The sequence below is a fragment of the Coregonus lavaretus genome (assembly GCF_964263955.1).
Source record: "Coregonus lavaretus genome assembly, chromosome: 12".
Taxonomy (NCBI): Eukaryota; Metazoa; Chordata; class Actinopteri; order Salmoniformes; family Salmonidae; genus Coregonus; species Coregonus lavaretus.
The window spans coordinates 36,361,062-36,433,150 of record NC_139999.1 but is presented as its reverse complement, the minus strand read 5'-3'; the positions used below and the strand labels follow the sequence as shown (position 1 = coordinate 36,433,150).

Genomic DNA, 72,089 nt, shown 5'->3' with positions numbered 1-72,089 from the left:
CTGTTCCATAATCAAGACCTCTACAAATACTCAGTCCTGCCACTTCCACACTGCCAGATCGTAATCTCTGCTCAGTCAGTCTACGGTTCTAGCCGTTTGTTACTATTCAGATCCTGTTGTGCCTGTTTTCCTTGCCTGATGTGGTTTTCCTCTCTGCTACAGTTCTGCCCGCTCTGACTCTGGTCCCGGTCTCCAGTCCCACGTCTCGTCATCCTGCTACTCTGTCCTGGATTCCCCACTCTACTACTCCCTTGGATTCCCTTCCGGACATGCTCACCCTATCTCAACCCTCCTCGCTCCAGCCACAGCCTCCGCACCTGGTTTCCAGCAGTTTCCCCTGACCTGCACTCCATCTCCCCCCTGTGTCTCAATAAATACCGTGGTTACTTCATCCCTGTCTCCTCGTCTGAGTCTGCTCTTGGGTTCCCCTGTTCCACTCCGCGTAACACCTGGTCTCCCATTTTCCTATGATCTTTCAACATTTTACACAAAACATGCCTTGGTAGTATGTCCCGTGCAGCTCAGTTGGTAGAGCATGGCGTTTGCAATGCCAGGGTTGTGGGTTCGATTCCTACGGGGGGCCAGTATGAAAAATGTATGCACTCGCTAACTGTAAGTCGCTCTGGATAAGAGTGTCTGCTAAATGCCTAAAATGTAAATGTAAAATGTGTGGTGGCCTTAAATACTTTGAAGAGCAAAGGTTTCTTTTTCCCCCCAAAAGGACAGATATAGCCCAAAACCAACATAGAGGTTTATCACCTGTGTCATTGTAGTTTACATTGGATTGCGGACAGATAGTATAATTCGAACAGGGCTTTCTTGGAAAACTCAGCAATGGCACAGATTAGCATAGCATCTGTGTGTTAGCTCAGTGATGTTGCGTTCACGTTGAGGCCAGGAAATGGGGAGGTGTGGTGCCGTGGCGGCGGGGGAAGGGTGTGTGTGACGGAGGTGTGTGTATGTGTGTTCTGGGCAGATCGATATTGCAGTCTAAACTGCCATAGTGGAAAATTCTCTAGACAGCTCTCATCTCCACCTTCACCCCCCAGAGGAGATCAGTGTCTGGCATGGGCCCTGTGTCAGTGCTGCTGAGTGTGCAGGTAGCGCCTACAGACACACGCACGCGCGTGTGAGCACTAAAATCCAACATTCACACACACAAGCCTCCCATTGTTCTCTCAATCCTCAGTCTCTCCTTGTATCTCTCCATGTATGCAATGTAGCTAGTACTGTCCTCTCATATGTATCACATCTTGCTGTCCCACAACCCTAACTCAACTGTTGACTTTGGGTACCCCTGATGAACCCCCCCCCCCCCCCCCCCCCCCCCCCCCCCCCATATGCTGTGCTCTATCCTTACCCCTTCTCTCAGACGCTGTTCGACTGGGCCCCACTTAAAGAGATGGAAAAAACGTCACACTGTAATTAGTGCTCTGGCACAGTGTGAAAAAATAACTTTGGGGAAAAAAGAGCGACGACATATTGGGGAGTATAGCGCTGATTATACCAACACTTACATCATGAGTGTGGGTGCACAAATATCACTCACGGGCTCCCGTTAATGTGTGTCCGTATGACTGTGAGAAAGAGTGTATTTATGTGTGTGTTAGCACCTAATCCTCCGCACAAAATGGGCAGGTCTGAATGACATCATTACAGTCACGCCTTTATGTCCATATTTGCGGCGCTCCGAAACTTTCAGTTGTCAGGCCGGGGAGCCTACACTCAAAATTACCCCCTCTTAGGAGAGCAATACACTATAGTATGTCATGAGTGAAATTTCCACTGCCTACTCTGTCTCTTTTCATGTCAACGTGTCAGTTCAAATCCAGCCTAGGAGCTTTACTCCAATGCAAGAAGTTGAAGGAAAATTAGACGTTTTATAATTTCTTGTTTGCTTTTACTTCTTTTTCCATTTGATTGTTTTCCTGTAAAGTGTGTTGCGATTTTAAATGCATAAAGTTGATTCAATTTAATTTGATTCCGGTTACTTAGCCCTAGTAATGGGGGTTCCACTATATAGGTTAAGCTAGTGCTTGTTTTATCAAAGTCACTGATTAATTGGGTTGAACTGAAAGGATAAACCCTCCACTATTAGGCTGTAAAATACTGATTAGTGTATGTTCCTATACTCAACTGATGTGACGCCTGACATTTGGTCACTGGCAAGGTGTCACCTTTGTTGAGAAATCCTGGATTTACCCAAAATACGAATTATTCATTTGAGGCTAAAATCTCTGTGTTGTGACATAAGGGTTGGAAATCATTAGCTATTGTTACTCTCAGGTTATAGAGATAAGAACCAAGCTGCTGTACTGGTCACTTTGGTCCCTGTTGGTGCTGATCAAACACTTCCTATTGTTGCCGCTAGAGGGTTACCTGATAAAGACAGGGTGATTTTACTCACTGAATGGTGATGAACATATTTTGTATCACGGATGTTCCATTATATTGACCAGATACTCCATTGGCCAATATTAACAATGAAAATAAATGTCTTCAAAATGGAAGGCAGTCGGGAGGAGGCAAGATCAGGTGGGACCATTCTAGTGAATGAGAGGGCAGCTACACGTGTGATCAACCACAACGGTCCTTGCTATCTGGGATCCTCGGGACGTCCATGCCCCATTGAAGTTGAAATTTACCGGTTAGGTAAGGGTTATGGTTAGGGTAGGGGTTACGGTTAAGGACGTCCCGAGGATATCGGATAGCAGAACTCCGATATAATGTGTTTTTTTCTCAAAGTTGCCGGGATGTCACGTGTCCTACTTATGTCAGTACACAACCTAAGCATTACAAAACTTCTATTCAATCAAATAAAAATCACGTAGCAAATAAGCCATTACATTTTTTGTTGACCAAATTCAACACTCTCATTGACCTCCATGGTAAGCTTGGTAAGCGAAACAAAAAGGATAACAAGCCACCTGCTGGAGAACAGATTTTGGGCAGAGTTTCCCTCTCACTTCCCCTCTTTCACTCTGTATCCACTATTTTGTGATATACAGAAATATTTATATTGTGGTTGATAGGAAGGAAGGACACGTTATTGAATAATTACTAAGGTGGATAACTTCACATACCCTCAATGCCCAATGGTCAGAAAGCTGAACAAAATTGTAGCAAACACCATTTGAATTTGAGCCTCATCACCAGGGATCAAAACATTTAGAAAACTTGCTGAAGGGATCAAGTGCTGTATTATTTAGAGGTGAGATGTTTGACAGACGTGTCTACAAATAAATATAAACACAATAGATACAAGGCAGAAGTGTTATGTAGCAGACAACCCCAGACTGTCTGGCTACTTCATCATCAACCTGGAAGTGTATTTTAAAAAAACAAATTTGTTACAATACACTTCACACAAAAAAGAAAGAGGGGAAAAAGCAGACCAAAAAAAAGTGAGAAAGGGGAGGGGAAAACAGTTAAATACCTGTCCCTTGGAGAAGAAGTTAGGCAAGTACTTCATGGCATTGCTCCGTAGGCAGGCAATGTTCCGGTAGCTGCCCGTCTCTGCAGCACGCAGGGAGTGGATACGGTCTTGGATGTAAACGGTCTTGGATGTAATCTGACACGTTGACACGGATCTCCAGGCCCAGGATCAGTTGGTTTGGGAAGAGCAGGGATAACTCCACTGAGAGATAGAGAGGAGTACGGTTATTAATCTGACCTGGGAACAGGTGGCTAAAACAGAGTGGGAAGAACCACTAAAATAGAGTCTACTATGATTCTGATGGCTGTGGAAAAGGAGAGGATACTGAATGTTGAAAAGCCCTATTCTGAATCTGACTGCTTTCCCTGCATTAAATCGCTATACAAGACTCATTCAATACAGAGAAAATAATATAAAAATACTCTGGCGTTCTGCAACGTCTCGGTAATAGCAAGATCGCAGCTGATCAGTAGAGGGTCGGGCTCTTCAGAGGCCACACCCATAGCTGTAGTTTGTCTGGGCTGGGATGCCATATCCTCCCGTCCAACTGCGAGAGCAGGTCCTGTCTGTGAGGGAGCTGCCATGGCTCTCCCTCCAGAAGACTGAGGAGGGAAAGCATACAGTAAGCCCTCTGGCCATGTGTGAGCTAAGGCGTCCATGCCCAGGGGGCTCCTGGACTCTGCCAGAGAGAACCAGAGGGAGCAGTGGAATGTTTGTTCTGAGGCCACGTGTGCTATTCCGAAGCGCTGCCATATCATCTTCACTACTTGTGGGTGAAGTCTCCATTGCCCCGGGGGCGGTTTCTGTCGCGACAAGAAATCTGCCACGTCATTCACCTTGCCTGGGAGATGAATGGCTCGTAGGGAGCCCAGATGTGGTAGGGCCCATATCAAGAGTTGTTGGGCCACCTGTAGGAACTGTACAGACCTCGTTCCCCCTTGATGGTTGATGTGGAACACTATCAATGTATTGTCTGATCGTATCAAGACATGTTTGTGTTTGAGAACCGGCAGAAAGGGATTCAGGGCTAGGTAAACTGAAGTTCTAGCGTGTTGATGTACTCTTTCCTCCAGCAGGGGCACCACTCTCCCCGTACAGACCTGTGTTGCCACACTGCTCCCCAGCCTGTTAGTGAAGTGTCGGCCGTCACTACTTCCCACCTTGCCGGAATTGATCAGAGAGGGACACCTGTAGTCAGGTAGGCCCTCTTCCTCCACGGTCGCAGAGTAGAGTAGCACGCCCTTTATTTTGGTGTTTCTGTCCCGCTTGGGGTCCAAGCGGAGGTCGTTAAACCACACTTGTAGTGGCCCTAAAGAAAGCAGGCCTAACGGTGTCACAGCGGAGGCCGCCGCAAGCATGCTCATCAGTTGTTGGAACGTTCGTACCTTCACCAATGCATTCAACTGGAATTGTTGCAGAAGAAGAAGAATGCTGTCCATGCGCTGAGGTGTTATACATGCCCTCATAGTGCGGGAGTTCAGAGCCATGCCAATAAAGGTGACCTTTTGGCTTGGTGTGAAGTTGCTATTTTTGTTGATTCACGGTAAGACCCAGTGCGGTGATGTGAGTCAGTGTCAGCGCTGTGCCCTCGGCCGCACATTCGCGAGAGGGGGCGCAGATGAGCCAGTCGTCGAGGTAAGGAAGGATCTTGATCCCCTGTAGGTGTAGGGAGCTCAGGGCTGTGCTCACGCATCTTGTGAAGACACGAGGAGCCAGGGAGAGACCGAAGGGTAATACCGCAAACTGGTATGCCTGGCCCTGGAAGGCGAACTGCAGAAAACGCCTGTGTTCCGGTAACACAGGAACGTGAAAGTAAGCATATTTTAAGTCCAGGGACATGAACCATTCCCCTGCGGCTACGGTCTGGAGAACGTTGACCGTCCGCAACATGTCAAAGGGGAGAACTTTTAGGAAAACGTTGAACCGTTTTAAATCCAGAACTGGACGGAAGCCTCTGTCTTTCTGATGCTTTTACTCTTGTGATCGCTCCGTTCTCCAGGAGAGATGTAACCTCCTGGTTGAGGGTGCAAGCTTTCAGGGGTTCTGTGACTGAAGTAATTTTGATCCCTGAGAATGGTGGGGGCTGGCGTCGGCCGACCCCCACCATTCAGTTTCTTCCCCCACGCCTGTTTGGGGGGGGGGGGGGGGGGGGGTTAACCACGACCACGACCTCTTGGGGGTTGGGGTGGCTGCATCGCCGTCTGGGGCAGGCGATCACCTGTGTTAGGCGGAAGGTAGGACCAAGGGTGTGTGTAGTGCTGGGCTGAGTGAGAGCGGCGAGGTTCACGCGTGTCAGGCCTCCCTCTGCCACGACTCTGTGATGCCTGGTTTCTGGGCTGTGGGTTCCACAGCGGTGTAGCCTGACTCAGCTGTTTTTGAAGTTTGATGGCCCGCTCAGCCGTGGGGCCGAAGAGCATTCCGGGGACAACTGGGATCTTTCTCAGCATCCGTCTGGAGTTGTCGGACATTGGGGCTTGGGCGAGCCAGACCTGGCGACGAGTCACAACAAGGGTGGACATCAGTCTGCCTAGCTCTCTGGTCATGAACGCAAATGCTTGAAGAGATGCATCATTCAGGTTGCAGAGGTCCAGGTCTGCATGCTCCGGCTGGAGCATCCTGTTCTGTGCTAGCATGAGCACTGAGAGGGAGTTCCCAATGCGGGCCATGCGGGTCGCTGTGTTGTAGGCCCGTGACAGTCGCTCATCTGTGGCCCTGCACTGAGGTCTGGGGCAGCGGGCATCATCCTTCAGTGCTTCATCTGGGGAGAGCATTAGCTCTGCTATGCATTCATCCACCGTTACATATGGTCCAGCCCATGTTGTTTTGCGTTGCGCACGGCAGATAGAGTCCTACTGTCCTTGGCGTGGTGGGCAAGAGCCCGCGGGTCAGTCCAGCATCTCTGAAGCTCCGTAAGAAAAGCTGGTGAAGGTGGCACACACTGAACAGTGTAGCTGCCGGGGCCTTCTTAAAGAATGGGTTAGCTGCAGGGGCTGTGGCTTGAGGATCATCAAGCTCTAGCCTAGCTAAGGCCGCATGCAGGACCGCACGTAGTGAGGCAGAGCTTTCTTCTGACTCCGTGTGATCAGAGCCTCGGAATGACTCCTCTGACCCATCTTTAGTGTTGATACTGAATGGGTCCACAACACTGGTTGGCACCTCCTTCACCATGTTGGGCATGTCATCATCCTGGTCACTAAAGTGCCGGTTGGATGCCCAAGTGGACAGGAGGTCATCATCCTGGCTATCTGTGTCCTCTGTTGCATCCCCTATGCTGGAGGGTGTGCTAGAGGGCTCCGACTCAGGGGGCTTGAGGGACCGCTAAAGCGTTTTTAGAGTGAGTGAGACTCTTATTTTTTGACTTTTTTACTGGGGGGGCACCATCGGTTTTGTGGGCTTTCCCTCTTTTGGTGGCCCTAGGTGGGTCCTGGCGAACAACGCCGGACACTGGTAAATTATCTGTGAAAACCAGGCCCTCAACTCTGGCTAGCCACACTTCCCTCACCTTCACAGGCAGGATGGCGCAGTTAATGCAGGGGTCAGAAAGGGCCTAACGCAGGTGGCCAACGCCTAGGCAGGCGGGGCACAGGTCATGACCATCTTCTACTTGTAGTTCAGCTCCACAAGAAGAGCAGCCATGCATGCCCAGCATCATGGTGATGCGGTGTTCTCTCAGCTCAGAATGTGAAGAAAATAAATTATAAAATATAAATATAAAATATTTCTTATGCAAGACACTGATTCATCAATTAACTAATATAATAGTAACCGTAGACTGTATACAACAGCTACCACAATACACAGTATGGGTGGAGAGCTACAATAATCTGGCGGGAGCTGTACAGCACCCACAAACTAATTTCGGGTGAGCCTAGCTTTGACCACAGGGCTGGAGCAGTTGGCTTATTTATGCGAAACACACATGAATGGCCGTCGTTTGGTAAGCCAAGCTGACAACACACAGTGGCAGCGAGGTTGAGTTGGTAAACTAGATTTCTAGCTAGCTAGCTTATAGCATGCTAGTAATACCAGGGGAGAGGGAATACCAGGGGGAGGCAATCCGAATCTCACGTTTTATAGCTGGCTAGGCTAACAACCTGCCTAGACGTGGTTATCTAGGGAAGTGACCCGTTCGAGTTTTAAATAGTCGAAGGACGACTAGTGCCCGGTGGCCTCCATAACGAGCACAGCAGTGGAGGATATCTTGACAAGGATAGCACTGGAGTACGGTGGCCAACACACACGCAAGCTGGTGGGCTAAGTCAGCACAAGACAAGGAAGCCCGATATCCTCTGATAAAACGGATAGGTAGGGGAGAGCTGTCACACAGCCTTGGAGGGCGAATTTCGCACTCTGACCAACAGGTCACAGGCTGTTGGTGACAGACTGACAGTACACACAACTCACACAGAGTTCAGTTTACCCTACTGACCTGGGAAGATGCAATCCTAAAAACGGATTGTCCCTAATGCATTGATACAATCAAGAACCTTTATGATACAATGTAGCCTGTAGTGTAGCCTATCTACTATATATGGATTTACTGCTGTATTGTATCAATGCAAATGCAGTGGTGTAAAGTATTTAGGTAAAAATATGTACTACTTAAGTAGTGTTTGGGGTATCTGTCCTTTACTGTTCATATCTTTGACAATTTTTAATTTTACTCCACTACAATCCAGAAGAAAATATGTACTTTTTACTCCCATTCATTTCCCCTGACACCAAAAAGTACTCGTTACATTTACAATGCTCAGGCAGGACAGAATTATGGTCCAATTCATGCACCTATCAATATAACACAGTGTCATCCCTACTGCCTCTGATCTGGCGGACTCACTCATCTCAAATACTGCATTTATAAATAATGTCTGAGTGTTGGAGTGTTCCCCTGTCTGTCCGTAAATGTTAAAAACAAGAAAATTGTGCTGTCTGGTTTGCTTAATATAAGGAAGTTGATGTATAGCATTTACTTTTACTCAAGTATGACAATTGAGTACTTTTTCCACCACTGTACTTAAGTATTTTTAAAACCAGATATTTTTAGACTTTTACTCAAGTAGAATTTTACTGGGTGACTTTTACTTTTACTTGAGTCATTTTCTATTAAGGTATCTTTACTTTTACTCAAGTATGACAATTTAGTAGTTTTTCCACCACTGTGCAAATGTTTGCATGATGTGTCTCACTTCAATGAAAGAGAACTTATGCACACCAGTTTATTTGCACCGGGACACATCTATTTGGACATTATTCTATTTCACCTGTTCAATACTATGGATACGGTAGCCCTTTCCTGCAGTCAATAACCAAAAGCGCTCTCTTTTGCCTCATGCATGGAATGTTATTAATATTTGTTAACATATAGACTAATATGTTATTAAATTGTGTTCTTACACTGGTACAGTCATGCCCTATGAGAGATGTACAACTGCATGTGCGAAAAATAAAGAAAGGGCATTCCCCCCTTTCTGGTTAAAACACCAACGATTAATATGTGTGTTTATTCCTCCGTTAAGTAAACCGGTATTCCTGTCCTAAAGATGACAGCACCAACAGGTTATGGGCCCAGAAGGGAACATGGAAGCCGATGGAATAGATTATGTTTCGACGGAGATGAAAAAAACTATGAGTTATGGGAGACAAAGTTTTTGGGGCACTTGCGTTTGCTAGGGCTAAAGGCTGCCATATTGAGCGTGGATGAAGATGAAGAAGACGGAGAGAAAAATGAAGAAGCCTACGCCGAATTGATACAGGTTTTGGATGATAAAAGTCTTTCCCTGATAATGAGAGAAGCAGCAGATGATGGGAGAAAAGCGTTGAAGATATTGAGGGAACATTATGCAGGTAAAGGGAAGCCACGTGTGATTAGCCTCTACACTGAGCTAACTTCTCTTCAGAAAGCCGCTGACGAAAGTGTTACGGACTATATCATTCGTGCTGAGACGGCTATTACAGCACTGAGGAATGCTGAAGAGACTTTAAGTGACGGGCTGTTGATTGCAATGATTCTGAAAGGTTTGCCCGAATCATTTAAGCCGTTTGCCATCCACATAATGCAGAGTGACGAGCCGACAACTTTTGGCAAGTTCAAAACCAAGTTGAGGAGCTATGAAAGCACCGAGAAGTTTAGCGCCATTTCCACTGACGACAACGTGATGAAGGTCAGTAACATTAAAGTTAGCTGGCCAAGAGGAAGAGATAAAGGGACCGAGATAACCTGCTTCAACTGTGGCCAGAAAGGGCACAAGGCCCGGGAATGTACCGTTACTGGAGAGCGCAGAGAACGGAGACAGTGATGTAGTTTTTGCAAGAGCTCCACTTATACTGACGCAAATTGCAGATGAAAAAGAAGAGACAATGTGAAACAAGCAACAGATGCTGAAGGCCACACATTTACATTAAGAATAAGTGACTGTCAGGTTAGTGGACTGAAACAGAAAGGGCTGATGGTTGATACGGGAGCAACGTCACATATAGTCACGGACATCGGGAAGTTTAAGGAGTTTGACGAGACTTTCAAACCGGAAAAACATTCCGTGGAGCTGGCTGACGGAACAAGAACGAATGGTGTCGCGGAGAGGAGAGGTGCAGCGGAGGTTTACCTGAGAGACAACACGGGTCGTCGGGTGAAAACAACGCTGACGAAGGCGCTGTACGTGCCGTCGTTTCCACAGGACATTTTCTCAATTAAAGCAGCGACAGCCAACGGAGCTTCAGTCAACTTTCGACAGGGGTGTAACAAGCTCATCCACAAGAACGGTACCACTTTTGACATCGAGGAGTACGATAGACTTTACTATCTTAACACTGTAAGTGATGAAAATGATGATGGATGTCATGGGTGCTATGATATTCACACATGGCACAAAATTCTAATTTTGAAATGAATGAAAATCACAGGTAAGACTGACAAATCTACCCTCAACTGTGAAATCTGCACACAGGGAAAATGTGTTCAGAGCAGAAACAGAGAGCCTGATGAAAAGGCAAAAGCGGCTCTTGAGCTTGTGCACACTGATTTGGCTGGCCCTATTGAGCCAGAGGCGAAAGATGGGTTCAGATATACTCTAGCATTTACGGATGATTATTCAGGGGTAGTTTTTGTGTATTTCCTAAAAGCAAAGAGTGATACTGTAAAAGCTACTGAGAAGTTTATTGCTGATGTGGCCCCTTATGGGAAAATAAAGTGTGTCAGGTCAGATAATGGCACAGAGTTCACAGCCAAAGAGTTCCAGTCACTGCTTAGTAAGTATGCCATAAGACATGAAACTTCAGCCCCTTACTCACCCCATCAAAATGGGACCGCTGAGAGAAATTGGAGAACACTGTTAGAAATGGCAAGATGCATGCTACTTGAGAGCAACCTACCAAAGAACTTGTGGACATATGCTGTAATGACTGCTGCAGTAATTCGCAATAGGTGTTACAATAAGCATGTAGGACAGACTCCACATGTCACGCCCTGGCTCTGGGGACTCTCGTATGTTGAGCCAGGGTGTTTATTTTGTTTAGGTTCTAGTCGTTGTCTATCTATGTTGGCCTGAGTGACTCCCAATCAGAGGCAACGAGTGTCAGCTGGTTGTCTCTGATTGGGAGCCATATTTAACTGTCTGTCTTTCACTTTGTGTTTGTGGTTTCTTGTTCTGATTTGGTTTGTGTTATACTGTAGACGTCACGTTATCGTTGTTGTTTTGATCGTGTGATCATTCTAAATAAATATATAATGTTCGCATTCAACGCTGCGCCTTGGTCTCTCCCTGACGATCGTGACAGAAGAAACCACCAAAACCAGACCAAGCAGCGTGTCCAGGAGCCATCGCTAGCAGATCTCCGTGGCAACCTCGACTGGGTCAAGCCTAGTGAGGAGCAGAGAGGGTGGACTTGGGACCAGTTGAGGAAGAGCTTCGACTGGGTCAAGCCCATTGAGGAGCTGAATGGCGGGAGTTGGAGACAGAGGAGCGAGAGTTGGGCGAGAACGATGGAGGCCTGGCCCACGGGGAGGAGAGACCCCCAGAACATTTTTAGGGGGGGGCTCACGACGTCGGGGCAGCAGGAGGCCGCGATAGAGCGGTCCAGCGGGTTGGCAGAGGAGGCCGCCAGGTTACGGGAGTCACTGGTCACCAGGGGGAAGGAGGTTGTAGAGGCACGGCGAGAGGTACTGGCGTGTGTTGCCAGTCCGGTCCGGCCTGTTCCTGATCCCCACGTAGGGCCAGTGGTGTGTGTTCCCAGTACGGTCCGGCCTGTTCCTGCCACTCCCACCAAGTCAGTGGTGCGTTTCGTCAGCCCGGCGCGGCCCGTTCCTGCTCCCCGCACCAAGTCAGTGGTGCGCGTCGTCAGCCCGGTCCGGCCCATTCCTGCTCCCCGCACCAAGTCAGTGGTGCGCGTCGTCAGCCCGGTCCGGCCCAGTCCTGCTCCCCGCACCAAGTCAGTGGTGCGCGTCGTCAGCCCGGTCCGGCCCATTCCTGCTCCCCGCACCAAGTCAGGGGTGCGCTTCGTCTAGCCCGGTCCGGCCCATTCCTGCTCCCCGCACCAAGGCAGTGGTGTGCTTCGTCAGCCCAGTCCGGCCTGTCCCTGCTCCACGCACCAAGCCTACGGTGTGCGTCGTCAGCCTGGTAAGGCCCGTTCCTCCTCCACGCACCAAGCCAGGGGTGTGCGTCGTCAGTCCAGCACAACCCGTGCCTGGGTCATGTCCGGAGCCGGATCCGCCGCCGAGGCGGAGTGCCCACCCGGTCCCTCCCCTGTTGTGGTTGGTTGGCGCGGTCGGAGTCCGCGCCTTTGGGGGGGGGTACTGTCACGCCCTGGCTCTGGGGACTCTCGTATGTTGAGCCAGGGTGTTTATTTTGTTTAGGTTCTAGTCGTTGTCTATCTATGTTGGCCTGAGTGACTCCCAATCAGAGGCAACGAGTGTCAGCTGGTTGTCTCTGATTGGGAGCCATATTTAACTGTCTGTCTTTCACTTTGTGTTTGTGGTTTCTTGTTCTGATTTGGTTTGTGTTATACTGTAGACGTCACGTTATCGTTGTTGTTTTGATCGTGTGATCATTCTAAATAAATATATAATGTTCGCATTCAACGCTGCGCCTTGGTCTCTCCCTGACGATCGTGACACCACACTACATGTTTACTGGGAGAAAGCCTGATCTTTCAAAGATGAAAGAATTTGGATCTGTTTGCTATGCATACAGACAGAACAAGAAAAAGTTGGACTCAAGATGTGAAAAGGGTATTTTTGTCGGGTATGATAAAAATAGTCCAGCATACCTAGTCTACTACCCAGACACTGGAAAGTTCTTAAAAACGGATTAGTCAAGTTCGTTACAAAAGGTATAGTCGAACGCCAAACTCAGACAGATTTGGAAATGAGTGATGATCTTCATGGGGAGAGATTTTAATCCCCCATGCCAAAAGCCAAGATGGCAGATCAAAATTCGGAAGAGACACAAGATGTGCAAATCGAGACTTCAGATAGTCAGAGTCCACGCTATCCAGACAGAGCGAGGAAGAAAGTGTAAAGTGAAGTGTGATGACCAGATACCACCTAGTGTTGACTACTGCTACAGAGTAATGTGCAATGCACCACAAACCTTCAAAGAAGCAATGATTTCACCAAGATCAGAGATTTGGGATACTGCTATGAAGGAGGAGATGGATTTCCTTAGGGAAAATGATACATTCACATTGACCACACTGCCAGAGGGTAAAAATGCAGTGGGGGGCAGGTGGGTCTATGCGGTCAAAAACTATTCAGATGAGACTGAGACATACATAACCAAGATACTGGAAAGGTTTGGTATGTCAGACTGTAAAACAAGGTCAACACCATGTGAACAAAAACAAAAATTTGATGGTGATGGTGAACCTATTGATTCAAAAAGGTATCGTGAAGTGATAGGCAGCTTGATACAGTGAGGGAAAAAAGTATTTGATCCCCTGCTGATTTTGTACGTTTGCCCACTGACAAAGACATGATCAGTCTATAATTGTAATGGTAGGTTTATTTGAAAAGTGAGAGACAGAATAACAACAAACATTTTTTAAAAATTGATTTGCATTTTAATGAGGGAAATAAGTATTTGACCCCTCTGCAAAACAGTACTTGGTGGCAAAACCCTTGTACTACTCCAGGACCTTAATGTGCTTCGTCTTGAGCCACTCCTTTGTTGCCTTGGCCGTGTGTTTTGGGTCATCGTCATGCTGGAATACCCATCCACGACCCATTTTCAATGCCCTGGCTGAGGGAAGGAGGTTCTCACCCAAGATTTGACGGTACATGGCCCCGTCCATCGTCCCTTTGATGCGGTGAAGTTGTCCTGTCCCCTTAGCAGAAAAACACCCCCAAAGCATAATGTTTCCATCTCCATGTTTGACGGTGGGGATAGTGTTCTTGGGGTCATAGGCAGCATTCCTCCTCCTCCAAACACGGCGAGTTGAGTTGATGCCAAAGAGCTCCATTTTGGTCTCATCTGACCACAACACTTTCACCCAGTTCTCCTCTGAATCATTCAGATGTTCATTGGCAAACTTCAGACGGGTCTGTATATGTGCTTTCTTGAGCAGGGGGACCTTGCGGGCGCTGCAGGATTTCAGTCCTTCACGGCGTAGTGTGTTACCAATTGTTTTCTTGGTGACTGTGGTCCCAGCTGCCTTGAGATCATTGACAAGATCCTCCCGTGTAGTTCTGGGCTGATTCCTCACCGTTCTCATGATCATTGCAACTCCACGAGGTGAGATCTTGCATGGAGCTCAAGGCCGAGGGAGATTGACAGTTATTTTGTGTTTCTTCCATTTGCGAATAATTGCACCAACTGTTGTCACCTTCTCACCAAGCTGCTTGGCGATGGTCTTGTAGCCCATTCCAGCTTTGTGTAGGTCTACAATCTTGTCCCTGACATCCTTGAAGAGCTCTTTAGTCTTGGCCATGGTGGAGAGTTTGGAATCTGATTGATTGATTGCTTCTGTGGACTGGTGTCTTTTATACAGGTAACAAACTGAGATTAGGAGCACTCCCTTTAAGAGTGTGCTCCTAATCTCAACTCGTTACCTGTATAAAAGACACCTGGGAGCCAGAAATCTTTCTGATTGAGAGGGGGTCAAATACTTATTTCCCTCATTAAAATGCAAATCAATTTATAAAATGTTTGACATGCGTTTTTCTGGATTATTTTGTTGTTATTCTGTCTCTCACTGTTCAAATAAACCTACCATTAAAATTATAGACTGATCATTTCTTTGTCAGTGGTTAAACTTACAAAATCAGCAGGGGATCAAATACTTTTTTCCCTCACTGTATATGTGATGACATGTACAAGACCGGATATCAGTTGGATTGTCAGCAAGCTGTCACAATACCTATCAGAACCAAAAGAGCAACACTGGATAACAGCTAAACATGTGTTGAGGTACTTGAAGGGGACAATGAATCAGGAGTTGTGTTACAAAAAGGGGGTGGAAAAACTCAACCTCGTAGCATATAGTGATGCTAATTGGGCAGCAGATCAAAGTGACAGACGAAGCATAACAGGGTATTGTTTTAGTTTAACTAAATGTGGACCTGTTATTTCATGGAGGTCTAAGAAGCAGCCAACAGTAGCTTTATCCACATGTGAAGCAGAGTACATGGCACTGGCTGCTACTACACAAGAAAGTTTGTACCTTGTACAGTTATTGGGCGAGATGGATAGAGTGCCAATTTGCACCAGTATTAATCTTTGAAGATAACCAAGGTGCAATTGCTTTGTCAAAGACCCAGTATGTCGTCAGAGATGTAAACATGTCGACATCAGATATCATTTCATTCGATCTGCACTCAGTGATGGTAAAATAAGTATTGAATATTGTCCAACGGCAGACATGGTTGCAGATGTTTTGACTAGTTCAAAAATGAAAAATTATTGGGTTATATGTTTGGAATATAAACTGACATTTGTGAGATGTATAACTGTAAGCTAAATGTGTTGATAAAGTTAGGTTGAATACGACTTGTACAGTATAAGAGCAAGTGGGGGTGTTAACATATAGACTAATATGTTATTAAATTGTGTTCTTACACTGGTACAGTCATGCCCTATGAGAGATGTACAACTGCACATGTGCGAAAAATAAAGAAAGGGCATTCCCCCCGTTCTGGTTAAAACACCAACGATGAACGTGTGTTTATTCCTCCGTTAAGTAAACCGGTATTCCTGTCCTGAAGATGACAGCACCAACAATATTTTTCATATTTTCATAATTCATAAATATTATTTCTGAAAAACTGACAGAAATCCGGTGTTTCTATGTCAAACAGTTGTGTTATATATCAGTCTTCTGTGATGTATATAAGGTGTAATATCGGGATGCAAATGCAAAATTGTATATATTTCAACTCTATATCTGACATGGCACAGGTGTTTTCTTTTTTTTAAGCCCATGTGTGAGGTGTACACTTCGGTTTTAAAGTAGATTTGTTTAAGACTACCAATAATCACTCTGTGTGACCCTGATTCAGCCCACTGCAGTAAAAGGTTAAACTTAAAGGGAAGACACCTCAAAATGTTCTACAGCTGCACCATCGAGAGCATCCTGACTGGTTACATCACTGCCTGGTATGGCAACTGCTCGGCCTCCGACCGCAAGGCACTACAGAGGGTAGTGCGTACGGCCCAGTACATCGCTGGGGCCAAGCTTCCTGCCATCCAGGACCTCTATACCAGGCGGTGTCAGAGGAAGACCCTAAAAATTGTCAAAGACTCCAGCCACCCTAAGTCATAGACTGTTCTCTCTGCTCCAAAAGGCTTCTTAACAGCTTCTACCCCCAAGCCACTCCTGAACGCTGCTGCCACTCTCTGTTTATTATCTATGCATAGTCACTTTAACTCTACCTACACGTACGTATTACCTCAATTACCTCGACTAACCTGTGCCCCCGCACATTGACTCTGTACCGGTACCCCCTGTATATAGCCTTGCTACTGTTATTTTATTGTTGCTCTTTAATTATTATTATTATTTTATTTTTTACTTATCCATTTTTTACTTAACACAGATTTTTCTTAAAACTGCATCGTTGGTTAAGGGCTTGTAAGAAAGCATTTCAAATAAGGTCTACACCTGTTGTATTCGGCGCATGTGACAAATATAATTTGATTTGATTTGATGTTATTTTTATTGTGTATGTTTTCATCTATCTTAATGATATCAAAATTATTATTGCTGCCCATAGAGACCCTATTCAGACCATCAATCTTTTATATTGGTCATTTATCGGCATCTGTCTGGCCTACTCCGCATTTACTGAATCGCTTATAGCCATCATTTGAAACCATTTCAAAATCATTACTTTTCACAAACAGTGAGGGTACATGTAGTCCACTCTAACACGTAAACATAGCACTCTCCTGCATTCTGTAAACTAGTCAGAATCCAGAAAATGTGGTAATAGAGGGTTCACAAAGCTTCACAATTTCTGTTTTAAAAGGCCAAAATTATCATACACACCATTCTGCAATTTAATCCTTACCCTAATCATTTGCAGATGGGGCTGATTGTCACGGTTTCGGCCGAGGCGGCTCCTTCTCCTTGTTCGGGCAGGCTTCGGCGGTCGTCGTCTCCGGAGTACTAGCTGCCACCGTTCGATGTTTCATGTTTGATTGGTTTTGTCTGTTTGTTACACCTGTTCATTGTTAAGTGTTCATTAGGCACCCTATTTAGTTCTCTTGTGTTTGGTCAGGTGTTGTGTGTAATTGTTTCGATGTCACGTGTAGATGTTGGTCCGCTGTTCTGTGCTCTCTGTATTTTCGTGTTGTTTAAGAGAGTCCTGCACGTTGTGCGCATTTACTTTGGACAGTCCAGTGTACGCTTGTTTCGCCTGTGGCCTGTTGCCGTGTTGGCTTGTACTGTCGGACTTCACTAAAGACATCTGTTTTTTGAATCTCTGTGTCCTGCGTGTGATTCCACGTTCCCTCTACACTCAACCCTGACACTGATTCCATGTCAATTCCAGTCGATGGAGGTTAGCTTATATTATATTCAAACCATGAAAGAAAAAAGAAAATCTGTTCCTGTTGATCAACTCTAATTATTGTTGCTTACCTACCTTGTATTGTTAACTTGAACATATTCAAATATTCCAAGGTACAAATCTCAGAACTTCACACAGTAACTGATGAAAACAATACAACATACAATATTGATACCAAATATTGTGTACAATATAAAACTATGACGTCACACAGGGGTTCACCATGACATGTACAGGTTTCTTTATTGCAGAATATGAATTGTAATGTTAGAATCTCATTCAGTTGTGTCAGTCATATCTCTTTAAATAGTTTTATTGCACTTTTTTGCTCGTATTCTTTAGGGGGTTCCCTGTCTGCTTTGAGCCACAGGGACAGTTCAGGTGTTACAGGTGGACAGAGAATGTCTTTCACAGACACCGTGAAGAAAGAGAGAGGGGGGGGGGGCGGGGGGGTTATGGTGATACAGGGATGGGATGAGTTGAGGAGGGGGAGGAGATGTGGGTAATCATTGGTGGCATGGGTTTGGAGGGCAGATGTAAGAAAATGTCCCTTTCCATTTTTCCTCAACATGTTCTCGATTATAAAATCTAAATCAGTAACAATACTTGCAGTTTTTTCTTTAGAAAATAGAAGAACAGGAATAATGACAATACTTTGCGTAATTCAGCTGGCGAAAGAAAGCCCTCCAGCTTTTTATTTATTTATTGAAGCCATTTCCTTTTTGTCTTTTGTCCTACAGTCTATCTGTAACTTCAACAACACTAACTGTGTTGCTCTCCCTCCCCTCGTGTCTCATAGGAGGGTTATCAGAAGCAGGATGTCCGCATCTATGCCCTTGTGTTTTTGTTCACTCTCACTGCGCCACACTTTGGGCTTAGGGAGATACTCAGTGCGGGAGGTTGAGGCCAGTGGCGAGAGGTGAGAGTCATTTGGGGGTTTTAAGGAGGTGTATCAGGGGGGTTGTTGGCTGTTGTCCACATCCCTCCCACCCGCGGAGTCCGGTCTCATACGGTGGTGACCCTCATGACCACCTCGCGGTTGGTTGTGGCGCTGATGCGATCATCGCTGGGCCTCAGCTGGCTGAGGATGTGCAGGATGGTGTAGCCACAGTGGTGGTTGAGAATAGTCCTAACACGCTGGCCTGCCCGGCCTCCCCTGTCCGCCCCGGCTGAGCTGTGGGGAGGGTTTCGCCCCCCACGCCCCCCACCCTTACCGCTGGAGCTGATGGGGTCGCCCAGGTCCTTGTCTTTCTCATAGTTCAGTACTTTCCACTGCTGGTTCACCGCCTGCCAGCGCTTAAAGATCCGGTATACAGACGATCCCTCATGAATTATAAGACCTAGACAGAGAAACCAGACAGACATGGACAGACAGACATGGGCGAGTAAGAGAGAGAGAGGGAGAGAGAGAGAGGACAGGTATGAACGTGAGAGATGCAGGAGCGATACAAGAGGTAGGAGAAAGAGAGACAGCGAATAGAAAATATATGTAGGGAGGAGGAAGGCAAGCAGATGGAGAGAAGTGAAAGATTGCAGAGTGTGAATAGCCAGACAAAGAGGGAAACAGACGAAAGGACACAGAGAAAGCGAAAGACGGGAGAGAAAGTAAGAACACACTCTGGGAAAAAAACACTTTTCAAGCAGAAATGATTGTAGGCTACCTTTGCACAAGTATGCTGTAAATATTTAAACAGTCTGGATGTACAAGGCTCTTCAGAAGTGGCTGAACATTTTCAGCATTACATATCACACAGACTACGACCTAAGTGAGATGAAAGCCCAAACAGAAATGAGCAAAACAAACAAATTGCTCTCACTCACTGAATTATACAAACACACACACAGCTGACAAGCTACAGGGAGAACTGACCATGAACGCTAAAATAATCAATAGTTTTTTTATCACTTTGGTACAATCTAAACTCTTACTACAAAACTCCAAACTGGTAACACTTGTAATGCAGCCAGTCTTGCATTCAAAACCTTTCATTGTGCAAGGTTGCTAGGCACGTGCCCCCTCAGATTTGTCCAGTTTTTTATTTATTTTTCAGACGTTAAATTAATAACTCAAGTTCATTTTTAAGCCCACATTTGATAACAATGATTTATAAAAAGATCTGTCAGCTGTAGTTTGCGGAGGGGGCACACTGACTGGACCAGGAAAAGAGTACCCACCTATTCTCCCTAATAAGTGGTTCCTTCCAAGGTGCACCAAGGAGCAAAGATATGCTACTTCAGTGGAGGAGGAGAGAGAGTGTTGAGTGACACGCACAGTGTTTGATTTGATTTTACCTGCCGGTGATGGGCAGGATTCGTAGGAGGTATTTTGTTCCAACTAGATCCCACGCCTGACAAACTGAGCTAACTAATCAGTTCAGTGATTGCCTTAATTCAACACACCTGGTCTTCCAGGTCGGTTAAATAAAAAACATGAAGTGGGACTCCAGGACCAGGGTTGCCTACCCCTGGTATAGGGGATGCATTTCTTTCTTGTTTCGGACTTTCTGGATATTTGCATATTCCTATTGTATTGTATTGATATTGTATTAGTGCACTGTAGGAGCTAGAAACATAAGCATTTCGCTACACCTGCTGTAACATCTGCTAATCTGTTTATGCAACTAATACAATTTGATCTGATTTGTTGCACATCTCTGGTCTTGTCAATATCAGATTAAAAAAAACTTACTGTGAAATAAAATCATAACAGTCATCATAGTAGTAGTACATTTGAGTAAATAACATACTTTTTATGTTTCTACTTTACAAATGTAGTAGACAAACCAGTTTACATGTAAAATCTATAGGTTTACCAAACGTTTAAGCGATCATCAATTAAGAGCGATCAGATTATGTAACAGTAAAATGTTATTTAACAAAATAAAAAGTGACTTTATGATTTTTGTGTGTTGTACTTAGTCAATTGAAAGTGTGCTTAGAGTTTTGAAACAACTGCCTTTATGATTAACTGTTTTTGAGTTTTGTACTAATAGTTATGAAAATGTACCACATACTTGTTAAAATTGCACCAAAGCGGTAAAAAAACGATATCAAAGTTCAGGTCAGACATAGTAACTGTCAGGAGATTGACCAATCACAAAAGCTTATGAAGAGAAAGGAGAATATCAGTACACTGTTTAGATCCTAGACCTCAAGTCTTGCTGTAACACTGGAACATTTCAACCACCGTTCCTACATTCAAACTCTGGGAGCATGCAGGTATTCTCCTTTCTTGTCATATGCAACTCAGCACATACCTGCAATTGCAATCACAAAATGATAGTATATCAGTGAGGTCTACGTCGTAGAACCTTCTAGCTTACCTATGCACACAATGTCCATGAAGCCGTACATGCCGTAGCAGATCTGGAAGAGCAGGTCCTGGCGCTGCCACTTGGCCGAAGGGCTGAGGGACGACCACACCAGCCAGGAGATGCTGGCGATAAGGAACAGAGAACCCAGGATGATGGCTGCTATCTGCACCTTCTCAATTACCGTCAGAGAGATGGCTTGCCACTGGAGAGAGAGAGAGGGTGGGATATACAGAGAGGGAGAGGGAAAGAGAGGGAGGGGGAGAGAGAGGGGGCGAAGGAGAGATAAAGGGGGAGGTGGAAGGAGAGAGAGGGAAGGGGAGAGAGGGAGAGGTGGATCAATGTGTGTGTCTTTTTGGTGGAGACAATTATCTGTGCACTGATGTCACGCAGCCGCAGGCAGGAAGATGTGAAAAAGTGTTTTTTTATATTTGTATGTATTTTCGGAACATTAGAGTGTGATGCTTCAGCATTCACAGAATACCTTGGATTTGGTACGGAAACCCTGAGGTATAGTGCAGCACTTGTAGTCACTTACACACACAAGCACGAAACAAACAGATCCTGTACCTGCAGTGGGTTCTTGGTGCTGATGGCCAGAACCTGGTACTTGAAGTAGCAGAGCTCACAACTCCAGGAGCCTCTCTCGCTGATCCAGCGGATGAGGCAGGGCTGGTGGGTACACCGCACAGAGCCGTCACAGCGACACGGGCTAAGCAACTCCCCCTGCAGGACACAGAGAAGGAAACAGAGAAATACGCTTCATTTAAATCTCTCTAAATATCTACTGAGGGCATGGGCAACTACTCCGGTCTTTTGATCCTAGACGTTTGGTCCAGAACAGCACTAAAATACCTGATTCAGCTAAGCATGATGTGGAAGATTCATAGATTTGTTGAATCAAGTGTATTAGTGATGGGTTGCTACAAAAGCCAGCAAACCCTGAGACCAGGCACTAAGCACTGAATGGCTGGTGAAGCTGACACAGATTTTTTCAAAAACAAGTGTGCACCTGGATCTCTAGAGGCACTGCTGGGCACAGGGTTTTCTTAAAGGTGTTGTTTGAATAGGGTCTGCCAATTAATCTGTCAATGCAGAACATTTATTTAGCTGACGTTTTATAATCGAAGTTGTTAATGAGAGAGAATGTATAGCTTTACATGATTTGGGAGAGGATGAAATTGTTTTTACCAGGGGATGTGTTTTCATTAATAAAATGTTTGCCAACAATGTATTGATTTAAAGAATGTGTACAGTATAGTGTTATATAGTGTTACATTATTTGTGAGAGAATGGCATTGCTGCTAATCCAAATTCTCGCATAACCATAACCATTCCAGAAAAACTAAAAACACACACACACCAGAGGATATGTTTTCAAAAAAATGTAATCAGTATTTGTACTTAGCAGTGAAAGTCTAGAGCGGTTTGGAGTACAATTCCAATGATCATACTGTATACAATCGTTGTTGTTGTTGTTGTTGTCATTGTTTGGCTGGGTTTGAGAAATAGGACTTGGGGTAGGTGAGGGACAAAGAAGAAGGGAGGTGGAGTGGAATGGTAAGGGCTGGCTGTCAGGATTACAGCTAAATGTAACAGAGATAATGAATGAAAAGACAGTCTCGCTTTAAATGATGTTCAATTTATAAAGGCTTCATAAAGCCTTCATAATGCCTTCCTAAGCACTACATAAATGTGTTACAAAGCATCTGTAACCATATGTCATGCTTTATAAAGGGTTCATAAATGTGGCATAACCCACTATGTCGAATATGACAAACATGTGCTTTATAAAGGGTGACATGTTGTGCTGCAGGTTGACACACGCTCTAAAGAGAAGTCATGTTAGTCACATTACACCAGGCAACACTTACCTTGATGAAAGTCCCAACATAAGGAAATTGAAAGTGGCTTTCTTCTGAAACCAAGTTACATGTTCCTCAGTACACAAACACGCACACAACAATATAACAAGCCATACCGTGGGGTGCTGGACCCAGTCAGGAATTTGACACAACAATATAACAAGCCATATCGTGGGGTGCTGGACCCAGTCAGGTCTTTGACAACAATACACTACATGACCAAAAGTATGTGGACACATGCTCGTCGAACATCTCATTCCAGAATCATGGGCATTAATATGGAGTTGGTCCCCCCTTTGCTGCTATAACAGCCTCCACTCTTCTGGGAAGGCTTTCCACTAGACGTTGGAACATTGCTACAGGACTTGCTTCCATGCAGCCACAAGAACATCAGTGAGGTCGGACACTGATGTTGGGCGATTAGGCCTGGCTTGCAGTCGGCGTTCCAATTCATCCCAAAGGTGTTCGATGGGGTTGAGGTCAGGACTCTGTGCAGGCCAGTCAAGTTCTTCCACACCGATCTCAACAAACCATTTCTGTATGGACCTCGCTTTGTGCACGGGGGCATTGTCATGCTGAAACAGGAAAGGGCCTTCCCCAAATTGTTGCCACAAAGTTGGAAGCACAGAATTGTCTAGAATCTCATTGTATGCTGTAGCGTTAAGATTTCCCTTCACTGGAACTAAGGGTCCTAGCCCAAACCATGAAAAACAGCCCCAGACCATTATTCCTCCTCCACCAAACTTTACAGTTGGCACTATGCATTGGGGCAGGTAGCATTCTCCTGGCATTCGCCAAACCCAGATTTGTCCGTCAGACTGCCAGATGGTGAAGAATGATTAATCACTCCAGAGAACGCGTTTCCACTGCTCCAGAGTCCAATGGCGGCGAGCTTTACACCACTCCAGCCGACACTTGGCATTGCGCATGGTGATCTTAGGCTTGTGTGCGGCTGCTCGTTCATGAAAACCTATTTCACGAAGCTCCCGACACACAGTTCTTGTGCTGACATTGCTTCCAGAGGCAGTTTGGAACTCGGTAGTGAGTGTTGCAACCGAGGACAGACAATGTGAGCTTGTGTGGTCTACCACTTCGCGGCTGAGCCGTTGTTGCTCCTAGACGTTTCCACTTCACAGTAACAGCACTTACAGTTGACCGGGGTAGCTCTAGCAGGGCAGAAATTTGACTAACTGACTTGTTGGAAAGGTGGCATCCTATGACGGTGCCACGTTGAAAGTCACTGAGCTCTTCAGTAAGGCCATTCTACTGCCAATGTTTGTCTATGGAGATTGCATGTGTGCTCGATTTTATACACCTGTCAGCAATGGGTGTGGCTGAAATAGCGCGATCCACTAATTTGCGGGGGTGTCCACATACTTTTGTATATACATGTATAGTGTATAACAAGCCATACCGTGTGGTGCTGGACCCAGTCAGGTCTTTGACATATTCACCCTCTCTCCCGCTGAAAGATCAGCCACAAAATGTTGGCACCATTGTTAACAGGTTGTAATCAAGCCCTGGTCTCCAGCATGGGAACAGAAGAGGAATACCTGGTGCGTTAGTCTCAAGTACTGTAGGACTACTCCAAATCATCTCGGCTCTGACACACACACACACAAACGCAAGCTTTGCAGTTCCATCAACCCATCTAAAAACCTCTCACACCCTACAGTAACCTGTGGATCATAAGAACCTTCATAAATCGGCAGAACGTTTATAACCTATTTACTTTGTTTGAAGTGAGACACCTTCGGTCATTCATAACACATCCATAAAGACTCTATTTCGCATGACAATGTACTTACTTTAAAGTCAGACACCTTTGGTCATTCATAACATATACATAAATTCCTTATATCACACGATGCTGTACCAGTGGAGGCTCCTCAGACGAGGAAGGGGAGGACCATCCTCCTCAGTGAATTTCATAAAAATAAAAATAGTGAAACATTAAAATAGCAGTCATTTTTAGGTAAAACTATACTAAATATATTCAAGTCACCAAATAATTGATTAAAACACACTGTTTTGCAATGAAGGGCTACAGTAGCCTCAACAGCACTCTATAGGGTAGCGCCATAGTGTAGCCGGAGGACAGCTTGTTTCCATCCTCTTCTGGTTACATTGACTTCAATACAAAACCTAGGAGGCTCATGGTTCTCACCACCTTCCATAGACTTCCATAGACACAGTAATTATGACAACTTCCGGATAACGTCCTCCAACCTATCAGAGCTCTTGTAGCATGAACTGACAATTTGTCCACACTATCAAAGTATCAGAGAATTAATCTAGTACTGAAAGCATAAGCTACAGCTAGCTAGCACTGCAGTGCATAACATGTGGTGAGTAGCCGACTCAAAGAGAGAGAAAGACAATAGTTGAACAGTTTTGAACAAATACATTTCTTTAAAAATGAAGGAGAAGCAAGAGAGGGAGAGAGAGAGAGAGCTAGCTAGCTATATTTCATAGTATTTTTTTTTCACTTTCACTTACTTAGCTAGCTAGTTTAGCATACTTAAACACCCGCCTCAAACAGAGAGAGCTGATATGTTAGCTAGCTGGCTATGGCTATCCAACACTGGAACTCTTCCAAGTCAAGGTAAGCTTTTGGTTTTATTAATTTATTGCCAATTGGGCCCGCCGCTAAAGTGCTTGCTGACTGTACACTATACTGCATGATTGTAGCGGGTTTACTAATGCGTTAGTTCCATTAGCTATGTTGACTATGATGTTAGATAATATGGTGAAAACGATGAAGGCTGTGTGTAGCTAATTCCCCCAACAGCAGACACCCCCTAACTTCGGACACTCTCTAGCAGTTGGAGGACTAAATCACCTCGAGCTCAACATTTAAATGGACTGGAAAATAACGGTACGTTTTTCGACTAAAGACACCCTTCTAGCTAGCTGACCACCGATTTTCAGTGCAATTTATGTAAGTTAAGTTAGGTTTTGAGAGTTTTCAAAAAAGTTATATATGTACACATTTTGTGGGACACGCTGCATATTGTAAAATTAGACTGCGCGACAGACCACACATCATTTAATTCCAACTTTTTACCTCTGAAATATAGCTAACGGATTTTCTAATGTTGCTAGCTTAGTTGCTAAATGTTAATAGAACTGCTAAGACAGCAAAAAGGAAATAAATTGTAAGCGTTAGATAATACATATCACGAAAACCGCTGAATGTTGTCAAGCTTTACCGTATTAAAAATGTATTTGGAACTTTGAACCATTAACTTTTTGACACCTATCACTGTTGGCTATGTTTCATCTTACAACAGCTACATAGAGGCAGTATTTAGTCAATGTTACAATGTATGCATCAATATTAAACTAATTGGGACACTAATTTTCATTACAGATAACATCAAACAAAAAACGTGGGTACACTTTCAGTTATTCTGAAAACGTTCATCACCTTTCAATGCCTTAGCTTTGAAATGTAAATGTTTATACATATTCAGATTGAGTTATCTTTCTAAAATGTGTATAGTATGCCAAGTTATTTAGTTACATGTATTTAGCACCACAGAATGGAGAAAGTCAAGAGGAAGCAGTGGAGTGAGGTGGACATTTTCCATGCTATGGAGGACTGCGGGGCAGGGATGGCTATCCGCCAGGCTGCCAAGGTTAGGCATCTTTTGTTTTTAGGAGATTACCATGTGTATGTGAATTTTATCTGCTAGTAACAGTTTTATTTTCTTATCTACCAAGGTGCATGGTGTACCTCGGCAGACCCTGGCGGACAGGCTGAGCGGCCGGGTGACCCATGGTTGTCGCAGTGGACCACCCACATCTACTGCGCCAGCCATGGGTTCCCCTTCACCAGACAGAGGCTGATGAAATACGCCAACAAAATACGCAGGTATTTGGTGTTCTATGTGTTACAGTGGGGGAAAAAAGTATTTAGTCAGCCACCAATTGTGCAAGTTCTCCCACTTAAAAAGATGAGAGAGGCCTGTAATTTTCATCATAGGTACACGTCAACTATGACAGACAAATTGAGGAAAAAAAATCCAGAAAATCACATTGTAGGATTTGTAATGAATTTATTTGCAAATTATGGTGGAAAATAAGTATTTGGTCACCTACAAACAAGCAAGATTTCTGGCTCTCACAGACCTGTAACTTCTTCTTTAAGAGGCTCCTCTGTCCTCCACTCGTTACCTGTATTAATGGCACCTGTTTGAACTTGTTATCAGTATAAAAGACACCTGTCCACAACCTCAAACAGTCACACTCCAAACTCCACTATGGCCAAGACCAAAGAGCTGTCAAAGGACACCAGAAACAAAATTGTAGACCTGCACCAGGCTGGGAAGACTGAATCTGCAATAGGCAAGCAGCTTGGTTTGAAGAAATCAACTGTGGGAGCAATTATTAGGAAATGGAAGACATACAAGACCACTGATAATCTCCCTCGATCTGGGGCTCCACGCAAGATCTCACCCCGTGGGGTCAAAATGATCACAAGAACGGTGAGCAAAAATCCCAGAACCACACGGGGGGACCTAGTGAATGACCTGCAGAGAGCTGGGACCAAAGTAACAAAGCCTACCATCAGTAACACACTACGCCGCCAGGGACTCAAATCCTGCAGTGCCAGACGTGTCCCCCTGCTTAAGCCAGTACATGTCCAGGCCCGTCTGAAGTTTGCTAGAGTGCATTTGGATGATCCAGAAGAGGATTGGGAGAATGTCATATGGTCAGATGAAACCAAAATAGAACTTTTTGGTAAAAACTCAATGTCGTGTTTGGAGGACAAAGAATGCTGAGTTGCATCCAAAGAACACCATACCTACTGTGAAGCATGGGGGTGGAAACATCATGCTTTGGGGCTGTTTTTCTGCAAAGGGACCAGGACGACTGATCCGTGTAAAGGAAAGAATGAATGGGGCCATGTATCGTGAGATTTTGAGTGAAAACCTCCTTCCATCAGCAAGGGCATTGAAGATGAAACGTGGCTGGGTCTTTCAGCATGACAATGATCCCAAACACACCGCCCGGGCAACGAAGGAGTGGCTTCGTAAGAAGCATTTCAAGGTCCTGGAGTGGCCTAGCCAGTCTCCAGATCTCAACCCCATAGAAAATCTTTGGAGGGAGTTGAAAGTCCGTGTTGCCCAGCGACAGCCCCAAAACATCACTGCTCTAGAGGAGATCTGCATGGAGGAATGGGCCAAAATACCAGCAACAGTGTGTGAAAACCTTGTGAAGACTTACAGAAAACGTTTGACCTGTGTCATTGCCAACAAAGGGTATATAACAAAGTATTGAGAAACTTTTGTTATTGACCAAATACTTATTTTCCACCATCATTTGCAAACAAATTCATTAAAAATCCTACAATGTGATTTTCTGGATTTTTTTTCTTATTTTGTCTGTCATAGTTGACGTGTACCTATGATGAAAATTACAGGCCTCTCTCATCTTTTTAAGTGGGAGAACTTGCACAATTGGTGGCTGACTAAATACTTTTTTCCCCCACTGTATGTAGATTGGTGGACTGACTGTTCTCAATGTGTGTGATGTAAATGTGGATGTGTATGGTGATGCCAAAACAAACATTTTCATCCTGGATGGACAATTATATATTCTATTCTATTGTAGGTTTCGGCACCCAGGGGAAACAATCCCACCACTGGGGAAGAGGTGGTAGGAAATGTTCAGGAGGAGGCACAAGAACCTGAGCATGAGGAGTGTGGCCTCTTCCTTTTTGACCCTTCAGCCATTGAAGGGTCCCGTTTAATGCCGTCTCGGTCCCTACCGGCTGTCACCACCGCCTCTCCTGGAACCAGCAGCACTGTGCCGTCCATCAGCACCTCCTCCCCAGTGACCACAGGAGGACCCTCAGCCCCTGCTCCAGTCCCAGTCCCTGCTCCAGTCCCAGCCCTAGCTCTAGAAGAGCACCCCCTAATAGAGGGGGGGCTGATAGCGAAGGACCTGAGGCACATCCTTACTGTCCTGAAGTATCGGCAGGACCGGCAGTCCCTGTGGTCGCCACATGCCTCACCGGCGAGGAATACACGCACCAGTGGCAGGAAAGGGGTGAGAAGGAGAGGGCCGAGGCAGAGGAGAAAGAGCGTCTGGCAGCCCTCCGAACACAGAGACCATTGACGCCATCGCCTCTGCTGGACCCCCTGCTGGAACCACTCCTGACAGCTGCATCACCACTGCCAGTGCCTCCCAGTGTGCAACACCTGTAGGAGCCGCTGGAGTCCCCAGCTGCAGAAGAAGGCCACGTGCCTCCTCTCCCAGCCACACCATCGTCGGCCCCTCAACCCCACCATTACAAACACCAGCTCCTCCAAGCCATCGTCGGCGGTTTTGTCCACCACCACCACGATGCACACCACCCCACGTGTCTGTCACCACCAACACGGCCTCCTCTGCACCAACTGCCTCCTCCGTCTCCCCTGGTCACACCACCATAGCAGCCTCGTCTGGTGTCCCTGCCCCCTGCAATTTGAATACTGCCACCTTCACAGGTAAACACATGTTAAATTACAAAAAAATGACTGTTTATTATCTCTCTTTACATATCTACAGTCCATAGCACCAGTCCTCAAGTCATCTCCACCTCCTCCAAAACCTCTGCAGCTTCCTCCAGAGGTATTGATGTAAAAAAGTTGAAAAGGGTTTTCATGCAACATGCTCTGTCTAACACTACTTTTTCTCAAACTGCAGCACAGAAAAGGAAGAGAAAAGCTCCACTGGTCACGTCTGTCACGCCACCCATGACACCACTCTCAGGTACTTCATAATCTGTTTTTCTCTCTCTCTCAGTTGTATCAATTACTATTGTTGTTGAAGAACTTCTACATTTTGCAAAACCATATTAATCAATTTGTATTATTATTTTATTTTGTATAAAAGAAGACACCACCTGCTGTGCTCGCTGCGGGGAGCATGATCCGCCTGCAAGCTCCCCTCAGGAGTGTAGATCCGAGGTGCCATGGGTGTGCTGTGACTTCTGCCAGCACTGGTTCCACTGCAGGTGTGTGCAGTGGGATCCAGAGGTAGCGGTGGAGCTGGATTTTAATTGTGAATTTTTGTGACAATATAGGGATGGAGGTCGAGATTTAATTGTTTGTGTTCATATGAAATTATTTATTTGTACAAAAAAATGTATGTCTAAAATATAATATATATATTTATTCAACCCATCTTGTGTATTTCTTCCTTTACTTTCCAAGTGCACCTCTGCAACACAAACTCCAACAGTGTTTTCATTGTTTATGTCAATGCACATAACTGAAATTAAAGTTTTATTTGATGTAAATTCTTAATACTCATATTTTAGTATTCAACTTTTATCTACTTTCTCAAAACATAAGATTAATCTGTAAAACGAATTATGAGACATTATTTGGTTACAACACTGAATATGTTGGTGAAGAACCATTTTTTAAGATTCCACAGGAGGGCGCACTGGGCTACGCAATGAAAAGTTGACAGGCAAGTCATTATTTTTTACCGGAAGGCTAGCCAACTAGTCAACTATCTAGTAAACACTTCGGGTACGTGGTTGGTGTCTCTTTTTTGAACAAAATTAAACTGATATATCTTGTAATTGAACAAAATAGTAAGGTGGCCAATAACTGGGGACCGTATGCCGATAATACGGGAAGTATTGATTTGCTAAACCGCTTATCAAAAAGCTGATAATAGTAGTATTTCCACTGAAATGTCAAACATGCTAATTGCTAACCCGTTAGCTAAAATTTTTACGACACCAATAATCACATAACATTGATGGCTTGATCACAAGATAACACTGTTGAAGGTAATATAATTCTTAAATGCTGTTGAATATGCCGATAATACGGGGTTCCACGCTAGCGGTTAGCGGTTATGATATGAAGGTTTGGCTTGGAATGGTTTTTTCGCCTGGTTACAGACAGCTGATGTGTTCTGCACTGAAGTCCACAAGCGAAGGGAAAAGGTGAGAGAGGAGGAGAGCGCGGATGCGAGAAGGAATTACAACTAGCAAAGTGATCATGTGGCTGCCATGTACGTGAACTGTGTTTGCGTGTGAACAGGGGTGTATTCAATCCGCCGATTCTGTTGAAAAACATTTCTTAAACGGAAGCAAAAGGAATGAAACAGGGATAAACATACCTGAATTTGTCCAATAGTAACTCTAGTTTGCAACCGTTTGACAAATGATTACATCCTAGATCTGCTAGATGCAGACAAGAGTGTACAAGATGGTACTGAATGTGTCACTGTCTGTCACCTTGATTACTAAAGATTATCTCGACCTGTGTACCTACGTTGTAAACTTTCATTCATAGACTCGGTTGTAGCAACCTCATGGTGGGTATAGGGAAATTCGAGTTTCATGTAGTAGCCTAAATCTATCGATGTTACATTGAGCTGGGTGAATGGAATATGAATGACAGTCATCCAATATGCTGTAATAAAAATAAGGCCATGCTCATAAAAAAAGGTATCGTCCTCCCTCATCTTAAATGGCACCAACCACCACTGCGCTGTACTTACTGTAAAGTCAGACACCTTGGTCATTCATAACACATACATAAAGGCTTAATGATGTAAACACAAATGTATCAACTCTAAAGGAATTATCACTAACAGCGAAAACAAATAAACATTAAAGGCAAGTATATATTTCCTTTATATATTTTTTAAACAATACAAATGCATTAAGTTTCAAAAAGTCCAGCAACGCAGTTTCATTGAACATCACACAGGGCTGTGAGTAGTGTAGCTTATCCATGATCTGGCGGACGAATGGTTCTTGCCTCTCTGCCTGCTGGAGGTACTGCATGTGGGTTCCAACCTTAAAAGTAACAACAAAGAAAATTAGCAGGTCTGTTATCTAGCTAGCAATTGCAGTAAAGTCATCAAAATAATTTGAAATAACGATTGAGGTAGCTATGTAATCTAACTCAACACTTATATAACTACTGCAAACTAATTTAAATGAAAATAAAATAAAAGTTTACTTACACGTTTTTCACTGTCCAGTGGCACAACAAGAGGGCATTTGATTTGCGACCTCCATCACGTGAGCTTACTGCGCTACATAAACACCGCTAACCAGAAACACCGCTCTTCCTGGACCCCAGGAAGAGTAGCTGCAGCAGCTAATGGGGACCCATAATAAATACAAATACAAACAGTGCATGCACACTGAAATAAAGGTAACTACACTCAAACATTTGTTATTATATTTTTTCCAGACCTCAAAAGTGGTCCCCTGATGTGGTTTAAGCATTGTTGTGAACACAGAAAATCCAAGAAGATTCAAATGTTGTTTTTCTATTTAAAAAGTGTGAAAATACTGGGGGAAAACCAGAAAAAAAACTGGGGGAAATCCGAAACCTGGAAAAACAAAACAGAGAAAACGGAATATAAAAAATATAAAGGCAAAGAAAAATACAGATTTTAAAGGGCCCTACCAAAGTGTTTTGCTGTGCTTGACTGCACTGTAGAGTGTGTGTCATCCTGCTATATGATAGCTGTGCCTCACAAGTAATACAACAAATTATATATTACCAGTGTGATCATATACAGTTGAAGTTGGAAGTTTACATACACCTTAGCCAAATACATTTAAATTCAGTTTTTCACAATTCCTGACATTTAATCCTAGTAAAACTTCCATGTCTTAGGTCAGTTAGGATCACCACTTTATTTTAAGAATGTGAAATGTCAGAATAATAGTAGAGAGAATGATTTATTTGAGCTTTTATTTATTTCATCACATTCCCAGTGGGTCAGATGTTTACATACACTCAATTAGTATTTGGTAGCATTGCCTTTAAATTGTTTATCTTGGGTCAAACATTTCGGGTAGCCTTCCACAAGCTTCCCACAATAAGTTGGGTGAATTTTGGCCCATTCCTCCTGACAGAGCTGGCGTAACTGAGTCAGGTTTGTAGGCCTCCTTGCTTGCACACGCTTTTTCAGTTCTGCCCACACATTTTCTATAGGATTGAGGTCAGGGCTTTGTGATAGCCACTCCAATACCTTGACTTTGTTGTCCTTAAGCCATTTTGCAACAACTTTGGATGTATGCTTGGGGTCATTGTCCATTTGGAAGACCCATTTGCGACCAAGCTTTAACTTCCTGACTGATGTCTTGAGATGTTGCTTCAATATATCCACATAATTTTCCTTCCTCATGATGCCATCTATTTTGTGAAGTGCACCAGTCCCTCCTGCAGCAAAGCACCCCCACAGCATGATGCTGCCACCCCCATGCTTCACGGTTGGGATGGAGTTCTTCGGCTTGCAAGCATCCCCCTTTTTCCTTCAAACATAACGATGGTCATTATGGCCAAACAGTTCTATTTTTGTTTCATCAGACCAGAGGACATTTCTCCAAAAAAGTACGATCTTCGTCCCCATGTGCAGTTGCAAACCGTAGTCTGGCTTTTTTATGGCGGTTTTGGAGCAGTGGCTTCTTCCTTGCTGAGCGGCCTTTCAGGTTATGTCGATATACAGTTGAAGTCGGAAGTTTACATACACATAGGTTGGAGTCATTAAAACTAGTTTTTCAACCACTCCACAAATGTCTTGTTAACAAACTATCGTTTTGACATCTACTTTGTGCATGACACAAGTAATTTATCCAACAATTGTTTACAGACAGATTATTTCACTTATAATTCACTGTATCACAATTCCAATGGGTCAGAAGTTTACATACACTAAGTTTACATACACATTGTTTTACATACACATTGTTTTACATACACACAGTTTACATATACATTGGAATTGTGATACAGTGAATTATAAGTGAAATAATCTGTCTGTAAACAATTGTTGGAACAATTACTTGTGTCATGCACAAAGTAGATGTCCTAACCGACTTGCCAAAACTATAGTTTGTTAACAAGAAATTTGTGGAGTGGTTGAAAAACAAGTTTTAATGACTCCAACCTAATGACTCCAACTTCCGACTTCAACTGTAGCTGAGTGAGCATAATCATTTGCATTTTGTTTTACTAGACTGATGGCCTGCATCTGATGGTCAGTCTGAGGGGAGGGAGGGAGCAGCGGTGAGGCTGTCTCTCACCCGACTCTCCGTCCCTCCGCTCACCCTCCCTCCGCTGAGAAAAAGGGTCACAGTATTAGTTGAGTCTCTATCTAATCATGGTTTTAAACGTTTTGAAATCTCACAGTTTCAACTTTGCTGTGCGTTCGAGGTTTCTTTTTACAGTCTATGGCTCGAGGAAACTGCACAGACACGGTGATCTGAACTATCTGATTGGCCAGTGGTAGGCCTATAGGTGCACTTGATTTGCTTTCTGGGCCTGCCGGGTAGGCGGAGTTCTACCTTCAGACACATGAAATGGTTCAAAATGGGAACACTTTGCCTTCCCGGTGCTAGGACTGCTGAATTTTTACATTACATTTACGTCATTTAGCAGACGCTCTTATCCAGAGCGACTTACAAATTGGTGCATTCACCTTATAGCCAGTGGGATAACCACTTTACAATATGTTTATTTTTATTTTTGGGGGGTGGGGTAAGGGGGGGTAGAAGGATTACTTTATCCTATCCCAGGTATTCCTTAAAGCGGTGGGGTTTCAAGTGTCTCCGGAAGGTGGTGAGTGACTCCGCTGTCCTGGCGTCGTAAGGGAGCTTGTTCCACCATTGCGGTGCCAGAGCAGCGAACAGTTTTGACTGGGCTGAGCGGGAACTGTGCTTCCGCAGAGGTAGGGGGGCCAGCAGGCCAGAGGTGGATGAACGCAATGCCCTCGTTTGGGTGTAGGGACTGATCAGAGCCTGAAGGTACGGAGGTGCCGTTCACCTCACAGCTCCGTAGGCAAGCACCATGGTCTTGTAGCAGATGCGAGCTTCAACTGGAAGCCAGTGGAGTGTGCAGAGGAGCGGGGTGACGTGAGAGAACTTGGGAAGGTTGAACACCAGATGGGCTGCGGCATTCTGGATGAGTTGTAGGGGTTTAATGGCACAGGCAGGGAGCCCAGCCAACAGCGAGTTGCAGTAATCCAGACGGGAGATGACAAGTGCCTGGATTAGGACCTGTGCCGCTTCCTGTGTAAGGCAGGGTCGTACTCTCCGAATGTTGTAGAGCATGAACCTACAGGATCGGGTCACCGCTTTGATGTTAGCGAAGAACGACAGGGTGTTGTCCAGGGTCACGCCAAGGCTCTTTGCACTCTGGGAGGAGGACACAACGGAGTTGTCAACCGTGATGGCGAGATCATGGAACGGGCAGTCCTTCCCCGGGAGGAAGAGCAGCTCCTTCTTGCCGAGGTTCAGCTTGAAGTGGTGATCCGTCATCCACACTGATATGTCTGCCAGACATGCAGAGATGCGATTCGCCACCTGGTTATCAGAAGGGGGAAAGGAGAAGATTAGTTGTGTGTCGTCTGCGTAGCAATGATAGGAGAGGCCATGTGAGGATATGACAGAGCCAAGTGACTTGGTGTATAGCGAGAATAGGAGAGGGCCTAGAACTGAGCCCTGGGGGACACCAGTGGTGAGAGCACGTGGTGCGGAGACAGATTCTCGCCACGCCACTTGGTAGGAGCGACCTGTCAGGTAGGACGCAATCCAAGAGTGAGCCGCGCCGGAGATGCCCAACTCGGAGAGGGTGGAGAGGAGGATCTGATGGTTCACAGTATCAAAGGCAGCAGACAGGTCTAGAAGGACAAGAGCAGAGGAGAGAGAGTTAGCTTTAGCAGTGCGGAGAGCCTCTGTGACACAGAGAAGAGCAGTCTCAGTTGAATGACCAGTCTTGAAACCTGACTGGTTTGGATCAAGAAGGTCATTCTGAGAGAGATAGCAAGAGAGTTGGCTAAAGACGGCACGCTCAAGAGTTTTGGAGAGAAAAGAAAGAAGGGATACTGGTCTGTAGTTGTTGACATCTCTGGGATCGAGTGTAGGTTTTTTGAGAAGGGGTGCAACTCTCGCTCTCTTGAAGACGGAAGGGACATAGCCAGCGGTCAAGGATGAGTTGATGAGCGAGGTGAGGTAAGGGAGAAGGTCTCCGGAAATGGTCTGGAGAAGAGAGGAGGGAATAGGGTCAAGCGGGCAGGTTGTTGGGCGGCCGGCCGTCACAAGTCGCAAGATTTCATCTGGAGAGAGAGGGAGTGCATCTACCGCCAACAGCGCGTAACACATAAAAAAAAATAGGAACGCAAGGCTTTATCATTGGGTTTTTTACAGACATTTTTGGTGATCGGGTAGGAATGCCTTGGAGATTGCGATCGACTGGTTGGTGACCACTGTTACAGATGATGTCCCACACGCCGTAGCGCGTGTGCAGCATTACATTTTTGTCTTCTACCAAACCAATACCAAACCAATCAGGTGGTTGTTCAACGAAACGAAGCTTCTGACTTAACTGATCACATGCTTCTGATAAAGCGACACAGGCATGGGCACACTGCTTCGAAGTACACTGTTTAGCATGCCTCGGAACTCTTGGTATCAAACATAACATCACTAAAAATCAGCAGACAACAGGTTGTTGAAATTATGTTATCATTTGAAACTTAACTTCTTGTTGAAAGTTAATCTTGAAAAGGCCTCATTTATAGCCGTGTAAATTTTACACTAAATATCTGCATACGCACAAAAATATTGAGATTTATCAACTTGGCACAAGCCATACATACCCATGTTTCCCATTATAAATCAGACCTGTTATAAAACTGTCCGCGCGTGAACAAGCATTATAACGCTGCCTTAATAATGCCCATCACCTTTTATGGTGACAATAACGCCATGTATACTTTGGAAGTATTGGAATTAGGTCAAGACAGTTCATCTAAAGGAAATATCAATGGCGAACTTGATCAAATGTCTTTGGAGGTGTTGGCATTTTGTCACGCCCTGACTCAGGGGACGGTTAAATGTTGAGTCAGGGTGTGTATATTCTTTGTTGTGCGTTTTCTATGTTTATTATCTAGTATGTGTATTTCTATGTTGGCCGGTGTGGTTCCCAATCAGAGGCAGCTGTCGCTCGTTGTCTCTGACTGGGGCCCATACTTAGGTAGCCTATGGGCACTATTGAGTTGTGGGATCTTGTTCCGTGTAAGGTATGTTGTGTGTTCTACCTTGAACTTCACGTTTAGTTTCCTTTGTTGTTTTGTCGTGTGTTTGATAGTTAAAATAAACATGTACGTATATCACGCTGCGCCTTGGTCTGACCCGTCATTAGACGAACGTGACAGAAGATCCCACCAAACGAGGACTAAGCAGCGTGCTCAGGCGGAGCGGATGGCCATGTCACAGATGGCCAATTTGTGGTCATGGGAGGAGATATTTGCGGGGAAAGGACCATGGGCTAAGTTAGATGCCCAGGCAGGAGAGGAGCAACGGCAACACGGAGGAGGCCAGTCGAGGAGGAAGCCCGAGAAGCAGCCCCAATAAAAAAAAATTGGGGGGCACACGGGGTGGTTGGCGGAGCCTAGTGTCAGAGCAGAGCCAAATCCCCGTACTCACGCGAGGAAGCATATGACTGGGCAGGCTCCGTGTTATGCGGAGCTACGTACTGTGTCGCCAGTGCGCCGGCACAGTCCTGTACGTCCTGTGCTTGCACCACGCACATGCCGTGCGAAGATGGGCATCCAGCCAGGATGGGGTGTGCCGGCTCAACGCTCCTGGTCTCCAGTACGCCTCCTCGGTCCCGCATATCCTGCGGCAGTTCTACGAACTGTATCGCCAGTGCGCGTGCACAGCCCAGTGCGTCCTGTGCCAGCACTCCGCTCTAGACCTCCAGTCCGCCTCCACAGTCCGGCCCGGCCTGTTCCTGCTCCTCGCACCAAGCCAGTGGTGCGCGTCGCCAGCCCGGCCCGGCCTGTTCCTGCTCCTCGCACCAAGCCAGTGGTGCGCGTCGCCAGCCCGGCCCGGCCTGTTCCTGCTCCTCGCACCAAGCCAGTGGTGCGCGTCGCCAGCCCGGCCCGGCCTGTTCCTGCTCCTCGCACCAAGCCAGTTGTGCGCGTCGCCAGCCCGGCCTGTTCCTGCTCCTCGCACCAAGCCAGTGGTGCGCGTCGCCAGTCCGGCCCGGCCCGTTCCTGCTCCTCGCACCAAGCCAGTGGTGCGCGTCGCCAGTCCGGCCCGGCCCGTTCCTGCTCCTCGCACCAAGCCAGTGGTGCGCGTCGCCAGTCCGGCCCGGCTCGTTCCTGCTCCTCGCACCAAGCCAGTGGTGCGCGTCGCCGGCCCGGCTCGTTCCTGCTCCTCGCACCAAGCCAGTGGTGCGCGTCGCCGGCCCGGCCCGTTCCTGCTCCTCGCACCAAGCCAGTGGTGCGCGTCGCCAGCCCGGCCCGGCCCGTTCCTGCTCCTCGCACCAAACCCGTCATTAGACGAACGTGACACATTTACTGTATCTGACCGTTTCTGAAACACAAAACCAATATCAAATTGTATTGGACCTATAAACAGATCATTTGTATTCAATCATGTTTAGCATTTACTTTCTCCCGAACCTAAATATGCTTCACTGCCCGCGAATTCTGAAACATTGTCTACTCTGAAAAAAATGTAAACTACAGTAGGCCTACTTACACACTTCAATGCAAAAGATCAACTGTCTGTTCACCTGTTAAATTCTACTGTATGTTATAAACCGCGCTCCTTTCGGAGCATAGAGCAAAAACTTGAAATTACAATAGTCTATCTAATAAGCCCAATTAAATGAGAGTTGCTCATGATAATTTGTTGTATGGCTACTTCGGGAATATGAACTCATCATGGCCAGAGATGATGCAATGGTTATGATATATGTATTATGTTTATAAATGAAATATTGTCTAGGCTATTCTGCAATGTTCATGGAAATAAAATAAATAATCGGAAATAGATTTCTCATGATTTTAGAATGCAAAGCTAAAATAAATTGATTTTCGCTCTTTTCACTAACAGCAAATTATTGCATCTTGTTATTATATTTAGCTACCAGTTTTTTTTGTTATCAATAAGTCATCCTATATTCCCCATTTGCACTAGGCTACTTTTGCCTTTTAGCAATGCAATACTTCAACCACTAGAAACTATGCGTACGCTTGGTCTAAAGTTTGCGGAAGTATGAAAAATGTATGCACTCACTAAATGTAAGTCGCTCTGGATAAGAGCGTCTGCTAAATGACTAAAATGTCAAATGTCAAATGTACGTTTTGCGTGAAAACTGGCACACGCATGTTTTGGGGCATATAATGTGCGTACGCAACGTTTATAAATGAGACCCCTGAACACTAGCCTATAACACAAACTAGGTTGACCGTGGGAAAACTAGTGCTCGCTATAGGCTCAAGCTTTTTTTTTTCTCACCAAGCGAGTAGTTTTTGTATGGAGGTCACTAGCTAGGTTGCCATCCAATTGGCGACAGATTTTAATGTGAATATTCTAAAATCTGCATAAAACAATATGTGCATTTTCCCACCAGAAATGTGTTTCCATCAAATTGACTTGTTGGGGATAAAAGGCTGTGCGTGATGATGTAGTGCACATAAAAATACCTTTTGCGGTTAAATTCCCATGTACCTAATAAAAAATACAAATTAAATGGGTTTCCATTGCATTTTCAACTCTACTGATGGTTTTCTCACAAATAATGTTACGTTACATTTAAGTCATTTAGCAGACGCTCTTATCCAGAGCGACTTACAGTTAGTGAGTGCATACATCTTTTTTTTTTATACCGGCCCCCCATGGGAATCGAACCCACAACCCTGGCGTTGCAAACGCCATGCTCTACCAACTGAGCTACATCCCTGCCAGCCATTCCCTCCCCTACCCTGGACGACGCTGGGCCAATTGTGCGCCGCCACATGCGTCTATATAGAGAGTGTGCCCACACTGGTATTGGCAGGTGCACTCTAGCCAACAGCTCGCAGATACAGTGCGGGTATAGCCTACATGATGAGATTATTATTGTCAAAAGAGTCCGATAATTTTTATTTATCAAACTGCAGCCAAGCATCGATGATCATGTCACCAGAATAAGACCCTCACTATTTATTGGAAAGGAGCATCAAGCTCATCACCTTGCACTTTCACCACCCTGTGAAGTTGTAGTGGGAGGACCGCACAACATATCATCGCGTGACTCCAAGTTTACTTCGATATGATGGTTATTATATCAATATTTGCGCATAAAAACGTATCCACCGACATTTCTTGCATAATTTATTTTACTAACACAAAAAGATCCCACCTTGTCTAACGTATTTAGTTTTAGCGACATTTGGAAAGTTTCCAGACAAATATTCTGTTTCCATCAGGCCTGTACTTTACTCGCATAAAAAGGTTGGATGGAAACCTGGTTAATGAGAGTGTCGAATTTGGTCAACAAAAAATGTAATGGCTTATTTGCTACGTGTGGCTTATTAGATCAAATAAAAGTTTCATAAATCTTAGGTTGTTATGAGTGTACTGATATAAGTAGGACACGTGACATCCAGGCAACCTTAAAAAAAAGAAGATATATATAGTATATATATATCGGAGTTGTGCATGTTGTTCCATTGCGTATCTGCCCTCTCATTGGCTAGAATGGTCTCCTCTTAGCTGCCTTCAATTTTTTTATACATTTCTTTCCATTGTTAGAGCGGCCACTTGAGTATCTGGTCAATATAATGGATAATATGTGGTAGTGAGGTGTCTCTAGGCCTTCGAGATGGCATCCGTTTCCAATTATATATTTATTTTACGGTCTCCCCATTGCAAGTCAAAATGTGATTGGTTGATTCCACTGTCACTCCAGAATTCTGCTCTAATACAGTTGAATGGCAGAGGCCTTCTGTCTAGCTTCTGAAGGCCTAGCCAACGGCTCAGCTAGATAGCTAGATTTATACACCCAGAGACCACCAAATAAAACTCCTGATTGGATCTTTTTTTCTCTTCAACGTTAACCCTTTCCTTTCCAAAACAAACTGAAGACATTAAATCAGAATATTATTGAAAATAATAAAATAATCAGAATACAATTGAAATATTATTGAAAATATAGAAATTAAATAGAAATTCAAACTAAATGTATATTTAAAAAATACAACAATTATAACCCTAACCCTTCTCTGAAGGCCTAGAAGGACCTTACGATTCCCCACTGCCCATTTCCTTCTCCTCTTTCTTCCTCTCTCTTTCGCTTGCTGTGTTCCCCCCTCACATTGTTTACCTTTCTCACCCTCTCTCTCTCTCTCCTCTATATCTCCTCTCCTCTCTGGGAAGCCTATGTTGTGAGTTTAGTTAAAGCTCTGTCTTTGCAGTGTGTGTGTGAGAGAGAGAGAGAGAGAGAGAGAGAGAGAGAGAGAGAGAGAGAGAGAGAGAGAGAGAGAGAGAATATGTATGCTCAGATTCCAGATAGCCACAGGGCTGCTGTAGAGAGGGAGAGGAGAGAGAAGCGGAGGGGAGGATGGGTGAAGGGAAGGAGGGGTGGACGGTGAGTCAGCGCACACGTCTCACTGCCTGTTTGCCGGCATGGCATGGCCATCCAGAAAGCCAATGGCTTCACACTGGGCACAAACTGGTTGAATCAACGTTGATTCAACGTATAGTGAAGTAGAATCTGCATGGAAAATGCATTGGATTTGAAAAAAGTCATCAACTGCTGTTTTGAGGCTGAAATTTCAACCACAGGATTTTATCTGCATACACACATACACACACACGTGCGGCAGGTAACCTATCGGTTAAGAGCGTTGGGCCAGTAACAGAAAGGTCGCTGGTTTGAATCCCAGAGCTGGCAAGGTGGAAAAATCTGCCGTTCTGCCCTTGAGCAAGGCAGTTAAATGTGGAAGACACATTTTGGTTGAATGCATTCAGTTGTGCAACAGACTAGGTATCCCCTTTCCCTCATGGTAACTAAATTTCAACATAGACAGACCTTGTGTAAAATATTTTGAATTTGTACCTTCAAGGTTATATCCACTATCTTAATTTAAAAAACAATAGGCTGGGCAGCACCTCCTACTGGAGAATTGACCAAACTACAGCTACCCCGTGTTCTCCCATCCAAGGTTTTAACCAAGCCCTGCTTAGCTATTTGTCACTGACTATTACCAATGTGATATCGTTAGAATTATTGTTGAGAGATCTCCACTTAAAAACGAAAATATCACTAAATATCATGACATTTTATATCAACCAGAGCTTGAAACCCTAGGCCTATCGTATAAGTCATCAACACCAGTTGTTTGAATTCAACCCAGAATTCAACTAAAAATAGACCAGTTGATTTAAAATGTCATGATATTTATGGATAATGAATTGTGTTTGGTTATCAATGCAACCAAATATCAACATTTGAAGGAAATGTATCTTCTGCTTGGATAGTTCCATCTGTGTCATTGACTTAGTCTGGCTTTAATTCCAGTTTGTCTACAAATAAAACATTGATATGTTGGATTCTCGTCTCCATCTCAAATAAAAATCTAAATTAAAGAATAGGAAGAAATCAAATCAAACTTTATTTAAAGTGTATTTAAAGTTTGATTTGATTTATTCCTATTCTATAACTTATATATTTGGTTGAGATGGAGACATTAATCCAACATATACAGTGGGGGGGAAAAGTATTTAGTCAGCCACCAATTGTGCAAGTTCTCCCACTTAAAAAGATGAGAGAGGCCTGTAATTTTCATCATAGGTACACGTCAACTATGACAGACAAATTGAGAAAAAAAATTCCAGAAAATCACATTGTAGGATTTTTAATGAATTTATTTGCAAATTATGGTGGAAAATAAGTATTTGGTCACCTACAAACAAGCAAGATATCTGGCTCTCACAGACCTGTAACTTCTTCTTTAAGAGGCTCCTCTGTCCTCCACTCGTTACCTGTATTAATGGCACCTGATTGAACTTGTTATCAGTATAAAAGACACCTGTCCACAACCTCAAACAGTCACACTCCAAACTCCACTATGGCCAAGACCAAAGAGCTGTCAAAGGACACCAGAAACAAAATTGTAGACCTGCACCAGGCTGGGAAGACTGAATCTGCAATAGGTAAGCAGCTTGGTTTGAAGAAATCAACTGTGGGAGCAATTATTAGGAAATGGAAGACATACAAGACCACTGATAATCTCCCTCGATCTGGGGCTCCACGCAAGATCTCACCCCGTGGGGTCAAAATGATCACAAGAACGGTGAGCAAAAATCCCAGAACCACACGGGGGGACCTAGTGAATGACCTGCAGAGAGCTGGGACCAAAGTAACAAAGCCTACCATCAGTAACACACTACGCCGCCAGGGACTCAAATCCTGCAGTGCCAGACGTGTCCCCCTGCTTAAGCCAGTACATGTCCAGGCCCGTCTGAAGTTTGCTAGAGTGCATTTGGATGATCCAGAAGAGGATTGGGAGAATGTCATATGGTCAGATGAAACCAAAATAGAACTTTTTGGTGAAAACTCAACTCGTCGTGTTTGGAGGACAAAGAATGCTGAGTTGCATCCAAAGAACACCATACCTACTGTGAAGCATGGGGGTGGAAACATCATGCTTTGGGGCTGTTTTTCTGCAAAGGGACCAGGACGACTGATCCGTGTAAAGGAAATAATTAATGGGGTCATGTATCGTGAGATTTTGAGTGAAAACCTCCTTCCATCAGCAAGGGCATTGAAGATGAAACGTGGCTGGGTCTTTCAGCATGACAATGATCCCAAACACACCACCCGGGCAACGAAGGAGTGGCTTCGTAAGAAGCATTTCAAGGTCCTGGAGTGGCCCAGCCAGTCTCCAGATCTCAACCCCATAGAAAATCTTTGGTGGGAGTTGAAAGTCCGTGTTGCCCAGCGACAGCCCCAAAACATCACTGCTCTAGAGGAGATCTGCATGGAGGAATGGGCCAAAATACCAGCAACAGTGTGTGAAAACCTTGTGAAGACTTACAGAAAACGTTTGACCTGTGTCATTGCCAACAAAGGGTATATAACAAAGTATTGAGAAACTTTTGTTATTGACCAAATACTTATTTTCCACCATAATTTGCAAATAAATTCATTAAAAATCCTACAATGTGATTTTCTGGATTTTTTTTTCTCATTTTGTCTGTCATAGTTGACGTGTACCTATGATGAAAATTACAGGCTTCTCTCATCTTTTTACGTGGGAGAACTTGCACAATTGGTGGCTGACTAAATACTTTTTTCCCCCACTGTATATCAAAGTTAAAGAATAGGACTAAATCAAATCAAACTTTATTTCAAGTGATTTAAAGTTTGATTTGATTTAGTCCTGTTCTATAATTTAAAATGATGGTTGAGATGGAGACGTCAATCCAACATATCAGTTATTAATTTGTTGACAAACTGGAATCAAAGCCAGACTAAGTCACTGGCACAGATGGAACTATCCAAGCAGAAGATAAATCTCCTTCAAATGTTATTATTTGCTGCATTGACAACCAAACACAATCCACTATTACTTTTGTAATACAGTAAATAGCATAAAGTTAAGGCTATCTTGCAAACTAATGTAACATTTGACCTTAAAATGAGTAACACATCCATGGCCACATTTTGAGGTTACTGTAAATGAGTAACATATCCATGGCCACATTTCTTCTTATGTAATCATATAAAGCGTGCATGTTCAAAATAGGATACATACAGTGGGGAGAACAAGTATTTGATACACTGCCGATTTTGCAGGTTTTCCTACTTACAAAGCAGGTAGAGGTCTGTAATTTTTATCATAGGTACACTTCAACTGTGAGAGATGGAATCTAAAACAAAAATACAGAAAATCACATTGTATGATTTTTAAGTAATTAATTTGCATTTTATTGCATGCCATACGTATTTGATACATCAGAAAAGCAGAACTTAATATTTGGTACAGAAACCTTTGTTTGCAATTACAGAGATCATACGTTTCCTGTAGGTCTTGACCAGGTTTGCACACACTGCAGCAGGGATTTTGGCCCAGTCCTCCATACAGACCTTCTCCAGATCCTTCAGGTTTCGGGGCTGTCGCTGGGCAATACGGACTTTCAGCTCCCTCCAAAGATTTTCTATTGGGTTCAGGTCTGGAGACTGGCTAGGCCACTCCAGGACCTTGAGATGCTTCTTACGGAGCCACTCCTTAGTTGCCCTGGCTGTGTGTTTCGGGTCGTTGTCATGCTGGAAGACCCAGCCACGACCCATCTTTAATGCTCTTACTGAGGGAAGGAGGTTGTTGGCCAAGATCTCGCGATACATGGCCCCATCCATCCTCCCCTCAATATGGTGCAGTCGTCCTGTCCCCTTTGCAGAAAAGCATCCCCAAATAATTATGTTTCCACCTCCATGCTTCACGGTTGGGATGGTGTTCTTGGGGTTGTACTCATCCTTCTTCTTCCTCCAAACACGGCGAGTGGAGTTTAGACCAAAAAGCTCTATTTTTGTCTCATCAGACCACATGACCTTCTCCCATTCCTCCTCTGGATCATCCAGATGGTCATTGGCAAGCTTCAGACGGGCCTGGACATGCGCTGGCTTGAGCAGGGGGACCTTGTGTGCGCTGCAGGATTTTAATCCATGACGGCGTAGTGTGTTACTAATGGTTTTCTTTGAGACTGTGGTCCCAGCTCTCTTCAGGTCATTGACCAGGTCCTGCCGTGTAGTTCTGGGCTGATCCCTCACCTTCCTCATGATCATTGATGCCCCACGAGGTGAGATCTTGCATGGAGCCCCAGACCGAGGGTGATTGACCGTCATCTTGAACTTCTTCCATTTTCTAATAATTGCACCAACAGTTGTTGCCTTCTCACCAAGCTGCTTGCCTATTGTCCTGTAGCCCATCCCAGCCTTGTGCAGGTCTACAATTTTATCCCTGATGTCCTTACACAGCTCTCTGGTCTTGGCCATTGTGGAGAGGTTGGAGTCTGTTTGATTGAGTGTGTGGACAGGTGTCTTTTATACAGGTAACGAGTTCAAACAGGTGCAGTTAATACAGGTAATGAGTGGAGAACAGGAGGGCTTCTTAAAGAAAAACTAACAGGTCTGTGAGAGCCGGAATTCTTACTGGTTGGTAGGTGATCAAATACTTATGTCATGCAATAAAATGCTAATTAATTACTTAAAAATCATACAATGTGATTTTCTGGATTTTTGTTTTAGATTCCATCTATCACAGTTGAAGTGTACCTATGATAAAAATTACAGACCTCTACATGCTTTGTAAGTAGGAAAACCTGCAAAATCGGCAGTGAATCAAATACTTGTTCTCCCCACTGTAGGTCATCGCAGTTCTGTGGAGATCTTCAAAATTGCTGTAATGGCGCAGTGGTCTAAGGCACTGCATCGCAGTGCTAACTGTGCCACTAGAGATCCTGGTTCGAATCATGGGCGGCGCACAATTGGCCCAGCGCCGGCAGGGATGTAGCTCAGTTGATAGAGCATGGCGTTTGCAATGCCAGGGTTGTGGGTTCGATTCCCATGGGGGGCCAGTATAAAAAAATATATATGTATTCACTAACTGTAAGTTGCTCTGGATAAGAGCGTCTGCTAAATGACTAAAATGTAAATGTAAATAATCTGTGCAGAATCTTGAACAGCATTGATCACTTGCACCATGTACTTTGAATATAATCTCAACTGCAATCCAGGTCATTTGGTTTTTATATTAGTTGAAAAACAGTGATATCACATTAATCTGTTGTACTGTATACATTAACAAAATATTTGACATTGTGTTCCCATTTGAACTTTACTGTGCTTTTAAATGGTTGAAAGCGAAGTGATAAGACGTTTGGGTGACAACTTAACCAGAAAATATCAGACATTGTTTTTCCATTGTAATTTGGTTGTGCTTTTAGATGATTGAAAGCATAGTGATAACACATTGGAAATTCAACTAACTTTTGGCTGTCTTTTTGAGTGGGTGAATATATGTTGTAATCTCATTGAGCAACGTCTCAAAGAAATGCTACCCAATTTTCCACGTTGAAATTATGTAGTGCCCAGTGGGTTGTGCCACTTAGGATAAAAATGCTTTACAATTACGCACACTTACAAAACACTCTTGAGTTTTTATGCGTGCCATTTCATGGGCATACTTTACATTTTTACTTCTGAACTTATTTAGGCTTGCCATAACAAAGGGGTTGAATACTTATTGATTCAAGACATTTCAGCTTTCATTTGTTTTATTACATTTACATTTTAGTAATTTAGCAGACACTCTTATCCAGAGCGACTTGCAGTAGTGAGTGCATTCATTTTCATACTTTTTCCTACTGGTCCCCCGTGGGAATCGAACCCACAACCCTGGCCTTGCAAGCGCCATGCTCTACCAGCTGAGCCCAAAAAAAGTCTACAAACAAAATTCCACTTTGACATTATGGGGTATTGTGTGTAGATCAGTGACACAAAATCTCAATTTAATCAATTTTAAATTCAGGCTGTAACAGAACAAAATGTGGAAAAAGTAAAGGGGTGTGAATACTTTCTAAAGTCACTGTATGTGGAGTAATCATAGTCAGTCAGTGCTGGTGCTCTGATTGAGTCTTTGCCTTCATTCAATCACAGAGTGAGTTCTTTCCACTGTGATACATCCTAATAATCCAAAATAGTAGGACTAATTTCTCTCACCTTTACTGCCCAGATTTTGTTTTCTGCATTGAGTCGTGTTATTGGTCTCTATAGTTCATTCTATGAAAATATTATTGTATTTGAATCCTGCAACCAAGTGTATCTCAGTCTTGATGTTCAGTAAGAATAAAGTAAGACATCTGGGTGCAATAATTGAGCAACAGTGAATTCCTCGTCAATCAATACTTATTCTCAGCTAACAGCTAACGATCACAGACATGGTCAATAGAAAACATTATTTTCATATCAAAATTGAATGTTGAAAGAATGTCTCCACAGAGTACTGAAAACGTTTCTGAACAATTCATGGAATGTATCTGTCATGAACATTCTTGGAATACCCTAGGAACATTCTGGGAACCAACAGTTGTTAGCTGGATTGTATCTTTGCCTCTCTGTCATTATGATGTTTTGGCGGATGAAGTATGGAGTATGGAGCATGGGTGGGACCAAACTTGATACCCATCCCAAAACACGCCCATGACAACAACTTTATATAAATACGATTTGTTTCGGGGCATATAAATATCCATACCAGTTGATGGTTCAGCTGGCAAGGACCGAAGAAGCTGGGTCCAAAAAGCACCAGCAAAATTAAATGGGCTAATTCAAGGGTAAGTGAATCTGCTCCTTGGGCATAATGCCTTTATGAATCAAATAAAGTAGACAGCTAGGTGAACCAATGATGTCTTTGTTAATGGGATGTTATGGAGAGACAAGTGAACCAATGATGACATAGAGTACCACAGTATGAGTCATAATACCCATAAAACCTAGCGGTTAAACAGGGAAATGGTTCCAATCATTTTTCCACCATTCATTGTTCCCATAGTGGATTTTCGAAACACTTAAAATAAGGGCTGTGTTTCATGTAGGCTTACCCTGGCGTGACGTTTTGATAACCGTGTAAATCTCTCTAGGACAGGGTGACTTTTATCAATATATTCGCCTGTATTTAAATTGTATTTAAATTGGCTAAATTTCTTTAAATGGACAATTCTGTGAACTGTCTTGTGCAAGTTTTCAATTGACACAATACCTGTTAGCAAAGGTGTCAGCTAGAGATGACGTGCAGGAGCTTGCCTTGCAGGGATTTTTAGTTTTGCATGATTTCTACTTTGATGCTAATTAACATTTTTGAATCTGAGAGTAAATAAAATTCACCTTGTTTGAGAGAGATTTACACAGTTATCAAAACGTCACGCCAGGGTAAGCCTACACGAAACACAGCCCTTATCTTAAGTGTTTCTAAAGTCCCCTATAGGAAAAATGAATGGCGGAAAAACGACTGGAAGGTAGGTAATTAAATCATCGGAAAAAAACGTGTTTATTATAGCCTACCCACTGGGCAAAAACTGCTTGAATCAACATTGTTTCCATGTCATTTCAACAAAACAATATAATGTTATGATGTTGAATCAACCTGGAAAATTGACTGAATTTGACTAAAGTCATTAATGTAGGGTAAATTCTTATTTTTTTCCCCAACGTTTAACCTAAATCCAATGGCAAGGTGACATTTTTTGTTGATTTCACATTAGTTGACAACTACAAAACTAGATGTTGAACTGACTTCTGTGCCCAGTGGGTAGTGGTTATAAGTACATTTCTGGCACATCATGTGAAATAGGCCTCGTGTGAAATCATTGTCAAAGCGCAAGAGATACTGTTGCATATAGGTCTAGATTATTTATGGTTTTCATATAGAAATATCAAAACATTATTTGAACAACTCCAATTCAATTGCATGTGCTGCATTTTTTTTTACTATCAAGACACCTGCTGGTAACTCTTAACTGGTTAGGACAGCTCATGAGGTCTCCTAAATATCTGTCGACTAGGTGTGACTCTTATGACTAAAGAGACTTCATGAATAGCTTTTATTTCTACCCATAAGAGTAGGAGTAAAATGTCTCTATTCTCAGCACTTACGACCAATGTTCTACTCTGAGACGCTTTGTGGATACTGGCCCAGGTCTGGTTGACACACAGTGACACAGCATGTCCATCTCTCCATCTCAGGTTGACAGTGTCAACGGGGAGTCACCCCCATCACAGAGCCCCTGAAAGACGGCCTGCTAATGATCATGAATATTTGATACCTCCTGACGAGGTGGCTAATTGTGTTTGTCGAAGATAAATGGCAAACGCCACGGAGGCCGGGCCATCACCTGTTGAGAAACTTAACCTGAAGAATCGATGAGGAGACGGAAGAGAAAATACTACTAGAGAAACTGTGATAGAAGAGTGATATAGTCGTAGTGCTATTGTACTGTATGGGATTAATGTTGTGCACTTCAAAATCCTCTGCTTTTTCCTGAAGAGGATTCAAGGCCAATGGTTATCTCTCACTACATTTGGGTAAAAGGCTGAACATAACTAGGGTTGGGATCAATTCCATTTCAATTGACCCCAATTGACTGAAATGTATATTTTCCTCAATGGCATTCAATTTGAAACATTTGGAAATGGAATTGGAATTCCAGTTTACCTTCTAAATTGACTGAATTGAAAACACAACTGGCATTCAAGTGTTTATCAAGTTGAATATAACCTGGCTATAGAAAGGGCTGATGTATGAAAATTGAAAATGTCATACTGTACCAATATCAAATAGAAAGAGTAGCCTTTTTGTGAATAGCTTACATATAATCATCATGATGAAAGCTCAAAAGCTAGAAAGGTAAATGTAAAAAAGGAATGTTCTCAATTAACCATGTGGTTTTAAGAGATAACAGAATGCCTAAAATATGAATTTTATTTTAATCACCTATTTCCCACTCTATTGTTCTTTACCCACCATACTACACTTACTACCTTACTGTCCATCTCGCTTCCCCCTCTCTCTATTCCTTGCTCTCCTTTGTCTCTTTCCCCTCCCCCACTCTCTTTCTCCATCTCTTATCATCGCTCCTTTATGATCTTGCTCTCTGCTTGGTCCATATAATTTAGGATGTACCATATAATGAGACACACACACACACATATACACATACACACACTCTCACGCATGCATGCATGCACACACACAACCGCATATACACATATGTTGACATGTGCACAATTACAGACGGTGATAGAAAAGGTCGTTATTGTCTCTGGTTTCAGACATGATTTACAACATTCCTCTCTGACTAGACTAGTGTGAAAAAACGGCGTATATGAATTCATGCACAAGGTGATCAGATTCTTTCACCCATATGGTAATGACCACTTTCTGTATAGTTTCTATTTAGACAACAAATACACAGGTAGAGAAAATAATACGATTTAACTGACTCAAGTTGAATCTATCAAAAATGTAATGGAGTGGAATACAGTCTTTATGGTGTGTTTCAGCTAAAAACCTGGGATTGCATGTGGGAGTTGTCCATCTAGACAATCCACTGTGGGCACTCTAGGTTCCATGAGCATGTCTCTCCAGTGATGTTGGTTGAATGTCAGAATCTGCCTGCAGTCCAATGCCTTACACATCAGCACTTTCTAACCAGCAGAGCCTGTGTCCATACACGTGCACCACCACCACTACCTCATGCAAATAACATAGCGCTATAGCCAACCGTTTCAAGGATATTCTTAGAACCATACTTGCTACACTTTGAAAATGAATTCTCATCTAGGATAAAAGACTCCTCGACCTCCAATTCGAAACCCACTTCCTAAGCTCTTCTTTATCTGCAGTCTTGAGACTAAATGAGAAAATGTGACCCGTTTAATATACATGTACAGTTAGAGGTTTGGAAGGAATGTCATTCCCCAGTACAGAGGTGGAATAATACACTTGACTGTAGATTTGTGATAAGGTTAGGGCATTATATCCCTATCTACATGTTTTTTGTCTTGCAGACTCCACAGTCCTCTCTTCATCTCTCATTTTCCTGCACAGTAAGTCCCCATCACGACACTCCTATAAATCAACTCCATGCAATGTTGTCATCTCCACTCTATTAATGGACCCACGTGCCTCCTTTCAAAGGATACCACCAAGCCTAATTAAAAGTGTTCAAGGGTCCTGTCTCATTTGATTCCCTCAGTGGATCCCTATATCACAGGACATGTTGCTGCAACAGAGACTGTTCCTATCTATAAAACTACAGCCCAAGGCATAGACTTAGCTTGGACCTTTTTTATTATTTGACAAACAAATAGTCCAATTCAAACAAAACTGATTTTAATTTACTCAAGTATACAGGAAGTTGATTTGGTAGAGTAACAGCCATTTTCTACCATCACTAATAGATTGAATTGGACTTGTTTCTATACGTACAGTATTTCTTAACAATGTTTCAAATATTTTGCGCAGACAAGAATATTTGTTGATTAATTGTGATTGGATGTCATTATAAATGGGCAAAGGTCATTAAATGCATTACGCATGATGCACTTTACAACTGTATTTCACTTTATCTACTGGTAGCCTAGTGGTTAAGAGTGTTGTGCCAGTAACCGAAAGGTTGCTGGTTTGAATCCCCAAGGTGGAAAAATCAGCCATTCTGCCCTTGGACAAGGCAGTTAACCCCCAACAACAACTGCTCCCCAGGTGCCTATGATGTTGATTAAGGCAGCCCCCTGCACCTCTCTGATCCAGAGGGGTTGGGTTAAATGCGGAAGACACATTTCAGGTTGAATGCATTCAGTTGTGCAACTGACTAGGTATGTCCTACTGTGTTAAATCTACTGTATGTCATTATTGCTCCCTCACATGTTGTTACACCTCTTCCCATTATTTGTGTTTTGCTTTTTGCCTGTGATGAAATCCTGAAAAGGTTTGCGATGGATGAAAACCTTTCAGGACCTTAGGTGTCATACAGTAGTGTCAGGTTCAGACTGACAGTGAATCAAACCACAACAATCAGATTCATATCGAAAGCACTTCTGTTCAAATCATTTTGTCTGCAACATGACACACAAGCACTCAAACAGGCCTCGGAGATATCCGGTTGACTTAGCTAGTATTATCCATCTATATATATGCAGAATATGTCAAAAATCTATGTTTGTACACTTATGCCTACAGTCTATCTATCGTTCCTTCTTTAACATTCTGAGCTAGAAATATTAAAGCAATTGTTTTTGTCCTAGTTTCTTATGTGTGTCGTACTTGGCATGTCCCTACTGTATTCATTTGTATCTGGTTATTGGTGGTGCAACCACTGCCTGTTTTACCCTGAAAAGATCTACATGGGAACAATGTATGGAACAATATTTATGTATGGAACAATGTATGGAACAACATGTATGGGACAAGATGTGTATGGTCTAGTAAAAGGCATAAACTGACGCACACCCCCACATTTTATAGAGGTGCTGACTAACAGAGAGTAAACTATACAAATAAAGAAGGAAAGTTGCACACTCTAATTATGCTCCCAAACATTTAATGCAACCAACGTTTCGGCAGCAGTGCCTTCCTTCCTTTATTTATTAATTTTTTACGACATGTGTATGGAAAAATACATTGGAACAAGATGTATGTATGGAAAAAATAAATTGGAACAAGATGTATGTATGGAACAATATGTGTATGGACCAATGTATAGGATAACAATACAACAATGTTTTACCAATTGGAGACATTTCCATATTTGATGTTTTATGAGTTGCTTTCTGAAATTAGACTTTTGGCACCCTAATACGGTCACAATGGCAAAGTTTGAATTTAACCAAAATCATGTTTATGCTCCTCAATGGAAGGAACCTGTATCAATGTCCGTTTTGGCTGCAGCTGGAACGTGATGATGCAGAAACATGTCAACAAAGTTTAAGTTAAAAGCTTTGTATCCGCTTTAGTTATTGGATTCCTGGAAAATGTAACAGTCTGCATGGTCTTTTATGTGGTCTTTGGAGACAAAGGTCGGCTTGATCTTAACAATTTGATCTTTGACCTGATAAAAGACATGCTTGCTTTCCATAGCCTAGTAGAGGGATACCTGAGCTTCCCTGCAGTGTGTGCTTATGTATAGACCTGAATACATGCGAAGAACCAACTTATAAGTCTTGAAGGGACTTATAGAAATAGCCCTGGAAACAATGGGTAATCACAAGGGGCAGGGGGAGGGTAGCCTAGACTTGGATAGATAGGTGAAGTGCAGGGCTACGGTTCAGGACAGGGGAGCCTACCTGTTCAGGGCCCTGGAAGCAGATCCGGCACTGCGGCGAGCGCATGCCACTGTCCAAGCTGCTTGTGATTGAAACAGCGTCCAGGCCTGCTTGGAGCTTCGGATCCTTCTCCTCGAATGCCAGGCTTTGGGGCCGGGGATCGGTGCCATAGTACTCCTCCTCATCGTCCCGAGTAGAGCAGTCGAAGGGTGGCCACCCGCAGCCTCCTACCCCAAGCCCTCGCATGCTGTTTGTTCGTCTGTCTGGGTCTGTGTCTGAATCGGTCCCCCGTCTTGAGCCAGACCGCATGAAAACCAGCACTTTCAGTTCATTGAAAAACATACGGATCCGGTACTTAAACATCATGAACTTGCCCACATAGGAAAAATGCAGCAGTAGGGTGAATATAAGTTATCAATAAAGGGAGTTGGATGATTCAGGCATTTAGTTTGAACGATTTGAGAGCCAAAAGGGGCTTTGTTAGTATTATATTATTATTATTATTATTACCAAGTGCGAGCCTATTTGGTTCAGGTAGCCTTCTCTAGCTATGGGCTATGGTATCAAAACAAAATATCAGAGGTGTCTATAAAAAGCATGGCTGCCGAGCACAAATCTTGGTCAATAGAAATCAAAATGTTACAATGTAAATAGATTGTATCACTCCTTGATACATTTTCTCTGTTACCATGTGTAGCCTATGCGGAAGTTTTTTCATGGATGGGCAGAGAATGTTTCTTTCGGGAGTCAATGGATGCCAACACAAAACCATCACGATAGCTTCCAGTGTGAGCGATTAGCAAATCCAAACAACAATAGGATCAAACTGAATCCCCTCAGGTTCATTTTTGACCCAGTCACTCATAGGACAATGCCAACGCTTGAATATAACGGGAGCTGTATTTAACGGGAACCTTTAACAAGGTTCTGAGCGATGTGGTATTCTATCGCAAGACGAGAGGGGAGCAAGATAGAGAGAGGGGATCGGGGGAGCTTTGGAGGCTCAGGGATAATATAACATTTGATTAATGCTATGGCATGAGTAATTCCACCGAGTCATTTTTGGGTGTTGCTTTCAGCTATTTAGTCCATACAAAAAAGGCCAGTTGAAATTAAAACGAGATGGCAATCATCTCTCTTGTTTGTCCCTCAATGGCATGTTAGCCATCAGATCACCGTGTTTTTCTCTTCCCCTATTTCCTTAACGTGTTTTTTCTGGCTGATAGGTAGAGAATAGGCTACGTCCACACTGTTCCCCCTCCACACAAGTCCGAGAGACACTTTACTATCCAACTTGTGAGCATTTTAAACAGGATCAGACGAGACACCAAAAATCTGTAGAAAAACGCACATCACTTTGCCATTGAATTTCCATGCTGCTTTTTTCTTCTTTCTGCAATGATTCCTGCACAACACAAACCAGGAAGAACGAAGATGCCAGGGAAGAATACCCCAGAATAGGAGAACGAAGCAAAACGATTAACGTTACATCGCTATGCCAGTTCAACTTTGCCACCAAATAACGGGGTCGTTTACTACCAATAACTAATTACATCAGTTCAATCAATAACAATAAAACGCTCATTTACATGGTACCGATGAAATACTTGCTTCTGACAGCAGACGTGCCTCTATCGAAATCGGAGAACTGGAGGATCCTGCCATGGAAATGCATGCTAGCCGAATTGAAACACTGATGTGTTTATCTATATTGTTGTTGTCCCCTCATTGTCATATGATTATTCCTTCCTTCGTCTATCCGTAAAGGAAAAAAGCTCCACCGTTTTGCTGCGCATTGGCAGAAGCCGCTGTCCGAGGTGCTGATTTCCAAGTGACGTTGCGGCCACGTGCTAGTCAGAGTATCCCGGGAAATCTAAATTTGTATGGACGAGGACTGACATTAGTAGTCTGCCACTGCAATGGGGTGTGTCTTCTCTCAAATGTCTCTCTCTTGTAACATGCGCCTATGCATCGTTTATTCAAAGCTTTCTCAAACAAGTCTAGGCCTATCACCTAAACGGATACTAGGATCTTGGCTTACGATGTTGTAATGATGCACATAGCTTCACTGGCCACCCCATCACTGGGGTCTTTCATGAAGTTTAGCCAGGCGTTACTTGATGCCACCAATAAAATGATGCCATAACTAGATTAGAGTTTAATCACAGCCAGATTAAAACATTAGTCACAGAGATATGAACGCGAGGATGTGAGAGGGTAAAGCCTCGTGTGTATTGTGAGAGCTGTCTGGCCCGACCGGACACCCGCCGAGAGTCACCCTGGGTCGAACTCTCTAGGGGCCGGTGCTCTCTGTCCACTCCACATGCTGCAGCACATGGAGCGCTGGACCCACGTGCGCCTCACATGTACACAGAAGATTCTCACTCAATAATAAATGAGCCGAAAAATAAAACAAGTTTAGCGAAAACGATCAAACTAGCCTACGGAAATAGGAAAGAAACAAACAAGTATAAGGTCATTGTTTAAAATAAATAAATAATAATCATAATAATGCATTGAAAATATGCAAGCATTTCCATGGTCACATGACAAGAAAAACTGTTTATCTCAGCAGATCTGTTTAGGTAATCAAATATTATCCATAAGATATTTATGTTAGGCCTTTTTGTGTATTTCCTCTTCCATTTATACTGAACAAAATTATAAACGCAACATGTAAAGTGAAATAAAAGATCTCAGAAATGTTCCATATGCACAAAAATCTTATTTCTCTCAAATTTTGTGCACAAATTTGTTTACATCCCTGTTAGTGAGTATTTATCCTTTGCCAAGATAATCCATCTATCTGACAGGTGTGGCATATCAAGAAGCTGATTAAACAGCATGATCATTACACAGCTGCACCTTGTGCTGGGGACAATAAAAGGCCACTATAAAATGTACAGTTTTGTCACACAACACAATGCCACAGATGTCTCAAGTTTTGAGGGAGGGGGCAATTGGAATGCTGAATGCAGGAATGTTCACCAGAGCTGTTACCAGATAACTGAATGTTAATTTCTCTACAATAAGCCACCTCCAACATCGTTTTAGAGAATTTGGCAGTACGTTCAACCGGCCTCACAACCGCAGACCACGTGTAACCACGCCAGCCCAGGACCTCCACATCCAGCTTCTTCACCTGCGGGATGGTCTGAGATGAGCCACTTGGACAGCTGATGAAACTGTGGGTTTGCGCAACCAAATCATTTCTGCACAACCTGTGTCAGGGAAGCTCATCTGCGTGTTCGTCGTCCTCACCTGGGTCTTGACCTCACTGTAGTTCGGCGTTGTAACTGACTATAGTGGGCAAATGCTCACCTTCGATGGCCACTGGCCCGCTGGAGAAGTGTGCTCTTCTCGGATGAATCCCGGTTTCAACTGGCAGATAGCAGCGTGTATGGCGTTGTGTGGGTGATCGGTTTGCTGATGTCAACGTTGTGAACAGAGTGCGCCATGGTGACAGTGGGGTTATGGTATGGGCAGGCATAAGCTAAGGACAACGAACACAATTGCATTTTATAGATGGAAATTTGAATGCACAGAGATACCGTGATGATATCCTGAGGCCCATTGTCGTGCCATTCATCTGCCGCCATCACCTCATGTTTCAGCACCATGTCGTAAGGATCTGTACACAATTCCTGGAAGCTGAAAATGTCGCTGTTCTTCCATGGCCTGCATACTTACCAGACATATCACCCATTGAGCATGTTTGGGATGCTCTGGATCAACGTGTACGACAGTGTGTTCCAGTTCCCGCCAATATCCAGCAACTTTGCGCAGCCATTGAAGAGGAGTGGGACAACATTCCACAGGCCGCAATCAACAGTCTGCATGAGGCAAATGGTGGTCACACCAGATACTGACTGTATGCGAATTAGATGTGTTGCACTGCATGAGGCAAATGGTGGTCACACCAGATACTGACTGGTTTTCTGATACACGCCCCTACCTTTTTTAAAGGTATTTGTGACCAACAGATGCATATATTTATTCCCAGTCATGTGAAATCCATAGATTAGGGCCTAATAAATTCATTTCAATTGACTGATTTCCTTATATAAACTGTAACTCAGTAAAATCTTTGAAATTGTTGCATGTTGCGTTTATATTTTTGTTCAGTGTACTTACGCCTAGTGCTTTTTACAAGTTCCTAGTCCAGCTGGGGCCCATCTGGTTTACGGGCACTGTCCATAGTGCTGAAACGAACACTATTAAATCCGAACCCACTAAATTTGGCAGCAAAGTGCCGCCTGGGCCTGAGGAACCGAAGTTTACATTACAAACTGATAGTAAAAAACACTCTCCTTTACAGATTGTAAAGCAGTTCCACAATAAACAAAAAAGAAAATACTAAAACCAATTGGATAGAGGACTAGGTGTTCTGGCCAAATGTCCAACCTGGCGGTCTGATACTGTTTTTGATTGCCATCAAATCACCCTGCCTGCAGTTTTAAACTGGGTCATAGAATCCTCATCTTCCCACTGCAACATTCTACAGGTCGTCATTGTTGTAAAACAGAATGAGTTCTCAATCAAACTCATTATAAAGGGCAAACTGTGTGTAGGCCAACATTAACATTGATCTCTCCAAAACCTCCAGCTCCAAAACATTGTGTGTCATGATTATTAATGTGCCTACTTATTAAACTAACAACTCATTGTTTTTCTATTTAGCATTACAATACAACACAAACTTTTCACTGACTTCAAGTAGTTTTACACTCTATCATCCACTGAATGTATTCATAAATTAAACAGATGGAACAAGAGTGTTATAAAATCATAACACATATAAGCAAAAATGAGCAGTCAGATTGTACAGCACTGTGAAAAGAATTGTAACCAGTACAATTATCTGCTGACATATTTGTGCTGAAATTAGATCATTTGTGTGGAGGACAAGAGCCACAAGAGAACATGGAGACCCAGATGTAAGATGTATTAAAGAAAATGAGATTTGGGTTTAGAGTCTGCAATGGAAAATTGACAACCACTGCTCTATCTGTCTATATGAGTGTAAAAAACATTTAATAAACTATCAATTTAAGAACATGACGTTTGGATAAGCTCCATCAGTTCATGTCAACAGGCTAACGTTGACTACAACATGAATGCACTGACTGTAAGTCGCTATGGTTAAGAGCGTCTGCTAAATGACTAAAATGTAACTGTAAAATGTAATGTTCTGTGAAAAGGCCAGCGGGTTGTCCAGGCATGCTAACTCTGAGATTCTGTCAGTTTTAGAGACACCACTACAGCACACAATGTTAGCTAACTAAGAGGGAGAGAACTACTGTAGTAGAAAGCAGAAGCCACTAAAGGGAGAAAGATGAGGGCAAAGATAGTGTAGCATTCAAAGGAACAGAGAGACAAAAAGAGAGGGTGGAAGAGGGCGGTGGTTGTGTCACTGAGACATTAGCAATATGTGTCATTGATTATCTACAGAGGGCTGAGCAGCTTTGTGACCATCAGTCTGAATAATACACCCACAAAAACCCACAAAGACAAAATACATACACACACCAACACACTAAAAGACTCATAAAGACACACACAAACACACACTGACACGACAGACATAGGTACACAAAAACAGACACTTAGACACTCAAACAAACACACACACACACAGTGACCACCCCCGCTGGCTGAGCACAGTCTGTCTACGCACTCAGCCACGTCACCCACACCAAATGCACACAGATTGTACTGGCAAGGCATCTGGTTTAAACCAAGAGAACTCTCTCAGTTCAGCTGTCTAGCTTGTTTACCAGAAATATTACATTCACCAAGACTTGTTTTCCCTTGGTCATTAAGATCACATCCAATAATAATCTTCCCATTACTCTGGGTCCTTACCAAGGTTATTATAGTAAAATAAAACTGAATCAAAAACGAAAACTAATCATGAAAAAACAATTTAGTAAACTGAAATAAAATAATTAACAAACCTGTTTTGAAAAACTAAAACTATACTGAAAGTATAATCTTTGGCTTCAAAATAAAATAAAATAAGAACGATAAAATAAAAAATCAGTTTAAGTTATTTTTCACACAAATGTATCAACCCCTACAAAAATGTACATCAATTATAATCCACATAATAATTCCCATTTCCTGTTGAAGCAGGATTATTTTCCTGCTGTGAGAAACTGGTCAAATCAAGATAGAACATTTGTACTACTAAAATTAAATAGCATTGGATTGGTGTAAACATGGGCAAGAGATAGCTTCCTTCCACCATATTTCTTTGCACCAGTCTCTGTGCTATTCATTTTAAATCCAAGTCACATTGAGATTGATTTAATAATTTAACCTAACCTTTGACCTGACCACACAAATGGCTCCTAGCCTCCCAAGCATGCTTTCTGTCGCTAATCCTAACCTAAAACTAAATAATATAAAAACTAAATATAAATATTTTGATACAACTAAAACTAAATAGAAACTAGCAAATAATGTCTGAAAACTAACTGAAAGTAAACTGAATTTAAAATCAAAATCAAAAAATGAATAGAAATAAAAACTATAATAACCTTGGTCCTTACAAATCAATAATTATCCCGACCACTTTGTCATTGGCTTCTGTTTTGAGATATTGCCATCGGAAACAGACAAATAGAGTGGTGGAATAATCTACTATAATAGCGACCATGATACAAAATAGGATACAAGAGGTCGAGGTTGCTCTTAATAAGGATGTTTTCCCCACAACCCTGACCTATAAGAGTCTCCTTAAAAATAACCATTACAAAGAAATCTTGGTCCCTCAAACATCCTGGAGATCTTTCTGATCTCTGCTCTAGTGGCCGAACAGGCTGCGCTCGTTTTCCTGAGAGCCTCCAACTTTACCATGGTGCTGAAAACCTACTGAGAGAAGAGGTCATCACCTTCAGAATGTTACCGTTATATGTGTTCGGACCCAAATGGGTCATGATGAACTATATAATGAGACCATTGAGAAGCCCAGTTAAATACAAATAGAACATCAATGAAGGTGTTTGTGAAATTATTGTATTATTTTTATTAGGATCCCCATTAGCCGACGCCAATGGTGACAGCTATTCTTCCTGGAGTCCAACACATAACAAGAAAATACATAACAGACAAAAATACTTTACAATTGACATACATTTAAAACATTAACATAGACATTACAGACATATATATATGTGTGTATATATATACACACTACCAATCAAATGTTTGGACACACCTACTCATTCAAGGGTTTTTCTTTATTTTTACTATTTTTTACATTGTAGAATAATAGTGAAGACATCATAACTATGAAATAACACATATGGAATAATGTAGTAACCGAAAGTGTTAAACAAATCAAAAATATATTTTATATTTGAGATTCTTCAAATAGCCACTGTTTGCCTTGATGACAGCTTTGCACACGCTTGGCATTCTCTCAACCAGCTTCACCTGGAATGCTTTTCCAACAGTCTTGAAGGAGTTCCCACTTATGCTGAGTACTTGTTGGCTGCTTTTCCTTCATTCTGCGGTCCGACTCATCCCAAACCATCTCAATTGGGTTGAGGTCGGGGGATTGTGGAGGCCAGGTCATCTGATGCAGCACTCAATCACTCTCCTTCTTGGTAAAATAGCCCTTACACCGCCTGGAGGTGTGTTGGGTCATTGTCCTGTTGAAAAACAAATGATAGTCTCACTAAGCCCAAACCAGATGGGATGGCGTATCGCTGCAGAATCTTGTGGTAGTCATGCTGGTAAAGTGTGCCTTGAATTCTAAATAAATCACAGACAGTGTCAACAGCAAAGCACCCCCACACCATAACACCTCCTCCATGATTTACAGTGGGAAATACAGTGCCTTGCAGAAGTATTCATCCCCCTTGGCATTTTTCCTATTTTGTTGCATTACAAACTGTAATTTAAATTGATTTTTATTTGGATTTCATGTAATGGACAAAATAGTCCAAATTGGTGAAGTGAAATGAAAAAAAATGACTTGTTTCAAATAACGGAAAAGTGGTGCATGCATATGTACAGTCGTGGTCAAAAGTTTTGAGAATAACACAAGTATTGGTCTTCACAAAGTTCGCTGCATCAGTGTTATGAGATATTTTTGTCAGATGTTACTATGGTATACTGAAGTATAATTACAAGCATTCCATAAGTGTCAAAGGCTTTTATTGACAATTACAGTGGGGGGAAAAAGTATTTAGTCAGCCACCAATTGTGCAAGTTCTCCCACTTAAAAAGATGAGAGAGGCCTGTAACTTTCATCATAGGTACACGTCAACTATGACAGACAAATTGAGAGAAAAAATTTCCAGGAAATCACATTGTAGGATTTTTAATGAATTTATTTGCAAATTATGGTGGAAAATAAGTATTTGGTCACCTACAAACAAGCAAGATTTCTGGCTCTCACAGACCTGTAACTTCTTCTTTAAGAGGCTCCTCTGTCCTCCACTCGTTACCTGTATTAATGGCACCTGTTTGAACTTGTTATCAGTATAAAAGACACCTGTCCACAACCTCAAACAGTCACACTCCAAACTCCACTATGGCCAAGACCAAAGAGCTGTCAAAGGACACCAGAAACAAAATTGTAGACCTGCACCAGGCTGGGAAGACTGAATCTGCAATAGGTAAGCAACTTGGTTTGAAGAAATCAACTGTGGGAGCAATTATTAGGAAATGGAAGACATACAAGTTTGCTAGAGTGCATTTGGATGATCCAGAAAAGGATTGGGAGAATGTCATATGGTCAGATGAAACCAAAATATAACTGGGTCTTTCAGCATGACAATGATCCCAAACACACCGCCCGGGCAACGAAGAAATGGCTTCGTAAGAAGCATTTCAAGGTCCTGGAGTGGCCTAGCCAGTCTCCAGATCTCAACCCCATAGAAAATCTTTGGAGGGAGTTGAAAGTCCGTGTTGCCCAGCGACAGCCCCAAAACATCACTGCTCTAGAGGAGATCTGCATGGAGGAATGGGCCAAAATACCAGCAACAGTGTGTGAAAACCTTGTGAAGACTTACAGAAAACGTTTGACCTGTGTCATTGCCAACAAAGGGTATATAACAAAGTATTTAGAAACTTTTGTTATTGACCAAATACTTATTTTTCACCATAATTTGCAAATAAATTCATTAAAAATCCTACAATGTGATTTTCTGGAGAGAAAAAATCTCATTTTGTCTGTCATAGTTGACGTGTACCTATGATGAAAATTACAGGCCTCTCTAATTTTTTTAAGTGGGAGAACTTGCACAATTGGTGGCTGACTAAATAATTTTTTTCCCCACTGTACATTAAGTTTATGCAAAGAGTCAATATTTGCAGTGTTGACCCTTCTTTTTCAAGACCTCTGCAATCCACCCTGGCATGCTGTCATTTAACTTCTGGGCCACATCCCGACTGATGGCAGCCCATTCTTGCATAATCAATGCTTGGAGTTTGTCAGAATTTGTGGGTTTTTATTTGTCCACCCGCCTCTTGAGGATCGACCACAAGATCTCAATGGGATTAAGGTCTGGGGAGTTTCCTGGCCATGGACCCAAAATGTCGATGTTTTGTTCCCCGAGCCACTTAGTTATCACTTTTGCCTTATGGCAAGGTGCTCCATCATGCTGGAAAAGGCATTGGTTGTCACTAAACTGTTCTTGGATGGTTGGGAGAAGTTGCTCTCGGAGGATGTGTTGGTACCATTCTTTATTCATGGCTGTGTTCTTAGGCAAAATTGTGAGTGAGCCCACTCCCTTGGCTGAGAAGCAACCCCACACACGAATGGTCTCAGGATGCTTTACTGTTGGCATGACACAGGACTGATGGTAGCGCTCACCTTGTGTTCTCCGGACAAGGTGTTTTCCGGATGCCCCGAACAATCGGAAAGGGGATTCATCAGAGAAAATGACTTTATCCCAGTCCTCAGCAGTCCAATCCCTGTACCTTTTGCAGAATATCAGTCTGTCCCTGATGTTTTTCCTGGACTGAAAAAGAAGTGGCTTCTTTGCTGCCCTTCTTGACACCAGGCCATCCTCCAAAAGTCTTCTCTTCACTGTGCGTGCAGATGCACTCACACCAGCCTGCTGCCATTCCTGAGCAAGCTCTGCACTGGTGGTGCCCCGATCCCGCAGCTGAATCAACTTTAGGAGACGGTCCTGGCGCTTGCTGGACTTTTTTGGGCGCCCTGACGCCTTCTTCACAACAATTGAACCTCTCTCCTTGAAGTTCTTGATGATCAAACTTTTGACCACGACTGTATTCACCCCCTTTGCTATGAAGCCCCTAAATAAGATGTGGTGCAACCAATTACCTTCAGAAGTCACATAATTAGTTAAATAAAATCCACCTGTGTGCAATCTAAGTGTCACATGATCTCAGTATATATACACCTGTTCTGAAAGGCCCCAGAGTCTGCAACACCACTAAGCAAGGGGCACCACCAAGCAAGCGGCACCATGAAGACCAAGGAGCTCTCCAAACAGGTCAGGGACAAAGTTGTGGAGAAGTACAGATCAGAGTTGGGTTATAAAAAAATATCCGAAACTTTGAACATCGCACGGAACACCATTAAATCCATTATAAAAAAATTGAAATAATATGGCAACACAACAAACCTGCCAAGAGAGGGCCGCCCACCAAAACTCACGGACCAGGCAAGGAGGGCATTAATCAGAGAGGCAACAAAGAGACGAAAGATAACCCTGAAGCTGCAAAGCTCCACAGCGGAGATTGGTGTATCTGTCCATAGGACCACTTTAAGCCGTACACTCCACAGAGCTGGGCTTTACGGAAGAGTGTCCAGAAAAAAAGCCATTGCTTAAAGAAAAAAATAAGCAAACACGTTCGGTGTTCGCCATAAGCCATGTGGGAGACTCCCCAAACATATGAAAGAAGGTACTCTGGTCAGATGAGACTAAAATTGAGAGCTGGTTGAGAGAATGCCAAGAGTGTGCAAAAGCTGTCATCAAGGCAAAGGGTGGCTGTTTGAAGAATCTCAAATATAAAATATATTTTCATTTGTTTAACACTTTTTTGGTTACTACATGATTCCATATGTGTTATTTCATAGTTTTGATGTCTTCACTATTATTCTACAATGTAAAAAATAGCAAAAATAAAGAAAAACCCTTGAATGAGTAGGTGTGTCCAAACTTTTGACTGGTACTGTATATATATAAAACTACAACTAAAGACACACACATTTACATAAATAGTTTTTGATAACAATAAGTATTTGTTTAATTATTTTTCTGTACCAGTTGCCATTTCCTGCAGTCAATGACCAAAAGCACCCTCTTTGGCCTCATGGGTGTAATATTATTCATATTGTTTATAATTTCATAATTAATCAAATAAAAACATGTTTTTTTACGATGAAAATCCGCTGTTTCTTTGTCAAACAGTTTTGTTATATTTCAGTCTCCTGAGATGTATATAAAGTGTAATGTTGGGATGCAAACTCAAAATGTAATAGATATGAACTCTATACTATATCTGACATGATACAGGTGTCTTCTTTTTTTGAAGCCCATAATCATGTCTGTGAGGTGTATACTTTTGTTTCAAAGTAGATTTGTTTAGGACTACCAAGAAACACTTTGTGTTACCCTGATTTAGCCCACTGCAGTAAAAGGTTAACGGTGAAGCATACTGTACCTCCCTGCATCTTTGTATACAGTATCACCAAACCTTCCAGCACTGAATGAATGGCTTTAGGGGGGAACTATTACAACTGATCAACTTCCCTGATGATTTACTATTGGACAATCTGAGAAAGGAAGTCCTTTTTATGAGTAAACAGGAGGTGGATGAGAAGAGTATGAATAACATGATGGGCGTGGTCCTTTCAGATGTCAATGTTATCAAAATAAAGAGAATCACTTAACGCTGACTGTCAATCAGGCCTATTGATGACATCAACTACTTATAATAACCTGTAAACTGTTAGGGAAAGGGGATACCTAGTCAGTTGCACAACTGAATGCATTCAACTGAGTGGTTGTTTTGGGAGTTAATTGCCTTGCTCAAGGGCAGAACGGCAGATTTTTCCACTTTGCTGGCTCGGGGATTCCAACAAGCAACCTTCCGGTTACTGTCCCAACACTCTAACCCCTGTATCTAATCAATGGAAGATGGAATTCAAATTATGGAATTAAAAGTTAAAGGAGAAGGATAGGCTACAACGACCAAGAGCCAACAGGTAGGCTGCTACTTAATATTCTGAATGGAGTTGTTATGTGTAACTGTAGGATGAGAAAGCGCATGCACTGCAGCCTCAGTTAGCCTAGTTAGCTAACATTAGCTAGCTTAACGAGCTTCTCCCGGTTTGATGCAGTCAAGACAGGTACTACGTAATCATATTTGATGATAAATAACCTAGCTATGGCAGCTATTAGTCTACCATAGCGCGAGTCGGCTTGGTTGGTTGCTGTCTCTCATCTCTCCCTCCCTCCTCCCTGCTCACCCTGTCACTAGCTCACAGTACGGCCCCTCCCCCTGCCTGCTAGAGCTGCACCTCTCTCCCTCCTCTGGCGCTTTATCAGTTCCGGTTAATAAAGTAGGTATACAAAAATTATTTTCTGTTGCTTCCCTCACTCTGATCGGATCAGACCGGGTCTGGATCCGACCAGGTCTATATGGAACGGGTCTAGTTGTGTTCGGGTCCGTTCAGAACGGGTCTCTATATTTAAAAAATATATATGTACGCATATCGGGTCTGGGTGGGAAAGCCCCTGGTCTATTTCGGAAAGGGTCCAACTTTTTGGACCCTTGGAGACCTCTAGTTTGAAGTAGTCATGTCAATCGAACAAAAAAGTAATCTGTGACTCTGACATTGGTTGTTTTCCTGTCCGACTACATTGCAGATGCATGCCAGATATCACTACGCTTGGATAGGTGTTTAACTATCAGCTAACCCCATCATATGATATTGCAATCTGATGCCGAATGCACAGTCGATGACGTGGCACGCAACCATTGGTTGATGCAATGCAACTTCTGCACATCTAGTTGTGCTTTCAAAATAACTTGGGAACTCAGAGCCTCCCGAGTTCAAATTTGAGGATTTTTTTGCGTAGAGCTTCCGATTGGTTGAATCTGATATTTTCCAAGTGGGAAACTTGGAACTCATCTTTCTACAACAAGTTTCCATGTTGGAAATGTCCGTTTCTGAGTTGTCTTGAACGCAGCATAGTGAGGCAGGAACATGACCATTGACTTCAGTGGCAGATGGGTAAAGAATGTGATTATTTGCATGTACTTGACAATTATGCATTGAAATATTTGCACTAAAAACATATTGCAGTACGCATTATAGCCTAGCCTAGTATATAAAATATCCCCAAGCCTGGTCATTTCAGGTTTCTTTATTTATATGATGATGAACTTTATTGCTATTAGGCCCAGGGCATGAGTTATATCCCTTCAAATCAAATCAAATCAAATTTGATTGTCAAATACACGTGTTTACCAGATGTTATAGCGGGTGTAGCGAAATGCTTGTGCTTCTAGCTCAGACAGTGCAGTAATATCTTACAATTTCACAACATATACCAAATACACACAAAAAAAGTAAGGAATGGGATTTAAGAATATATACATATATGGACAAGCAATGACAGAGCGGCATGGACTAAGATACAGAAGAATATTATAGAATAGAATGCAGAATATACATATGAGATGAGTAGTGCAAGATATGTAAACATTATTAAAGTGACTAGTGTTCCATTTCTTAAAGTGGCCAGTGATTTCAATAGGCAGCAGCATACTGTGAATTGTGTTTATGTTAATAAGGTATAGTAAATCAATGAGCAGAGTACACATAAATTAATATATCATTTGACTTTTAGTTAAATTACTCATTCTGAATACTTCGTTTGGAATGCAGGGCTGGTTCATGAGCCTAGCAACAGCAGTTATCCGCCAATCGCAGCGCGAGAAAGAATGAGGTGGGAGGGGTTTGATGCACGGTCCCCATTCACCAAGCCATGAGGAGTCACACCCTCTTCTTCAATGTATATCATATCAATTGTCTATGGAGGAAATAAACCAAACCAAATTATTAGTCTTACATGAGGAAAAATACTAAGAATTAGCACATCATAGAATTCAGTACTTTTAAAATACTCACTTATTGCCTCTCTCTGCACTGTGCACTGTGCACTCACTCATAATGTTTATAAACACTTGAACATGTAATTGGCAGATGTATCATTCTGCAGAACGTAATGTACTAGTGGCTGGCTACCTAAATAAAAAAGATGCTGCAAAGTTGTCATGTTATTTAAGAGGGTATGATATTTGGCCCCGCCTTTTATAAAGCGACAGGAAGCGCCTCCACTTTACCTAGTGATTTGCCAGTGTTTAGAAAAAAGTAGTAAGGCCGAAGTTAAATCGAAGGATTTGATCGAAGACATCCGCAACAGTTTCTGCCAGTTTAGTGTAAAATCTATGTGTGACCAACCTCGAATGTGGTTTGATAAGAAGAACCAAGTGAAAAACATGATTTCGTTCATGCACTAAATGTGGCAGTATAGCCTGCTAACGTGAAAGAAAACGTAAAGACACGTGGTAAGTAGCCTATTACATACAATTGAGTTAAAATTCTGTTCACATCATCTTGTAAAATATTTCTTAAAAACAAATGTCGCAATGTATTCCTGCTAGTTTGGGGCACTGTTTACATATCAACTCATAATCACACAAGTTCTGCACAACTTGTTGCATGAATTTACTATTGCCGCTAAAAACGTGTTTTGCCATGGAAAAAATAAGTATAGAACCATGTTTTAACATATACGACTTTTTGCCACGTCAGATGTTAAACTGCATTTGAAAAGTATTGTGGCCTATTCTCTGTGTTGTCTGAGAAGAGAACTATGGAGGAACACCACGTGTCGAGGGGGTGCTTTCGTTTTCATGCTTTATGCCACGAGTTCTGTCCAATATTTTGGTAACATTAGCACATTTTGCTTACTTAGGTTATTTGATCAGAAAATACTTGGACAACTACATTTAATTAAATTATGTTTATTAACATTATATGGAGGTAGGTAGATTAACAATGAAAGTTGTCCTACCTTTTGTTTCTTGGGTAGAATATAGGACCACATCAGTAAATAATTCAGAACAAATTTCAGATGACTTTGATGCACCGTTACATATAGAAAAGTATACAAATTTGTCATATACTATTGATAATTTACACCTGTGAACCATGTGACCACGTTTAGCTACACCTATTGTGTACCTAATGGCTCTAGGGGGAGCTAAGGATGGCAATTTGTTAAAAGCATTTATGGCTGGTTTCCCGGACCCAGATTAAGACTAGTCGTGGATTTAAGCCTAGTCTTCCTTACTCATTCTTAGTGGAGAATCTGTATTAAATTAGCCTTTTAGTCCAGGACTGGGCTTAATCTCTGTCCGAGAAACCAACCACTGTTTTGCTCCATTCAGTGGAACTACCTCTGTTTGCACCCTTAGTTAACAGAATTTAGATAATATAAATAATATATGTATAATATGCCATTTAGCAGACGCTTTTATCCAAAGCGACTTAGTCATGCGTGCATAATTTTTTTTTTGTGTATGGGTAGTCCCGGGGATCGAACCCACTACCTTGGCGTTACAAGCGCCGTGCTCTACCAGCTGAGCTACAGAGGACCACGATGGCATACACACTGTCAATATAACAGGCCACATTATTACCCATATATTATTAGTTATATGGTGACTTAGGCTACTCTTCCTGCATTTAGCCTACTTCCTTTCTTGTTTACATACTTTGTACAGTATGCAGATTGATTGATCACAAGTTACTTCAGTTCTGTAGGGAATATAAAGCGCCGTGGTGGTGGCATCATTCTGTCTCATGTCTAATGTCTCTGAGTCATTCTCTCTCTCTCCCCCTCGCCGACTTATGTCTGCAGGGAGCCTGTGCTGTGTGGTTGACCACTGGAATGTCTTGTTGACTGAACTCTTGTCTCATTGGATATCAGGTCAGATTCCAACCCCATTCAGTCACATACACACACACTTTCCGACAACCTCTTCCGCTCTGGAATGCAGAGGTGACCTCAGCTAATGAGGTCTAGTGCACTAGAAGGTGAAAGACCGTGGGAGGTGGACCTCCATTTTGGAGAGCACGGTGACAGAGGGGATTGGAGGGGACAGTGTCTTACTGTAGAAGGAAAATGTAGTCATACGTACCTATTTTTCTGTCTGTCAACCAGACCATGGCACAGGGCAGTGGGGTCCAGTATGAGCCAGTGGCAGAGATTGGAGGGGGTGCGTACGGAACGGTGTACAAGGCTCGGGACCTGGAGAGTGGCCAGTTTGTTGCTCTGAAGAGCGTTCGCGTCCAGACGGACCAAGATGGCCTCCCCATCTCCACGGTCCGAGAAGTGGCCTTGCTGAAGCGACTGGAGCAGTTTGACCATCCCAACGTGGTCAAGTAAGAACACATTTATTACATTTTTTGTACGATTTTATCTTTTATAAACAATCCAAACGACAACATAATACAAACATCAAATGCATCATGCCTACCCAGACCAACTAGCACACACCCCCATCTCCAGCGCCCGCATCACTTTCCGCCACATGGCCTGAAACTGCACCATTTTGTTTCTCCGTAGCCCACACACTCTCAGTATTTAAATAATAAATCATTGGATTTTTCCATTGTGTTAATGATGGCAGATTGAATGATTTCCACGTTTTTAGTATACGTTTTTTCAAGATGAGTGATGAGAAGAGAATCGTCCAACCCATCGGGTATCTCACTACACCCCCATATGCCATGTCTTGAAATATGCAGACAGGCGGATTAAAAGTATGTTTACATTGTAATACTTCTGACAGCCAACTTTCTAGCTCTGCCCACAACTTCCGGACTTCATAGCTTTCCAGAAAGCATGGATTATTGAGTCATTATTAGTTTTACACTTAAGACATGACTCTGCTGTTGTGCTGTAGAATTTGTGAATTTTGTCTCTTGTATAATACATTCTATACATTAGTTTATATTGGATTAAGCGTACATTTTCATTAACTGTGATTGTTAGTTATGCTCCAACTTAACATCCATCTTGTGACAACTTCAGTTCTCAAGTCTTGGTTCCAATAGTTTATATTTTTTTCTAAGAGATTGTCAGTTGGATATGCTCTCTGCAAGGTTTTGTATATTTTCCCTATCATATGAACATCCTTTTCTGACTCAAATAAGATTCACTCAAGGTTGCTCAGATGTCCAAAAGATAAAGAATTGTGATATGTAACTTTTAAGTTGCATATATTTGAAACTATCTACATTGGTCAGTCCAAAATTACTTTAGGAAATAATGGAAATAAATGTATTTCCTGTTACCAAGTCATTTTTTTTTAAAATATTTTTATTTCACCTTTATTTAACCAGGTAAGCCAGTTGAGAACAGGTTCTCATTTACAACTGCGACCTGGCCAAGATAAAGCAAAGTAGTGCAATAAAAACAACACAGAGTTACATATGGGGTAAAAAACATAAAGTCAGAAATACAACAGAAAATATATATACAGTGTGTGCAAATGTAGCAAGTTATGGAGGTAAGGCAATAAATAGGCTATAGTGCAGAATAATTACAATAGTATTAACACTGGAATGCTAGATGTGCAAGAGATTATGTGCAAATAGAGATACTGGGGTGCAAAAGAGCAAAATAAATAACAATATAGGGATGAGGTAGTTGGGTGGGCTAATTTCAGATGGGCTGTGTACAGGTGCAGTGATCGGTAAGGTGCTCTGACAACTGATGCTTAAAGTTATTGAGGGAGATAAGAGTCTCCAGCTTCAGAGATTTTTGCAATTCGTTCCAGTCATTGGCAGCTTTTTCTATGACTTTAGTTTTCCATGTGGACCACTTATCTGTGAATTCTGAAAAGCTATCCAATGATTTTTCCATAAGGTTGTGGTTTTAGGAAGTGATATTGGTTAGTGTAGAATACATTTCATTTTCTTCCATATTGTTATAGTAGTGTTCTTAACTATGTTAACTAAGTTGTTAATGTTCTTAGCTTTATCCTTTGAAAATAGACACGTAAAAATATTCTGGGGATGAGCATGCGCATCTTCAATATGTACCCATTGTTCCTCTTTAGTGCATTTAACTATATGTCGCAAGTCTTGGGTTGTGTGTTGATACAATTCCAAGTCAGGAAAGTTAAAATCACCCTCAGACTTAGGAAGATTTAAGACGTTAGTTTTTATTCTATACGTTTTATTTGTCCATATAAAGTCTTATGACCAAGTGTACTTTTTTAAAGAATGTCTTCAGTGGGGTAATTGTTATTACCGAAAATAAATACAAAAACTTTGGCAGTCATGCCATTCTAAAGAGGTTTTAAGAACACATTTATTCATTGAACCTTTATTTATAGTGATAGTTCATAGATTGTCAGATGTTCTCCAGCCAGAAAAGAGGTCTAGTTTTGAGATTAGTTCACGTCCCACGCCATCTTTTGTGTAGATCTAGGATTAACTGACAAAACCGCATACTCTCACTTTCAACCAGAAAATTGTAGCGGTAAAAGGGGAATGAATGGAATAACGGAAGCAACACACCCATTCACGTTCATTGTTTCCACTTCACACATAATAGCACCTTTTGAAATGCATAAATATGCACACACTCGAACAAACACATTCACACAGTCACAAATGCTTTAATTCACACATTGTGGTGTTTTTGTTGCGACTTGTAGCCTGTGACTTTAGTTTTGACCTGATCACCTGTATCTTGTGCAACCCTACGCCCACATAGCATAATAACTCTGTGGAATGCCTAAAAACTGACTGGTATGTCTATGATAAGC

General features: G+C 42.9%; 2 protein-coding genes across 3 annotated transcripts in view; one reads left to right on the top strand and one right to left on the bottom strand.

Moving 5' to 3' along the window:
• Positions 1–18,440: 18,440 nt before the first annotated feature.
• Positions 18,441–53,612, bottom strand: LOC311138013 (E3 ubiquitin-protein ligase MARCHF9-like; the record flags this gene model as incomplete). Its single annotated transcript, XM_084172657.1, has 4 exons — positions 18,441–18,775; positions 20,759–20,951; positions 21,317–21,472; positions 53,268–53,612. 4 exons carry the CDS (start codon positions 53,610–53,612, stop codon positions 18,441–18,443), a joined length of 1,029 nt encoding a protein of 342 aa, XP_084028783.1.
• A 13,863-nt stretch (positions 53,613–67,475) lies between these two features.
• Positions 67,476–72,089, top strand: part of LOC311138735 (cyclin-dependent kinase 4-like) — a 12,154-nt gene continuing 7,540 nt past the window's right edge. Inside the window, exons 1-3 of one of the 2 annotated variants that reach the window (XM_084173537.1) lie at positions 67,476–67,811; positions 69,170–69,238; positions 69,473–69,693. In XM_084173537.1, coding sequence (XP_084029663.1) covers positions 69,476–69,693 — 218 coding nt within the window. In that variant the 5' untranslated portion in view covers positions 67,476–67,811; positions 69,170–69,238; positions 69,473–69,475. The remainder of the gene's footprint in view (positions 67,812–69,169; positions 69,239–69,472; positions 69,694–72,089) is intronic. The other variant, XM_084173536.1, reaches the window with a different exon arrangement.